The 72,089-nt window shown below is 31.5% G+C and overlaps 1 protein-coding gene and 1 long non-coding RNA gene across 4 annotated transcripts in view; one reads left to right on the top strand and one right to left on the bottom strand.

The window, feature by feature from the left end:
- The window catches only part of LOC126781212 (uncharacterized), a 13,356-nt gene extending 5,527 nt beyond the window's left edge, over positions 1 to 7,829 (top strand). Inside the window, exons 2-3 of the long non-coding RNA XR_007670615.1 lie at positions 518 to 645; positions 7,265 to 7,829. This is a non-coding gene — a long non-coding RNA (uncharacterized LOC126781212). The remainder of the gene's footprint in view (positions 1 to 517; positions 646 to 7,264) is intronic.
- Positions 7,830 to 27,097: 19,268 nt separating this feature from the next.
- LOC126781164 (uncharacterized) lies at positions 27,098 to 69,785 on the bottom strand. Of its 3 annotated transcripts, none has more exons than XM_050506005.1 (6): positions 69,564 to 69,785; positions 32,407 to 32,530; positions 30,709 to 32,323; positions 29,793 to 30,562; positions 29,210 to 29,336; positions 27,098 to 28,508 (listed from the first exon to the last, which is right to left on the bottom strand). In XM_050506005.1, exons 2-6 carry the CDS (start codon positions 32,492 to 32,494, stop codon positions 28,460 to 28,462), a joined length of 2,649 nt encoding a protein of 882 aa, XP_050361962.1. In that variant the 5' UTR covers positions 32,495 to 32,530; positions 69,564 to 69,785; the 3' UTR covers positions 27,098 to 28,459. The 3 variants fall into 3 exon arrangements, with proteins under 3 accessions (XP_050361962.1, XP_050361978.1, XP_050361970.1); XM_050506021.1 differs by lacking the exon at positions 69,564 to 69,785 and adding an exon at positions 52,863 to 52,885; XM_050506013.1 differs by lacking the exon at positions 69,564 to 69,785 and adding an exon at positions 51,335 to 51,482.
- Positions 69,786 to 72,089: the final 2,304 nt, after the last annotated feature.

Raw genomic sequence — 72,089 nt, 5'->3', positions numbered from 1 at the left:
TTTTATAGAATGTCTTTGGGTTCAAATCTGGTCAAACACATTGAATTTTTATAAACCAAATTTATATTTATAATTTTCGTGCTCGGTGGTGAAAGAAAACATCGTGAGGAAAAAGTATAAGTACTTCTTACTAATTCTACTTCTTAAAAGTATAAATAAATGTGTCATTTCCTTCGCTGGTCCCTCTTTGAATATTATATGATTTCATATACCTAATTTATACAATAACAACTCTGGGAAGGGGAATTTTATGTAATTGGATAACGATTTACAAACCATGCGAAATATTTGTTATCGAATAACAGACCAGCGATATAAGTATGCTCACTAGATATTTCGTCACTGACATTCACTAGACGAACTCAGTTAATTATCTAATATTTTTATAAAAAATAAACATTTTCTATTGACAGTGTTATTTGAAATTTTAAAAGTATACAATAAAAAAAAAACAAAAGTTTTATGAAATGTTGCGTTCAACCAAAATTGTAATATTCCCTCGCTCTTAACATTCAAGGGCTGTTCTCTCAATAAATCGGCGGTTCATATCTGTGGAGCAGACTGCGGTATCGACCCGCCCCGACGCGTCGCGACGTAGGTCTGGTGGAGTCGTCGCTCGCGCCGCCGCCGCTGTCGGTATCTATTGTAAGCTTTTGAATAAATAACCTTTTTAGTTGTAGACAATGCTTGTAGACACATGGAATATTTGTTAGCTTGCTGTTAATTACATTGAAAATATTTCGTGGAAGTGATTGTTTTGTTATTATTTTTTTACTCTGTTTATAACAATAAATACTTGCAATAGTATATTTATCTAGTTAAATAATTATAACTTTTATTAAAAATATCTTGTAAATTGGGCATTAAAACATAAACAATGTAAACTATCTTTTTTCAAATATTAAATTTATTTTAAAATACTAGTAATATTTTACGTGATTATGTATTTGTCACAAGGTATAGAAACTATCTGGTCTCGACTATCGTTGTTTGTTGAGAGTATGTATTACTTTAATGCGAGTTGTACTGCAGGCTGACTTTAAATACTACAGCACGATCGCAGTTGTTAAATGCTAAATGTGGGATATTAAACGGTTGTCAGTACGTATTGATTATAATATCACTCTCACGCAAATGTCAGACGAGGCTCAGCTGTTCTGATTCATCGCACACTCGCCCACATCAACGAATTAATATCGGGGACGAAATAATTCATCTTAGATATATTTTGGAGATGTTACATCGAGTTGTTTGATCTATGAATCAACATTATTATTTGAATTTCAAAACATATTATGTAATATATCAATCTAATGCTACATAATCTATGTAACAATGAATAAAGTTATAGGAAACTAATTTTAGCCCACAGCTTCACCCACATGTTAGGGGTGTTAGATAAAAAAAGTAACAAATTTTATCAAAATCGGTACTATGGTTTAAAGCGTGACAGACATACATAGTTAATTTCGCATTTATAATTTTAGTATAGATACGTTGCGTTTTAACTAAATTCTATTCGATTTATCGCATGTATCAAGATTATCGTCGGTTCCACAATCATTGGTTCGACTGCATCCTTTTTACTAATAGATATGCGTATCAGGCTTGCATATGCGATATGTTTCATATAATTTCCAACAGGCTGCATGCCAGGAGGCTGTCATCGGGTGGCGCAGTTTATTTATTTGTTTGGTAGCGGATGTAATTACATCTCACGAAACAACCACACCGCTGGACCTGTTCGACTGGTTCGTGTTAATATTAATCTGATTAACTAGAGCCCCATATTAGTTGTCACACTATATCACATATGTTAACGTATATAGGTACAGTTATGTGACACGCGGCCGTGTGTATTTATCATTTTTAATGAAGATCTGTTGTTAACATAATGTTGGTAATTTGTAGAGCGATCGAAGTGTGAACACACTTTTAAAACAAAAGACGTAAATTATACGATAGAATTTAGAATTTTTAATATTAAGAATTTAAAAACAGAATGCCGAGATGAGAATCTCTTTCGTATTTAAGTCGCCCAGAGTAGAGACATTAAATATTTTATTTTATTTATTAGGTTTTCTTACAATCACTTACACATCATAATAATAATAATAATGTCCTCCAGACCGATTTCGGCCACTGCGGCCAATCTCAAGAGAGATTAGCCAACTACGCAGGAGATATTATACTGCACAAGTGCGTGCGCGAACACAGGTGCACTCTCTATTCCCTAACTCTCATAATCTGATGGGACGGCAATCCGACACGATCGGAAAGAGTTCAGGCGCAGGACCAACGGCTTTCCGGGGCACGGGAGTGTACACACTTCCAACTTCCAGATTCCGGGCTGCTACTAAGAATTTTCTGACAGAAAAACCCAATAACTTTTTATTGGCCCGACCTGGGAATTGAACCCAGGACCTCCGGGTCTGCGGCCTTATATCAAGCCACTAGACCAACGAGGCAGTTGATATGTATGTAAATATTAACATCATTTTATGTTTTAAAGAGTTTTTATTTAAAAAATAGCGACTACATATTACATTGTTATTCGATTTTCAATATTATTGTTAAATTATAATTTAATTAAGACTACAATTCGCGTTATCAAATAACATTTATAGTTTAATTGGGTATGTTCTGAAAATAGATTTTAAGAATATCTAAGCTATTATTAAAGATTTCTTAGTTTAGTTCAGTTTAAACAACTTAAGTATACCAATTTGAATGTCACATTGATGGAGCAATTTTATTGCTTATTATATATTTAAATTAAATATAAATAATTGATAGAAACTAGAGAAATATCTCAAATAGTCTGTTCAACAGGTTTAACGTATGATATCTATCAATATAAATTTTATTTGTTTTGTCAATACTAAATAATAAGGTTGGTATATTATAGCGGATACATAAAGTCACCGTGTAGCATTATCTACTTATTTCAATTTTATATTACATTAATTTAGTTGGGATTATATTGAGTAGCTTTTATTATAATTATGTTCAAGCAGTGTTTTCTCTTGTTGAATGTTTAATAGGATGTTTAAATAGGTGGATGTTGCGGATATTATTTGCGTTTGTATTTATCAAAAGAATCTAAGAATTTTTTAACATTTCCTTTACGTTATATCGAATTTCATTACAGTTTTTTATTGCACAATTAATTAATGTTAATTATTGATACAGATATACTGGTATATAGCCTTAGGGTCGAATTTAGGCCAAAGACTGACCATATGCGCAGGGAATATTATAATGTGTGTTTGTGTATCTGTGTAATTATAGTGTACGCAATTGTTTGCGAAAAAGAGAATACATAGCATGCTCAAGCGGCTTTATTCCTCTCACATAGTTCCTGAGAGAGAAGGGGATCAACGGTTTTGCGTGCTGTCCGAGGCACTGGAATGTATCTGCTGACTTCGTAACTTTAGGTTAAGGTTAAGTTTCGTAACAATAAATATTATTGATTAAAGTTCAATCCCAGGATCTCGGAATCTGTGGTCTTATAAGTTTATGCACTAAATCGACAAGACAGACACATAACATATTCGTGACATTCATTTAAATAGGATTATAAAGGAGTGGTAAAACCCGATTTTACATAATTAAAAAAATTAAATAGCAATAGTAAATGATGACGTCAGTTGTTCATATTATTTTAAAAAAGCGTTTGAGTATTACAAATAAATATATTGAATACCTAAGCGACCTCATTAAGTAATTCCATATTTAGTTTTGAACAATTCACTAATTGCAATTATTCAATATAAAAAACATTATATTCTTAAACGTGTAGTCGATATTACATTTCTTTTCGTTTTTATAAATTATTTAGTTTTTGTGAGTTCAACATTTTCTTTGTTCTCTGTATTCTTGACTGCATGCATACACTTGAACCTCAACGCAGAATACGATCGTGAAAAGTCGTCATCTGCGACCTTGACTATATAATTTGATATATTTGATTCGAATAATCGAAGTAAGCTAGCTCCGGAAGTCGGTTTTCAACATTTTTCGAGTGAGGTACGAAGAGTTCTTACAGAATAGCAACGCTATTCTATAATAAAGTCAGTCAAATTGCGTCTTGATGTTTCCTCAGTCAAGTGTGACGTAGGTTCTATAAACACTGCGGTAACTGCGTGCATCTGACGATACTGAAATAGACGCGAATGCAAATCGCGCGCAAGTTCATCATCCGTGCCGCTATTCTAAGTATGCGATAGAGGATCAACTTGTCACTTGACAAATAGTTTTAAATGATGAACTATATTATTATTTCTTTTCCTCTTATTAAATTACATAATAATATTTATATGTTTTTAGGAATTTCCTAGTTTTTTTTAGTTGTTGTTGTATCTCCACAGACTTTTGCCTCAGTCCCTTTATATCTCTCCACCCGCTTATTAAACAGCTACCTAGAAAAATAATTAGTGGCATAATTACATGACTCAGTAACTTTCTTTCTAACATTTGAATATTAATATTGAAAAGTATTCAAATATAATAATTAAGCTAGACTTATAGTAGTGGAACTTCGATCCAATTTATTTTTCCAGAGTTTCTAGTTGAGCTTTATATACCATTATACAATAGTTCCAAAAATATTCAGAAAAACATATTAATTTATCGCTTTCTACAAATTATAAGTTGTTGGAGAAATATGCACAGTAATTTTATACCGTCTATATTAGTATTTTATATAATAACTATTTTTATCTTAGTTTAAATTTAATGCCATTCATCTCTACTTATTTTTTTTAAACGCAGACCTAAATTGATGTCAAAATCAACGCTCTTTAGAGTTACTCGAAGTAAAATATCACAAACACATAAACAATACACAACAGACACTTGTTATTACGATGCTTGTATGCTTAACTTGTTCAATACATAAATTTCTCGGAAGGGTTAAAAGTTTACAAATTTGCATTCACGGTTCGAAGCAACGGGAGGTCTTATTTGAATTTTAAATTAATATTTTCGTAATTTTCCCTACGTTACATTGCCCTTTGATACGTAACACAAATTGCTTAAGTAGTATTAGGTACTTGAATGTCAAATTGCTAGCGTATTGAAAAAACCGAAAATACATAATTAATACTAAATGTTTTTCTCCTGTTTTCAAATAGATTAATCGAAATCAAGTACTTTCAATATTCATAAAAAATAGTAGACATACGTAAAATGTAACCTGTAAACTGTTCCAACTGTTAGACAAAGGTCGTTTCAACTTAAGAAGGTTTGTAGCCAATTTTAGCACTCAAGCAGAGTGCTAAAAGCTGTAAATGATGATGATGATACAAAGGTGATAGAATTCAACCAATACGTACAACCTGTTCAGTAACAGTAACAGCCTGTTAATGTCAGACTGCTGAGCTAAGGCCTCCTCTCCCTTTTGAGGAGAAGGTTGTTGAGCTTATTCCACCACGCTGCTCCAATGCGGGTTGGTAGAATACACATGTGGCAAAATTTCAATGAAATTAGACACATGCAGGTTTCCTCACGATGTTTTCCTTCACCGTTAAGCACGAGATGAATTATAATCACAAATTAAGCACATGAAAATACAGTAGTGCTTGCCCGGGTCTGAACCCACGATCATCGGATAAGATTCTCGCGTTCTAACCACTGGGCCATCTCGGCTTTTTTTTTTTTTACAAACTGCTCGAAGGATTGAAATACTGTTTGTAATTTATTAAACATAGATATTCCCCGATGGTGGAGAACAGACTCACGTACCTTTATTCAACACACTGAGATCCAAAATAAAAACATTTTATGCTATTAAACTTATAATTCAATTTAGATAAATTCTCGATACGTAGAATGAGTTTCACTTTACTAATTTTCTGAAATGAAATCATAGTATATAATTAAAAAGCAAAATCGTTGCGGTGTTATAGACAAGTGCTATTAGAGGCTGTGGTCTAGTGGCATTTCACGATCTAGGAAACATTCCCATGTAGGTCAAAACTGACTCAGATTCCATTAAAAAACACCCAATTATCCGAACAATTTCAAGACTTAAACATCAATTTAATATTGTCAGTGAAAAACGGCTTGCTATTTTAACTGGATAGCGCCAATTAAGCTACTTTACTATCCACTACTACTATGTCGAAGGTGTTTTCAGGTCATACAGTAACGGGACATTTGAAAAAAGTGGAACAATTATTTAATGGCAATTAAGGACATTTTTTGAAACAGAAGGTTCTCGCTTGTTAATAAGTAAGCGGTTTTGCGTGTGGTAGAAAATTAACCTTTTTTGTTTCTTGAAATTACCTACATTTGGGCACATAAATGACATAATACGTTTTTAAATATATCAAAAGTTTTTTCTTGATTTTAAAATACATTCTGAATAAATTATAACAATTTTCTTTGCTCACTCTACAAATTGCCTAAAGATAAACAGACATCAAAGACAATGTCAATTAGTTATTTAATGTATCGGAAAAAAACTTAATATAATAATATACTAGACGAGAAAAGAGTAGAAAAATGTTGTTAGCAATATTAATGAGTTTAAGTACAATAAAGTAATGTCGTTAAAAATACAGAAATAACAAAACTTAGTGATCATACGCATATGTTCATACCACAATACAATATAAGGGCTGTCAGCCTGTCGAACATAATAAAGAATTAATTACGTTGAATTTTCAAGCCATATAAATACAAAATAAGAGCAAAAAAGAACAATTGCATATTTTTTTTTTAGAAAAATATTTCAAATATTTCTGTACCAAAGAAATAGTTGCAAACTAGTAGTAGTTACATACAGTGTCTATATACCAAATATGCAATTGTACTTCCAAAGAAGTAAATGACGTCTGGACCACATTTTTATAACCAAGTTCTCCAACTCGTTTATATAATGTGTTTTGTATCGCTTTACGCCTTACGAAATAGCAACTTGTTACCAATGTTTGATTCAGAAATCATCTTGCACTAAAAAGAACTTTTCCAATATAAAGAACACGAAAAATACTTTTCCAATATAAAGAAAATCGTGTTGTTTCGTCCAATTGTTATTGTTAAATGACTTAAAGCGAACTGATATATACAAATAATTGTTATTTCAAAATAACTGCCTCTTTTAACACGGCTATTTGCGACATACCAAAATTAAAACAAACATTTATTTTTATTTTTGACAGTCGTGTCTGTTTGTTGATTTGCTAGACTTAAAATATATACTTAATAATATGTTTGCATTAAAATATTTTAATAATATTATTTTACAAATATTTTACAGGTAAAAGAAACGGACGAAAAGAGTAACTGCTGAGTTGCTTGACGACTCTTCTTCGAAGAATCTACATTCTGAACAGGCGGTAGTTTTACATTTAATTTAATGATATGACAATCAAATGTTTTTATAAAATTAATGAAGAATATGTACTTTGATTTTATGATATAATATTTTTTTTCTATTTTAATTTAACAAACACAATTTGGATTGATACAGATCTGTTTATAGACTTGGAGCATTTCATAGCCAGGTCCGATTATAAAAATATCAATCTACGAGCACATAACGTTATCAAAGTGAGCAGCGGTGGAAGACATTTGCATTCGGTGCTTGCTTACACTTGTTCTTTGCATTTTTATCCAATCGCCGAGGCAGACGTGTTTTGAAACTAAACGAGGAGACGGAATGATTAAAGGCGAAGGAGATAAAAAGTCTATAGCTTCAGAAACGCTTTGTATTGGTGTATGAAATTATTATTAGCTGAATTACTTACACTTGGTATGGTACTACCATTGCCTGTGATATGAAATTCGTCAATTATTTGTTACTAAATTGATTAATTTTTTTAATGCAGATCTTTTACAATAAATACTAAAATGACAATAAATCAAGATCCCATTAAAGTTTATTACGAGTATTTAAGTGTTTTATTAAATTAAATGTTATAAGCCGTTAAAACCTCATATAGAAACTCAATGGAATTAAGACCATTTCTAAATGACCACACTACTTAACTTTGATTTTAGTCTGAGTATGATTGCCTCGTTGGTGTAGTGGCTCTTGATGTAAGGCCACAGACCCGGAGGTCCTGGGTTCAATTCCCAGGTCGGGCTAATAAAAACTTATTGGGTTTTTCTGTTAGAAAATTGTTAGTAGTAGCCCGGAGTCTGGAAGTTGGAAGTGTGTACACTCCCGTGCCTCGGAAAGCACGTAAAGCCGTTGGTTCTGCGCCTGAACTCTTTCCGGTCGTGTCGGATTGTCCCATCGGATTATGAGACTTAGGGAATAGAGAGTGCACCTGTGTTTGTGCACACACTTGTGCACTATAATATCTCTTGCGTAGTTGGCTAATCTCTCTTGAAATTGGCCGCCGTGGCCGAAAATGGTCTGGAGGACATTATTACTCTAATATATATGTATTCATTTCAAAAAGCATGTATAACTTATTTAGAATATAGCGCTTGATCATACTTCATATTATATCATTAGTAATTATCTTTTACCTAAAATCATTTTCATTTTCTTACATTTTCAACATTACAAAATCTATTTGATTTATCAATTCTAATTGATATAGAATATTTCGTGTAATGATTTATTAATTGTTATAATTTAATATTTAAATCTGATAGAAGAATAAGTGAGCGGAAACAGAATAATTACGTAATTAATCCCGAAGTCCTTAGTCTTGAAGACAAGTCTTCACTGCTAATATGTCTAACGAATTTCCAATGTTCTGAAGATGTAGAAGAAGAAATATCGGCGCTAGTATAGTTGGCGTTTTCACGGTTGCTTTACAAAAACGCAAACGTGTATTATTAATTAAGGTAATTATTAAATAGTATTGCAGCCATGCAATTATGTAAATTCATATGTATAATTTATAAATAGGTCTACTTTAAAAAACATAAATTCAAAAAGGAATGAAAGAAAAATATATAATTTTAGATATCAGCTCATGGAAGTAATATATAAATTATACATAGTATTAATGACCATGCTCCCGTAATTGAAATTAATATAGCGTCCCTCGTAAACAACGTCTCACAACATTTGAAATTAACTCGCAATGGCTTCACTTACACCTGCTTTGTGCAATATAATTTCCTACATACATACCAGTTGGTTTCACACTCAGGCAATTTATGTTTGTTGTTAGAAATTATTCACTCATAGTAATATATTATAACTTACCGCAACTTACGAGTACAACTATAAATTCGTATGCCAAAGACGCAGCCTCCACAAATTTTGACATTGTTCGCCTTGAGTTATTTGCGTAACCATGAACCTAATTCCGGTACATACGGCTTGGACTTCAAAATTTATGCCATATATATCTACGCTGTAACAGGCAGTCCGCCGTGGATATAAATTCATTCAAATAACCTCAAATAAATTTGTCAATTCTAAATTTTTTAGTTTACACATGTAGACTTATATAACTAAATTTTTTTTTATGTAATGATGTACGAAAATATTTTATTAATTTTTTCAAAATAATTTTCTTTGAGTTTTACAATTGACGTCTTTTGACGAATTTGACGACTAAATAAACGTCTTAATAAAATATATCGGGTCAAGTTAAAAAGTGAAAGTCAAAAAACATTTTTTTTTAAATGATCTATTTACTTTTCGTAATTCATCGACGTTAATACCAGCCGAATACACAAAACAGTGTATGTGTGGATTATATTATGTCGTATTCATGTTATTTTTAATATTATTTATTTGACGTAGGATGTCCACAATATACGATATCTTTACTAAATGTTAAAAGTAGGTAGATAAAGTTAACAAAAAAGGTCTTACATTGGGCTTATGCTTAGATTTAGATTTTTTAAAAATATTTATATATATTTTACTGAAGAAAGTTTTAATCGCTTTACTTTAATTAAGCTTTGACGGAGGACAGGATTATGCAAAGATCGATTACAGCCTGACTTCATCCGTAATTGTAACTCTTCGAAATACGAGTAGATTAATTTTCTTAGCATGATTTAATTAAAAGATTTTCGAATCTTGTTTCAAACGGCCTAGGTTGTTGTCATTGCACTATGACTTGAACTGACTAAACTTGACTAAAACAAACTATTTAGTTTACGCATTGTTGCGAGTGCGCAACTTTCGTTTACTGTTATATTTTTATCATTGGAATTTTATAAAAAATAAACGCAAGTCTAAATATTATTTAATATGTAAACAAATAATAATATTATTCGAAACCGAATTTCCGTTAAGCGTGTGTATTACAAACGACCTGTTAATGTTATTTCATTAATTATATCTTCCTGCGAGCGGTTTTGATCGTAAAACACAAATACGCAAGGGACACACGAAAATAAAACATCTGTTTTTGGTATCAACGGCGGCCATCATGGTAAAAACTCATGTTGCGTTCACTCTGCCTTACATCGCGCCATTTTTGTTACAACTTATAACATAATTCCAAAATAAATATAGCAATATCAGAGTAAACTAAAAGGGATAGGTAATGTGTGTACTTGAAAAAGTTATTAAAAAATGACTTTAATCCAGAACGAATAATAATTTAATGTTTTTTTTTTAGAACAGCGTTCAAATTATTTGGGCCTTGTAAAGCTTAACCTTTGACTTTAACTTATCTTAAAAAAATACAAAACAATTATGCATATTGAGAATAATAAAATGAAGATAATCGTAATGCGATTAAGCGACGATTTTTTAAACGTTATATGTATTTATCGTCAGATTTAAAACGATAAATATATTACACTGTCAGCTAATTATAGTATCAGTCCTTCGTGTCTTAATTGTCAAACATGAAATTGTCAAAATTTGTGGACATTAGTTATGAATCCATTTTTGATTGGAAACAACATAGATACGTGGTTGAAAATCACTAATGGGTTTTTATATAAAATATTAAGTTTAAAGAATCATTTACACAATCTATAAAATCCTTCATTTGTGGACACAATTAACAATGCAAGGAAATGGAATCGGTGATACACCTCAATGATTTCACATTGATTTGGAAGTATTAAGACAATCTGAAGGATGAATAATCCGATGATATTATTATCGTAGTAATTCACTAAAAATAAATAAACGAATATAATATAATAAATATTGGATAATAAACGAATATAATATAATAAATAAATATTGGATTTAACTTGAACAAACACTTTCGCATCGTTATTTCGTTATATACACCTGATTTGCATCATTTAGCGATCGTCACCTTGGGATGTATTTTATACCAAGGATGACCGGCAAAAACACGGTAAAACTTCTTTCCAACTTGTGTTCGATGAAAACGAATGATAATTGGAAATATACTTATAATAACAATTTTCTTTAAGTAAATAAGTCAATTCTAAGAAAAATAAATGTCGAAATTTTTCCTTTCTGTAATTAAATTTGGAAAAGTTGGCGATTTTTCTTGCGAACGTGACAAATTATAATTATGTATATAAGAATACACTTTGCATATTACGGAATTAAGCAATTAAATATAGTAAAATATAATTGTTTGACAATCAAGTTATTAATTTTGGTATGCAAACCTTTAGCCTGATGGTATGATACTTTTGCCACGCCCAGTCTATAGTTTGGTTAGGCCTGGATGACATTTAGCCAGTGAGAGGTTATCCAGCAAACTGCTGCCTTAAACGTGCATTCACCGACGAAGTTAATGCAGTCCCTTCTTGCATCATATCTGTATTAATGCAGTATTTGATGAACGAGTGGATATATTATGTTGCAATAATTTAATAAGTATATATATCCATCCAGACATTAAAATAATATTTAATTAATATAGAAAACGAATTTTAGAGCGTGTGTCATGATAAAAGAAATTAAAATATGTGAAGCAGTACACGTAACAGAAGCTGTGAGGCTTTTTGATTTGGTTTTCGAGCAATCATTCAAGAACAAACTCGCAACTCGCCGCAAAAAACGTTCGAGAAGTGTCTAGAAAGTGATATGCGACAACGATTGACAATAATAATTATAACATTTCAAGAATACGCGCATCAAAATAGTATATCACCATAAGTCGGTGGTCAACATTTCACGGGTGAGGAATGGAGTAAGTTTTAACAGAATAGCACAACAGTGAAATCACAGATCAACGAGTAATGTCAGAAAATGGTATGCGATAAAGACGTTATTATTAATTATAACATTTAAACAACACACGCATCAAACAACATATCACCTTGAGTCGGTCTTCGACATTTCATTACTGAGATAAGTGAGTTCTTACAAAACAACACAAAAATGAAACGAAAAAATTTAACCGTTAAATTTTACTCTTATCGTCCCTAAAATGCTACGAAAATCTAAGAAGAAATAAAAATACGGATAATAATCTTCAATCGATCTTACCAAATATTAATCTGTGATAATAATAATTATCTTAAATGTTTATAATAATTTTAATTTAATAAACTATACTTCAATGTACGATTTTTTAAATAAATTCTAACATAATTTTTTTTCTTGTGATGTGGGCAAGGTGTGCTATTGACATATCGAAAATTTAACGTTTAAAATACTTTATATTTTTGACAGTTATTCTATTCATACTTCATGGTAAAATCACAGGTAAAATCGTTGACAATTTATTATTTATCAACTCTCGTCTATACAGCGCAATGGTATTTGTTTAAAGTCATGACATTTTAAACTTCAGCGATAGGGTACATCCGGCAGTAGTGAAAACGAACCTCTTTAAATTATACGGCTTTGAGTTTCCATTCGTGACCATTCGCCTTGAACGTTGTTAGTATTTGATTCTGTAACCAGATAACTACGGCGGAATATTAGCAAGGTGTGTCGATGTTTTGTCTAAAGGGCATCGTTTATTTGTGTATTGATCAAATTGTATTCTCTTATCGTTTCGTGTTCCCCACATTGTCTAGATAACTTTACATTAAAACTTTCTATTTAGATTAACTTGAAGGTCGTTATTATTACCGCTATGTAAAGGCAATTTGTAGCATGAAATTTTAAAGTTTATATCGTTGCTTTTGAAGATGATTTATTTTACTCGTAAATGATATAATTAACATGATGCTCTACTATGCTTTTAAAAGAAAGAACGGTTTCTCACAAAATAATTAGAAAATTAAAGTTCAATGCGATTGATTTAATAAGCAACTATAAACGTATTTAATTGATTTATTATGTTTATCGATGCCGGACAATCCAAGCAGTAGCTGAGTGGACCTTAGAAGTCGTTTATTATAAGCGATAAGAGAAAATATTGAAGCATAAAACTAATTTAATAATTTCCATACTTCATCGAAAGTTACGGTTACGCGATTATATTGTAATTATGCAAAACAGTTAAGGATAATGGGTTATTCCTCGACACTAAGTTATAGCTTACAACTGTTTTTTTTAGCATTCTATATTCAAATAATAATAAGGATGTTTTATATTTTAAATATACGTTAATGTTACGTCATTGACATACGACTTTTTTAAATTTTTTATTTAATTTGCAATCTGTTGTAAAGTAAAATATTTTTTTGAATTAGTTGATGTGCTTGTTGATTTTTTATATACATAATGTAAATAAATAAACGTATTATATCGTCATGGATGAAATAACAGCTGATGAAACAATCAAATGAGACCCATAGTCTACATATCAACGCTTTCATTAAAGATTACGACAGTGGGTACACTATAGTATCCACAAGTCATATCGATGTCTACATTCCAGTACACCGTCTACAATATGAAAAAATACGATCGAAAATAGCACTTAATGTATAAAGTATAAAAGCCATTGTAATATACGGCCCTAAAAGGCTCGTACCTATTATTTTATTTCGTCAGTTGTCGGAAGCCATTGCATAGAACATTCAGCATACGCAGGCAATATTGCATATTTCCAGTAATAGCTATAAAAGATAAGTGATTTTGTTCCGAAACTAAAATAATATTCTGTTTTATATGATTTAACAAACAAAAGGATTATATAATTTCATAATACAGCGTACCATGGTATATTTAAAGACGATTTATATTCTGCGATTTTTATAGTTTGATTATTAATATTGACGTATTTAACAATAGCCATAAATGTCCCGGTGATTTGTAAATATTTTATTATGTGATCAATAAATTATCTTGACGGTTTTTAATGATTGTTAAAATCGACTTTGATACTGTATGAGTTTATGAAGATTTTATGTTATGAAATCCTTAACCATCATAAATAGTTATATGCATATGTATGTATACTTCAATGAGTCATATGGCACGGATAATCTTTCTAGTATTATATGGGCATATGACTATAGTTAGTGGATTTTAATTAAATTTTAAATTCAAACATATTGTTCCTTAGTGATATAGAACTTGATAAGCTATTTTAAACATTTTCTTTTATTCATAATAATAAAAAATAATTAAATTTATTAAAGAGGCTACTTTTATAAAGTTATCTAAATTATAATTGTAATTTTTGCCCCAATTCTAAATAAAGTAATAGTTGATGTTTGGATTGAGTCTGCAAAAAATAAAACCCTCATTTGTAATGTTTATGTCAGTCAGAAATCAAGCCCGTTTAAAATTAGTTAAAAAGTGTTTTGACTGTTACATGCTATATAACGTTTATTAGTTACTAGCAAAACCCGCGACTTCGCCAGCGTGGAATTCATCACAATCTGACATTTCGACGTACATAATGCCATTTCAATTATACCTACGCTATACCTTACTCGTCGGCTACCTTAGTCGTCGGAAATAAAAAAATAATGTTTTCGTGTTGGTAAGTCGCAAATAACCATATTAAATTAAAAAGAAGCGGTTATTTTGAAATCACAAATAGACACATCAATTTTATTTATTTGTATGGATTAGTGTCTGGTTATGCGTTCAATGCGTCGACGCGGTGAAGCATATGTGTAAATGAGTAACCCCAGTGATGACACCAGACGACATGCTCTGTTATTCTGGAATGTACGGTTGGGTAATTATAAGTCGATTTATATACCGATACTACAACTTCGATTCGGAAAGTGGAGCAAATTTGTACAACAAACAGTTGTTTGCACGTTTATTGTCGAAGATTATTTTTATTTGAAATCGAAACATATGAAGTATACTTGATTAATATTTAAATAAATATATATACAGCTGTTAGACGGATGGATCAATATATGAAAAGTCCACGGCAAAGAGGAGTAACTAAAAATCTAGATATTTTAAAGGATCCTAATTTAAGGAATACTTTTATTATAGTTTAATATATTGATCCATATTATTATTTAAATACATAATTCATGTTATATCATGGCTTAAAATATACGTTTGTTTTTATAATAAATATATTTTACCTTACAATCACAGAGTATATTAATTAAATTAATTAAAAATTAACTAATTAATGAAAGAATTATTTATTTTTCAACGGTGGTTAAATAATTGGTTGAACCTAGGTCGAACCTGCATGAAGCACTACCGACAATTTCAGTTTCAAGCATCCCTTACATCGCCAATGCAACACCAAACTTAGGAACTAAGATGTTATGTCCTTTGTGCAAGTCGTTACACTAGCTCGATTGCCCTTCAAAGCACAACCAGTAACCAGTAACAGCCTGTTATTGTCCCACTGCTGGGCTAAGGCCTCCTCTCCCTTTTTGGGGAGAAGGTTTGGAGCTTATTCCACCACGCTGCTCCAATGCGGGTTGGTGGAATAATACTAAGTATTGCTGTTTGACAGTAGAATATATAGTTAGTGGTACCTACCTACCCAGACACGCTTGCACAAAGTAAGTATCTATCCAGTAAAACGGTAAAGTAAAAAACAAATATAAATAATGGTAATTATATAATTTATTATATTTTATTTTAATTCTGTAATCGAGTATTTATTATAGTACAAAATGACGCTAATACTAATCACGTTCAATTAATCTACTTAATGCAAAACATTTGCTTCTTAATTAGAGTCGAGTCTAAATATCAGATCAATCGGAGATCAATCTTAGTTCTAAATAAACTATTTAAAAGTAAGTCTTAGTATATATAAAATAAAGAACAAAACGCCTTGCAACTAGCTCTCCTATCCATGTGACGAGTAATGCGAAATCAATAGTATTCGCAATATCAATTCGTATTCCTCAAATTTATTTTTGGTACCAATAAAAACATTTGCACTCAATTTGCAATTTTATGATTATCATTACGATATAAAGTCTGTATAATCTATAATCTGTTAATATATATTACAGAATATATTTATTCTGCAATATATATTAACATGTCATTTAAAACACACCTAATGAACTTAATTAAAAAAAATATAGTTATAGTAGTTTCTTTTTCGATATATTAAAAAAAAGCATTATAAAAAATACATGGAATTATTTATTAAAATGTTTTAAAAATTTATCAAGTATATAACGATGCGATAAAAACAAAGAATTACCAATTAACTGTTTGTATACTTATGTTCAATTGTTAGCTCAATTTTTAAGTTTTTATGTAAGTTATTTTGGTGTTTTTTAGTGGCGTAACACAGATAAAAAAGTAATAGTTATCTTGACCGCAGAAATAATTTGATACTTTAGTTTCAAGGACGTTTGGGTTGATGTGATTATATTTCTGTTTTAGCGTTACTTAACCTTTTCCTTTAAATTAGTTTTTTGTGACACGTGCCTAATGTCTAATTTCATTTAAATTACTATACAAAAATAACAAGAACAAAAATTGTATAATATGTATATATTAATTACTTTTATTAATTTATATTATAGCCATCTAAAAACTACTGAACGAATAACATCATATAAGGAAGGTTTAGGTGTATAATTAATTAGGGTTTCTGTAAATTGGCTGAATACGACGACGATTGCTCTACTGGCGTGCGCCGCATGAACTATTAGAGTTATATAAGCTGGGACGCGTGGCTAGTCCAATATATTTACTGGTTCGGCCATCGAATTTCAGCCACGTTAATCTCAATAACTAGACGATTCCGCGGGAGATAATATAGTGCACGATTAGTGTGTGCACAAACACACATGCAATCTCTATTTCAATTTCAAATTTTGAAAAGACTCGGTCTGGAAATCACTCGCATGACATTACACATTCGCAACGTTTTTGCATGCTTACTTAGGCACGGAAATGTAACTATCAATTTCTAACAAGTGTTACAGAAAATCTCGCGACAGAAATGCCCAATAATGTGGCCCGACCTGATTTGAAACCTGGATTTTATGACTTGCAGCCACATTAGCTACTAAAACAACTCCTTGTTAAAGTAGCTAATATTTTACAAACATGAAAATACTTTAATGGTAAGTGGTTAGTTGTCACATGCTATTAAATAGTGATCACGGTTATCATGCTATATAAGTTGACTAATAAATGCCAACTGCAGGAGTTACATGAAGTACTGATAGAGTAAAATACTAACTTCAATGGAATACAATAATACTAAACATTCTTTTATAATCGCAGAATATTAGATGGGCGTTGCCTACCTAGACATATACCATATAGGCGTAATAGCCGATTATTATAATTACACTACCTAGTATCAATATTTGAAATTATTACTTTACCGTATTATTTCCATGCGTTCCGTTATTATAAGCAATTTCTAAAAATATGTTGTAATTTTTATGTAATTTAAGCCAAAAAAAAGTACAGCTGACGCGTTATACGATTTAATATGTAATTCTAAAACCATTGCGTATACGTCATAACTGTTTCAGGGAGGGAGACGACGTCCCTTTTATATTAACGGTTAATGTCTCTCTTAATGCATGACAATTTCCGTTGCTGACGACTTCCTCTAATATCAGAGGCATTAGTGTCGCAAAAATATCATTCAAATATCGACTAAGGAGCGTTCTTAGTGAGGCGGATGCATATTTATTACTATTTGAATCAAACCAGGGTAATGCGTTGAGATTGCTTGATTCAGTGTTGCATTGTTGGAATTGCATTTCATTTCTTGTATTCGAAAGCTGTTAAATTGTTTTGTAAGCGGAATTATTGTCATCGCGATATTGACATTGAAACCTAGTAAAGACAAAGTACGCGTGAATCTTAACCGATGATCGTGAGTTCAATCCCGGGAAAGCATCACTGAATTGTGCTTATTTGTGTTTATAAATTAGGTCTTAGACCAGCAGTGGGACATTCACAGGCTGTTACTGTAGAGGGAGAGAATAAATCAATTAAAAGAAAAGCCGCATGTCCTACAGCGAATTGGTATAAACATACTCACAAGCAGGTATCTCTACGGTATATTCTTTAATCGCGAAACAGGAGATGAGTTATAATCATGAATTTGTTTATTTCAAAGTAATATCAGCAATTCCTGATTTAAAGGTAGTTGCTATTTAACTCTCCAATTAAGCGTAAAGCTTGTGTTAGAAGTGGGAACGGCAATAGCCTTGGGACAAGATTGAAGCTTCGACTTTTTCTTCTCTAAGCGGTCCGTAAACCAATGCGCTATTGACGCTTCAATGCACATGAAAACTTATTAATCGGAATGGAAACTTCCCGTCTTCCCAGATCTAACTAAAATACTATCATTTTTCTTAAGATAAGGTCGAAAGTTTAAATCTGGAGAATATAAATAATACTGTTATATTATGTTTTGATGTCGAATTCTAGACTTAAAGGGATACCCTTAACGATATAGCTAAAACTAAACGCTTTAATTTATCTTAAATAATAATGTGAGCCAAAATTCTATTTTAATAGCCCGAATACAATAATTATATTCATCATCATCATCATCATCAACATGTCAGCCGAAAGACGTCCATTGCTGGACAAAGGCCTCCCCAATCCCCAAGGATTTCCATACTGACTGGTCTTGCGCTGCCCGCATTCAACGGCAACGGCAACAACGGCAAATTGTGTACAACATAGTCTTAAATGGATGACAGTATACATTAGTTGATCTTAAAAACATAATATTCCTAAAAAGTTATCCGAGGTTCTCAGGTAAAAATAACTTTTGCCTCATTGCAATTGTAATTTATAATTAGTAAGTGCTTTAGTCTTTTGTAGTAAAATGTTAAAATTACTCAAAACACGTATTTAAATGTAATGTATTTCAACAAAAGACATTAAGCGTTGCAGTCTCAAAAGCTATTATATATTATAGAATGATGCTTTCAGGTAAAGCTAAGTCTCTCGGTCCATTACCGGTGAACCACCATTCGACCCAGATATCATTGTGCGGAACGTTGTGGATGACTCGGCCCTTTGTTGTCACTTTCGCAGTGACGATGGAACCGATTTTTAAGACATACGTTATTTTGTACATTATATTATTGTATAAAAATCGTCAGGGTAAACAAAATAAACTAAATTAAATATAATGTAGTATTGTCGACAGATTTAAGCAATGAGTAACATTCGCAATTTGGTGGTATTATCGAAATCCATTTACATTTTTATTTGAGTGTTAAGTACATGTAATCACATGTTAATTTTAAAGAATTGATGCCAATGCAAGGAAACTGACTTTATCATCTTAAAGAACACTCATAATCCTTATGAGTTAAGCTAGAAAGCTTTGATATTTCGGTAAATAATAACAAAAAAATACATCCAATCAATTTTATTTCATTTTTAAATATAGGTAGTTGAACGGGCAGATGAGCAATCTGATTGTAAGTGATCACCACCGCCCATTGACTTTAGCGTCGTAAGAAATATTAACTAGTCCTTACATCGCCCATACGCTACCAACCTTGGGAACTGGCAAAGTAAAAAATAAATGATCTAAAAATGGATACTTTAGTTTGATTTACGTAAAATATTACATTTGGTAATTTTAGACCCGAATCTATTTCCGTACCGGGGCTGAAACCGGCGCTCCATATTGCCTTGATGTGTTAAAAACTCAACTGGGACACGTTTCATAATCAAATGAATAATCGATATAAAAACGTGCGCTGGATACTAAGCGCCATATATTATGGTGTCCCCTGAAACTGCCGCCCGAAGCAGATACCCCGGTTTGCGGCCTCCTAGATCCGGGGCTGGGTAATTTCACATATGTGTTATTGCTGACAAACCGCCTTATTACTTAGGTTATAGATTCGATTATTGTAAAACATAATTTTATTTTAATGGCAACATCACAAATATTATGATCATCATACTTACTAAGCTGAGGTGTTTAAGATTGATTTTTGTTTAATACGCACACAAAATTGTGTGCGTCAATTGAAATTGGTTTTGAGAATAGGTTCCCATAAGCGTCTATTGTTTGAAACCAATTTTGTATTGCGGAAGTCTACTTCCTTTAAGAATATAATTTTGTGTTGACAATATTTTCAGATTCGTCTTTTATTACATAAAAAAATAACTATTATAAATTCTAAAATCAATTTTTGTTATAAGCAAAGATTAGGTAATCGGTATTTGTATATGATCATATTAGAAAATATTTGTATTTATTGATATTTAACACTGTCGCTTAATGTACCGATTTATAGTCATTAAAAAATTTGATTGAATAACAAATACTATGTCAATAAATTCTTCTTAGAGCAAGGAATTCGATTTTATAGAATATATTCTTCAGTATCTTATATCTACTCCACGAAACTATGCTGCTTAGAATCTACGTACCGACGTCCGTCTCTGTCATATTTACATTTTAACTGTCTTGTTAAATATCCATTAATAAAATAAATTTACAAAGTTATTGTAAATTAAGTATGTTTTGATTCTATTTGATAACGTGTTTCCAATAACCTTAAAATTAGTGAATACTTTTATGTTTATAATTTAACGTGACATTGGCTGAATGTAAGAAGATTTACGTCAGTCATAAATCTGTTTGAAAATAAAAGCATATACATCAATAAGGAATAATTTTTAACGCTCTAATAATAGCATCGATTACGTGTGAATATTCAAAGTGGAAGGCGTCCCTTGATTGATATCCCGGAGGCACGCAGGAATCGCCATTATTGGTTTGTTACGCGTCATTAGCTATTAGCTGGATACCATTTATAATGTTGTAGATCTAAGTAATTGTATAAAATATTTATTCGTAATAAATACACCAGTACAAGTAATACATATTATTATTTGTTAATTTTATTTGACTTAAACTTCAGATATCTTTATAAATTTAATTAAACAACATTTTCTACGTTCGGTGACAGTCATTCAGTTCTTTTTTAATTAAGCGCGGTAAAACTATTTTTTATCTTAATTACAAAGCAATACCAATTTCGTTCTGAAATCTAATATATTTTTATTAAATCAGAAGAAACAATAAAAAAATGTAATTATTAAATACATTAACTGAAGTACATAAGTATTTCTAACATTCGTTTTTATCATAGAATTCTAAAATGTTTTAAAAGCCTAAAACTTGTCATTTGTTTTTATTGCTCAAAACGTTAAAACCGCACTAGTTGTTTTGTTTAATGTTATTTTGAAGCTGTCTGCAAATAAAAACATTTTATTTCCAGGTAGTGTTAAATCTTATTGTTTCAATAACAATTACAATACAAATTATAATTGGACTCTAACGTTGTAACATAATATTGTTAGCTGTAGGCGTATGTCTCCTATTGTTATTTTATTTATATTTACGACCTTTTGGAATGTTGTGTTTTACTTGATGGGTGTTATATTTATGCCATTGGATCTATTTCTTAAAGCAGATGTATTAAACTGATGATGATTTATTATACCATTCCTTACACCATCAATGCAGCGATTCATGCGATCTAGGACGCTTTACTTCTGCCTGTTAAATCAGATGTTCACTTAACCGTACAACCGAAACAGAATAAATGTATGACGGTAGTAATTGACGATTTAGTAGTAAAAAACGGGACAATGCATCTAGATCTACATCGGGTATAATTTCCACGTTTTTAAGGTTTAATTTTGTTATTTTTATAAATATATGTGTTCGCACATATGTAATTATATTCGGAAAACAGCAAATATCTCAATTAAATCTGGAGAACAAATTGTGAATATTACTTGAACCATATATATATATACATGTATAATAAGAAATTTAATGTTAGTGATGATTTTTAATAAGATTTACTAAGATACGGTCTCTATTTATATGCAGGTTTTATTGCAAATTGCTAATACATTTAAATTATTTTATATATAAATAGCATTTTATTGTCTTAGTAAATTATGGATCGTATAAACTACAATATAGGAAGTTATTGAAAGGAAACATAAACTCGTTGGCGGATGAAAGTCAGGATTGACCGTAGGATATTACTTGTAAAGATGGAATCTTTCTTAACGTTGACTACTGAAATATTATACTAGCTCATGTGTGGCAACACTGTTTTTTTTTGTAAATAAATTCGAGGCTCGTATTGTACGGTGTTAAACTAGAAATTTCACGCAGTGTCAAAGTTTTAAACAAATCGGACATCACCGCACAAACGTATATATTGTACCGCCAACCATAGAAAGATAGTTGGATATATATGGATGGATATATATGGTTGAGGCCATAATCACGCTCCAAGCTGAATCTCAGCGATAAAAATGCTTGGATAATTTTTGTAGTTAGACGGACATCCACAAAAACCTTCAAATCTATTTTAATTACTACTGTATTAAATAAATGGTAGATATATCAATGAATATGTATATAAGAACAATAATAGAAAATACTGACTTAATAAAGTCCCTACTTCCTTTACAGAGGGGTAAATATTAAACATCCTACGGATATTACAATCCTCTAGACGACAATACATTGTAGGGACCAGCTTATCTCAGCTCAGTAAAAGCATTTCCCTGTTATTATGTAATAACGTTATGAAAGGGTTATGCTAAAATCTTATTACGCCTGAAACAGCGAAGATAATATTTTGGGAACAATCATAACGAAATAAAAAAAGAAAAACATACGTATCGTTTTAAAATGAGTTGTAAGAATAAAAAAGCATCGTCAATTAAAATTATTAACTATTTTACAATATAAATGCAACAAACGCAGAAAAAGTATTTCATGAAAATATTGTCATGTTGATTTAATATAATTATTAATTTACCAATATAATCGCTTTTGTTTACAAGAATTAAATAAAAATACGTTTTCATTCGCGTGTACTTATAACTATTTTAGGCATGTACCTACAATTAGAAACAAAAGAGGTTTTGCGTGATATATACATATATACTGAACATATAAGCATTTGTAGTAAGATAAGCAAGATGTATGCTATAGATATAGAATACACGATAACGCTTCTACATGTACATAGCCAAAAAAAAGTAGAAGTATGATAGAGTCACTGACACACGCAACTATCAGGTAACCAAACACATAGTCCGAGAAGTAACGGTCTTTAATTGGTTGTTTTTCAATCATTCATTACTCTCATCTATAACATTATTATAAATTATATGTATTTTAACTGATGTTGAAGTCATATCGTATCCGTGCTCCGAAAGCGATAGAATTAATTTGAATCATTATCAAATAAGTCATGAGTTAAATTAGTCAGAACATAAACGAAAGTGATCAAATTGTTCTTTTTTAAATATCTTCGACTTCTTATTGCGAGAGGAATTACTTTAAATAATAATCAAGCGACTTTAAAAGATTTTGTATAAGCTGCCTCCCGGCCTTATTATGTCATTGATAAAAGAACGTTGCGACTCGAGATATTGTTAGAAATAAGAGATAACTTTTCTGACAGTGATGCTGTAAAAGTAGTGCAAGTTAAAAATGTTTACACACGACTTACAAATTGTGATGCAACACTTGTTATCGGTAATCACATTGATAATACAATCTCGAGTTTGTGGAATGGTTTAGAAAGAGTTTCGGGGATAGTATTTTTGGTTTTTCATTTTGAATATATTTTGGCCTTCGGGATATGACCGGCCCGTATACAGTGACGGCAAACGCCATCAAACTGTTTTCTCCGTTGTGTGCACCTGCCACGTATATTGTATACTTTGTTGATGTGTATCATTTGCTTGACTGCATATGTTCGTTTTCTTGAATTATAAATTCTTTCAATATCCATTAATATCGATGTTTCAGATCTGCCGGACAGATGACATTTCCATTTTATTTATAATCATGGTATTTTTAGGCTGAATAATTGTAATATTTATAACAATTATATAAAACTGTTGCCTGTTATTGCGTAAAAGTAACAAAAAAGCTAATTTTAGATTATAAAATTTCGGTTTCCATTTACACTACATAGCTACATACATCCATATATTTTCCATTGTGATTTTATTGTATAACGGTTAATTTAAAAAAAAAATTGTCTTTGTTTTTAAAATCTACAATGATAATTATTATTCCCTGAGTCATCTATATCGCGTGATACCAGTTTTTCCTAGAAGTATTTATTTTAGATAAGAGAGAAAGTTTCACACCGTAGATAGAATCGAAAAGAATCTTATTCAACCATGACGCGATCAAGATAAACCAAAGATTACCGATATGAGTGCAATACAGATAAAAATTGCAAATAAATTTTAATAGCGTTTTTTTTTTTAAATACAACAGTTATTTATTTAAAAATTAACAGCTTTACATAACCTGTAGACTATTCTAATTGAAGAAGGAGTAAATATAAACAACCTTTAGATTTACGTATTCCAAGCGATTTCCTAATAGCTCTGCTCTATATTATACACCACAAACAGTTATTGATCAATATATCTTTATTTATAATACAACATTATTCCACTAAACTACTTAATTCCAATTTTATTTATTCTTAAAGTTCCGATAACAACTTAGCCGACATTTAAAAGGCAATTTTTTCGCGAATGCATATTGGATACCATAGATTATTCAAGATCTCGACAAATTATAACTAACTAAAACTAAAAACTAAAAATTATAACTCGCGTTAATTCAATGTCAAAGTCGTTTATTTGCCTTTACTCCTTTTTTGGAATAGGCTATATACATGTTGTTAAGAGTCGATAAAAAGTAAGTAAATATATTGGTTAAATACTGCGACTTCTTATTTTGAATGACAATTCGAATGATAACATAAAGAAAGATAATTTTTTAACTTGTTAACTACTAGCTATGGCCGGGGTTCACCCGCGTATAATTTAAAGAAAACACTAAGTGCAGACTTATAATATTTCAGTATATATAATATTTTTTGTGACCTACGATTGCCCATGAAAAAAACAGCATTTCCTTAAATCTATTCCGACATACTTGAATGTCATTCCCGGTGCTTTATTTGTTTTGACTGCAAACGATTTCTTCACAGAAAATTGTGGCCTTTTTAAAGTGATAACTAAATCTTGTTATTTGAAACATAAGTTTAAATAAAGTTCGCAATTATAAAAAACAGAACGGGTGTCGGCGCGCTTTACATATACTCGTGGACACGTTTAACGGACGAATGTCCAGCATAAGCTGAACTCTATTTGATGTAATTGATCATATAGATCTAAGCTCAACTTACATTCTAATCTTACATCTAAATCTCTCAAACTGTAAATTTCGTAACTTTGTTTTGTTCCTATAAACTTTCAATCATCATCATTTTACAGACTATTATTATTGGTAGCTAAAGTTTCAGCCAATCATTCAACTGAACAGTTATTTAATAACATTTTTATATATATCGAATAAATGTTCGCCATGCTTCTTTTTCATTTATAAACCGATTGAAATTAAACAAACACTAAATTTTAAGTAAAGGTTGCCATAATACATTAGTGAAAACTGTACCCAAATCAGTTATTTTTTACGCGCACAAACGCACAGACAAACAGACAAAAATTCTAACAATCATTGCTTTGGGTTCTATTGGGCTGATAAAGGCCCCCGATAATAGTTTTATTCATATATCTTCCATGTATAGACAGCGATCAGTTACATTTTTGTTATATGTATAGATCATATTTATCTTTCCATTAATTGATGTCTAAAGCAATATTTTCTCCTTTTTTATTAAAACTCCACATACTAATTGTTCGTTTTTAACATTGATATATCAAAATTTTATGCGTTTCTAAATCTCCTTATTTTTACCTTTAATCACGTATTTACAGGTAAAAAATGAAGCTGTATCATTTTTTTCATGTAAATATGTATAAGGTGTATGTTAATATGTTTTTACATATTATGTTATTGCTGCCATCTATTGATGATACCTTAAATTATAAAGGCCGTTTATTTAACGCCATCTAACGAATAGTTGTTTTATTAGTTGCTGTTGTAAGATACCTTCCAGTACAAACCGACAAAACTAGATGTCTCTGTACAACACAAGAAATGCAATAAAAAAATTGTAATAATTAATGTTATCTTGTAATTTATTATTAGTACCAGTAAGAGCATCTTTCACAGAACTGGCAATTCACAGAAACTATATAACCGACAGACGACAGGATGTGCAGTATCGTATCTATTTTATTATCTAACTAGCAAAACCCGCGGCTTCTCAGCATGGAATTTAGCGTGTTACGAAAATCCTTCAAAATCTGCAATTTTAATGTACAAAATGACTATTTTTATTATACAAATAAAAAATGGTACATTTTGTTTTGGAAACTCTCAAATAACCATATAACTTCAAGAGACGCAGTTATTTTGGAATCGCAGACAGAAAATATATTTTTTTTTATTTGTGTAGATACAGATTATCGTAATAAGGTGTTAAACTTGAATTTGATTACTATGTTAAATGCATTTTAAAAATAGGTAGCACATTTTTGTCTAGTAACAAAAAAAACAAACGTTTCGTTTCATTTCGAGTGAACGTGTGGGGTTTCATTCATCAGTTTGGTCCTTCGTAAATTATTATTTTTAATATTTTTTATTAAATTAAGTAAAATAAAATCAGATGTTATTTCAAGGAAATTTTAAAACAATTTTATTTTCATAATTATGGTAAAATAAATGATATGTACAATAAAAATAAGCTTAAGAATTTTATTCTACTTAAATAACAGTTTCTACTAAGCTTAAGCATATTAATTATTTAAATTTTATTAAATAAAATTGGATGTTATTGATCATGCAGGTATTCATATTTACTCAGATTTTCAATATGATCTTTTAATAAAAATATTTATACAAAAACAAAAAATCTTATGAAAATTAATAAAAACGTTTTCAGTGTTTTTTTTTGTCTTTCATCAATTGGTTGGACAGATTTTATTTCTAATTAGAAACCACATTTCAAATAACTACAATCAATATCAAATAATGTTTATTTTAATTTAATTTGTACAAATCATTAACCAATTTGAATTAAGAATTTAAAATTCCTATATAATCTTCAAACTTTTGTTCTATTTAAGACATTCGTCATTTTTGCTCTGCAGGTATATCTAAAGATGTTTGACATAATCCATTGCTATTTTACTTTATTATATTCAAACCGATACAAACTATCACAGTAGGTAGTCAGATCATAATGACAATACACAATATTACTACATTTTGTTATTTGTTCAAATAAAATTTTATTAAACATTTTATTGCATTTTGTGTTCACGATATTGTAATCTAATTACAAAACATTAACAATTTATTCTAATGGACACCGTCTACCTTCTACATTTTTTTTAAATTTTAACTTTTATATAATTCAACATTGTTCTTTATCAAGTGCAACAAATAATGTTTTCAGACAACTTTTCAGCAACAAAAAGTTGTTTTCGAATTATTTCATACTTATGGACAATGTAATTTTTTTATTTATTTTATATTAATATTGGTATAACATATTAAATACACAATTTGCATTGTAAATAATTAAACAGCACAGTCTTAAGAAGCCCTAAAATTATGAGTAACTAACTGCTTTTAAATATATTATTATTTAGAGAATATATCGATTTTTGTAAAAATCGATATTTCTGTAAATTAAAAAAGTTCAACGATAGTTACCTAATTTTATCTTTGGGAATTAACCTTAATTATAATGTGCAAGAAGATTGAGCTGCTGTATTTAAAAAAAAATCAGGTACAGTCAATGACGTACAATTTTGATAATATAGGATATTAAATTATAAATAATTGTTTGTTGACAGCGTGTTTTATATTATAAATGGCACAATTGATATAAAATTTTAATTATTTTTTTCAAATTAAATTTGCATAATAGTTGTTACTAAATATTGAATTTTGCAGAATTTAATTAAATTTCAAAACTTATTGTTTTTTTACAAGCCTTTCTTTAGCTTCGTCTTTTAATATATGTGGCTTAAATCTTTTGACTAAATTAAACCATTAAACCATTTCCACACGACCGATTGAATTGAAATTTTGCACACCCATTTTGGTGCTGATTAAAATACAATCTAATCGAGTAAGCTTAGAACAAGATTTATTATTCTTTCAAAACGGTGGCCAAATAAAGCTTGTCAAAAAATATTAAGTTTTTTATTTTACACAGGATGAAATGTCAACATTTTAAGCTAAAATGCTATTTTTTTATCTAAGGCTAATTGAAGATACCATTTACATTGTTGAAATTAACTTCAATCGTCGTCATTAAGCAGATCTGTGCAGGATTTTGCTTTGGTTGACCTGAAAAGGCAGATGGAATATTAAAACATAATAATAATAATAATAATTTATGGTAAATGATTCTATTTAATGGGCTTAAACATATTTTATATTGATAAAGCAAACAATTGTCTTATTTACTCCAATTGTTTTATTTTATTGTGACTCTATCGCCTATAATTTATATCAATAATTGCGAATGATGTCATGACGTACGATTACAGAATGTTGTTCAACGTTCAAGACACATTATATAGTTATAGGTAAACAATAAATATACTGGAGTGTAAAATACAATTTATTTTTATTTTGTTGTCATAAAAAATGCCTATAATTGAGTAAACAAACAATCATTTTGTTATTTATTTCATCTTAAAAGAATTGGGTTTTAAATGGCAAAATAACTATCTTTTTTACCTATTATTTTTAGTACATTTAGGTAGGTCTTCAATTCATCTATCTATCTATAGCATAAAAATGGCGTTTTTAATGTCCACGAAGTTGTAATTAGAACTTCGAAAGTTAAGTTAATGTGGTTATAATTAGTTAAATGGAATAGTGTTGTATTATAAACAAGGGTAAATTAATCAAGAACTGTTTGTAGTGTATAATACAGCAGAACAATTAGCAAATTGCATGCAATTTGTAAATCTTCGGTTTGTTTACCTTTACTCCTACTCTGATTGGAATAGCTTAAGCCTTAAGACAATATTTATACGTACTGGCTCTTTACTCTGCGACACACTCTCAGCTCTATGGGTCCTGTTCGCACAGCCTTGAATAGAGCAAGTGCTTCCACGTGAGCTAACTCATGACACGCTTGTCCGTTGACTGCTAAGACCTCATCACCTGAAAATGAAAATCATTTCAAAGGATCAATACGTAATAAACACTCCTGTAAAATATATTTACCTAAATGTAATTAATTTATTTTATATTTTAACTTTTGTATTGTATTTTAATACGAGTTTATCACTATTACAATATTGTGTAATCGCATGTTCAGTGTGAAGTTGCGTTGGATACATTTTTGCTCTATAATAAATAATGTTCAAATGTTTAAATCATTAGAAACTAAATTTTTATTACTAACGCGAATCGTAATCAAAATAGAACACATCGTTCATAATAACTGTATATAATGATTTTGATAACTAAATGCAATTCAAAACTAGGTAAGCACCTTATAAGAATATTCATTATTCAGTTACAATACTTTCTGTCTATATAATGACATTACTCGAAGGAATGTTAAGCAAACATTATATTCTAATGTACTCAATGAATAGATGTTTGGCAACTTACCCGCTTTGAGTCTGCCATCGTCGATCGCCTGACCTTGGGGAAGGATGCTTTTTATAAAGATTCCCAAGGGGCCTCGAGGTGAGTCGCGTCCTCCTACTATTGTGAAGCCGAGTGGCTTCTTACCATGACCTTTTTCAAAAGTAATGGTGTGATAAGTATGTGTCGGAGCACGCGGTCTTCTTGGAAGTGTGCAAAAATTATTGGCATTTTGAGTTTGGATATCACTTTCACCGTCATTTTTTTCCGTAGTCCGTTCAACACCGTCCGGTACATCAACGTCAACAATATCGCCTGTACAACTGAGCGTTAGTCCGTCTTTATTTGTACCACCGTAACTCACGACCTGCCGACGCAATAACTTGTTGTTCATACTGCTATAGCTCGCGTTCTGACCTTTCAGGAAGCGAGAATGCGTGTCCGCAGGACCATCCGCTTCGTCTGTCGCTGATAACGATGCGCGATTACACGAGGATTCGTCCAGAGTGTGACGTGGATCTATCCTGATGTCATACTTATCATTACGTTTTTCTTTACCTAATATTATGGCATTTTCATAATCTACGGAACTTTCTCGCATTAACATGACACTCTTCTGCGATTGTTCTCTTTGTCGTGTTTCAAGCGTAATTTTTTCACGTTGCCTACAAATTACAATGTCTATTTCGGATGATCCAGATCGTAAAGCTTCTTTAGCTTCTGACATCGTAAGATCACGAAGTCTTCTACCATTTACGTTAAGAAGTTCATCCCCAATACGTAATGTTCCTTCTCTGTAAAAATTAAAAACGATATTATAACGGTCTTAAAGCTTTTATTTTTATAATATTAAATAATCAAAATTATACAATCAAATTATATAATATATTGAAGAGAGAATAAAAATAAATCTAACTGTCGAGTAACAATTTTTACTTACCTATCTGCTAATCCACCGGGGACCACGTGTGCCACTAAATATCCAACATGGCCTTCATCTACAAGTTTTGTTTTAGCAATAAATATACCAAGCTCGTCACAAGGATTTTTTCTCATAATTCTGACAACTTTAAATTCTGATTGTACTTTATTAGAACTATTTTTCGCGGGTTTGCGACAAGGCGGTATAGGAGGTATTCCACAGTCTCCATGACTAGCATCTCTTTGTCGCATCTTCTGTTTTTCAGTTAACTGTAAAAATTGGGGCTCGGCATGATCAGGATTTTTAGGCATTCGTCTAAGTATTTCTTTTCGATCTAGAGACAGAGCTCTTTGATTATGACGTAGCTTAGGCTTAGGGTGTTCATTTTTTTCTCTGCTTCTTCTGTTAGAAACACGCGCTTTTGTATATGTTTGATCTCCCGAAACACTTCTGTTGTGACAAGATGCTTGTGGAATTGAATGAGAAGCAGAACTTTCACAGCGAGAAGATATTCTATCACTATCAAATATAGATGATGCTGCCGATTCATTGACTAGAATACCCGAATCTGTGTCTTCGCAGTCTTGTATTAAAACGTTTTCATCATCACATGAAACCTGATAAACCTCGTCATGAAATACAGAGTTATGCCCTTTTTGGAATTCATCAAGTCCAGGCAAAGCTCCATAAGAGAAGCTACGCAATTTTGCACGCACTCCACCTCTCTTTTTCCGACTTTTACTTATTGCACTGGTTGACTTAACTATAGTATCATTTTCAACATGCGTTGCATGGTCGTCATCGCCAGCTTGTTTATATAACTTTGAAAAAAATTTATTGGTCGAAGATTTCAGATATCTATCCGACATAGCACGCAATTTAGCTGAAAGACAAGAACTTGGTCCAATCGTATCTTTCTCGTCCTTATGTTTAAGTTTATCAGTCTTATTGTGGGTACTTAGGGTAATTGGTTTATCGTATTCTTCGTAGTCGTCGTTAAATATTTGATCACTCGATTTCGATAGTTTTGTACCGGCCTTAGGTATGACGTGATATCTATCGCATTCGGAACCTGAACTGTAACATCTAGCACCTCTGTTAGTAAATGATTTGCCTTCTCGCCAACTACATTCCACTGGACTTTTCGCGAAGAAAACATCGTCATCATAATTCGGCATTTTGACCCAAGGATTATGATTTTCAAATTCCGTGTGTTCTGGGTAATTTTCTGCGTAACGGCAATTTGTTATTTCTTCAACGTGTCCAAATCCACTACAATCGCTTCCTGACGTCGAAGCAGCGTCGTCTCCGTGGCGCATTGGGGCGTTGGACTTGAAGCAAGATAGTTTTGTATTTTTAACTTTATCGAGTAACGGATTTCGTTTTTCTCTATACACCACGTATTCTTTCTCTAAAGAACCTCCGCGGTTTTTGCGACTACTATTGCAACTTTCTTGCGGTGAAGTGGGTCCATTTTGCAATGATATTCTACGAGTTACTGGTGTTTCACAACTTCGATGACATGGATGGGGAGATTTTTCGACGATTATTATTTGATCACTTAAATTGTAAAAGTTTGTTTCCACGGAACTACTGCTACTTTTTCTGTTGGGATAGCGCACTGGAGACATATCTAGAACAAAATTGGTATTTTCTTTATATAGTTTTACAAAAGCTTACAATAATCAGGCTAGAAATAATGACTACGATTTTTACCTATTCTAGATCTTCGCGTAGATCTAGATTCAGCCTCCGGCGAGACAGCAAGCAGCCGCGGCGGCTCACCTTTTCTGAACCACCGCATCTTGCTTCGAATTATACCATCTTCAATGTGTTTTCGCTGAAACAAATTAAACTGATTAACTTAATTTTTTCGTTATACACTACCATAATTAGCAATTATATAAACAAATACATTAAAAATACTTCGAATATACACAAATAAATTTAACCTAAAGTTGTTGTCATTCAGTATGAGTATCAAGGCGACAAAATACATAATTAATAAGTTGCTGACACATTGCAGTCCCTGTGAGTTCGTTAACTATCAATGCTAAAAATATAACTTGTGCCCAAGAGTCACCTGCAGTCTCATAACGGGTCGGTCTAAGTGCAAAAAATTAAGAAATCTCAAAACCAGTTCATCTAGTTGCGATTAGATACATAGTGTTGCAAGATGTTAATGCGATAGTTTTTTTTTCTGTTTGATTTGTATTAAAATTTAATTTATTCCTTTATCATGGATTAATTTCATTAAATAATACGATATTTGTGAATAATGTATTAATAATATAAAAATCCATTGGACAAAATATCAAACAAATATTTAAAATAACTTTTGCACATTAAAGAGATAGTTGTTGATGTTATTGACAATATTTTAAAACAAAATATTTACTAATAGCTTATCTTTATGTTCACATTTATGTGAACATTCAAAATTATTTTGTGGTATTTAAACTTCCGAAATTCAACCAAATAACCTATCAATAGAACATTCATATGATAAGCTTATGTTTGATAATAAGATATTAAAATAAGAGAAGAATTTGAAGAGATCTTGATAAATTTAAACAAAAATACTGTAACTTTAAATAAAGTTCGTTAATAATTTGACTCGATAGAGTTTAAGTCATTGCAAAATTGCACGTTAAAAAAACTAGATCGCAAAACAGGTCAAAATACAAGTTTATTTATAAATAATTATAAATTCTAATCATCGTTGTAATTAATTAAGATACAAGACAACTTTCCATCGTCGCAAGTATTGTACACTGAATCACGTAACGATTCTCAGACTTGCTCGTGACAAAAGTGCATTGTGTAATCGACTTTATATGCAAAGCAATTGAAATTTCGATAACGATATTTCTTATCATATGGAAGGAGAACATCTAAATTAATCGGTCGTATATAAGTGGAATTCCTAAATGCGAGTGTTGTAATGCTTAAAAATAATCGTAAAATGCTCCAACGGATATTTTAAGCTGACATAAAATTAAAAGTAACATTAATATTATCTACGGTTCGGTGTATTTTGACGGTAATGGACCAATATTTTTTGCACGTTAATCACACAGTGCCCTCGGAATGTTATAAAAATGTACGATAATTCGAATTGATTTTTACTTATTAATATATTAGTATAGTAGTATTCTTGAACAGCATTGAGAAAAATATACAGTCACTGATAAAAATCGATAACATAAAGCCGAGTAAATCAAATTGGCGCCAGAAGTTCGTCGACCTTTGATCCCATGAAATGAGCGCTCCTCAGCATCATATGTGATAATTTATGCATCTTGCACAAACGCATATGCAACCACATCGTTAGGATCGGGACCGGGTTATCGAATGTCACGTGAATATCGACAGCCGTGCAGTTTTAGCTTTTAGATTTCCTTATAAACAGTAATATCATATACGAAAATATTTTCAACGTTCATTTGATACTTTATTGCTATTTACGTCCAAATAATATATATTTATATACCTATACTTTATTTTTTTGCTTAAAATTATAGCAAAATATTATATATCTTAGATATCTAGACAATATATAAACAAATATTTAAATACTAATATATTTCTGATACTAATATTAACCTTTAAAATTTAATAAATGAAATACCTAAGTTTCGAATAGCATGAGTCAAGAACTAGCACACATTACCACATCCGTTTTATTTCAACGAAACTCGAAAGGCGAGTACGTTTAAAGAGACAAGCTAAGGGACACCCAGTACAGCGTAAACACTCTCACTAATGACATTCAGTATGCAGGTAATGATGTCCTTACGTATTTTCCGTGTAAATTCCGGCCATTCAAGTGAGGACGCAAAAGAAAGAAAACATACGAGTATTTCCAATTCGTTTGCGCAATACAAATTAGGTTTAGTTCGTTTGTCTATTAATAGGTGTATATCTTTATCATAAATGCGAAAGTGACTATTGTTATATATGTATATAAAGTCAGGATAAAAATATTTATACATTTTCTTGGTCTCTAAATTATATTTTAAATCTTGCTTATTTATTCTTCGCCATTTTGAATATCTCAGCTTGAAGGTTGACTGGTAAAATTATACTAAAATTAGTTAGATTAGTAAGGTATAGGCAAATGTTATTTTATAAATCATGATACAAAAAAACCACATTTAATGTTTATAAAAATATTTTAAGGACATTTATATTTCAAATTTCGAATAAAAGCATGGATTATGTCCACATATATTGTGACGATTTATTTCAACGACTATACATAAATATCATATACTTCGTATATAACTCATTATATGTTATTTTAAATATAAATAATAATATCATAATATTAAATCTTAATTTTATCCGTGCGAATTCTTGACAGGGTGCTGATAATATAAACTTAACTATAATTTGCATACCATAAAATAAACATTTTATCTACAACAAATCATTTTTATTATGCTATTAATATTTAGTTTTATGTAAATACCTAATGTAACTTATAGAGCTATCAGTGTTCGTTTATGAACGAACAGAGAATTTATCTCATTGCCTTTAAGAGGTAAGTTAGATGTATTTAGTATTTTAATTATGTGCTTATGTAACAAAATGTCTTGAAGGGAATCCATGTTGAATTCTCAGTTCAACTCACGGACGGACATTGAGGACCGCGGAAGAACTTAGCTTCCGCGTCTGTTAGTACATTATGAGTCATCGCTCATTGTACTACGTCTTTGTGACAGGTGGCGTAATCTCTACTAGCAATAAAATTAGCTTTAGTCGTATATATTGAATAGTATTATACTTACATAGAAATTACATAACGCTAAAGCTAGTCCTAAACTTGTAATTGAATCAGGGTACTTTCAAATTGATACATTTGGACGCGAATCTTAACTGAAGATTGAGGGTTCAAATCCAGGCAAGTCCCAATAAATTTTCACGTATTAAGCTTAACATCGTTAGGAACCTGCAACCACCCACATTGCAGCGTGGTTGTATAAGTTCCAAACATCCTCAAAAAGGGGAGGAGGCCTTTACACAACATGGACTGTTTACAGCTTTCAATTTCGGTGATATCGAGCTCTCATGCCTAAAACCAAATGATTATAGGAACAAATACGTTGGCTTAAGACTGTATAAATATTTAGTATAATCGTTAAACCATCATTAGTAATACTAACACACAATGTACCTCGCATCACATAACCCATTATCAACTGCAACCGGAGATGATAAGGGCGTTTGAGTAAGCTTAACGATATAAGATAGTGCGTGGGCAGATATTTTACACACAAGTTAGTACAGTACTGGTACCTGCAACACCATTGATCAAGACATATTTCGTGAATATTATTCGTTTCTTAAGATAAATATAAGCACGTGTGTTAAAAATAATTATAATTTCGGCATTGAAAATTGTTATACGATCGCCATATAACTAAAAAAAATTGGCGTTTAACCAAAATTCTTATTTGATCGCATGCGCAAATATCAAATACCTATAACATGTTTTTGACATTTGCATATTTTAGCGTAGCATTAATTATATGTACATAATTATGTGAAAATCGTCTGAATTAATCCAATCAAATCACGTCACTTACAATTTTCAATATTATCGTTGTTCATCAATCAAGCATCATTTTATAATATTTCTGTTTGTAAATTTGATTCGTCACCTCTGCCCATAGACATTAGCGTTGTAAGAAATATTAACCGTTTCTTACATCGCCAATCCGCCACCAACTTTGGGAACTAAGATGTTATGTCACTTGTGTCTGTAGTTAAACTGGCTCACTCAGCTCAATATTTAGTATTATAGTATAATATTTGAAAAGTGGGTGGTAGCCAGATGGTCTTGCACATAACCCTACCACTAAGTGAAGGAGTCGAATTAAATCATATATATTAATCTTAAGCAGATATATCATATATTTATTTAAGATTATTAGAATTCGACACATTTTAACCAATCACCATGAAATTTGGACTTTAGCTATAATAAAAATTTGTTTAAAGATTAAAATCAGACTGTATGTGTTTTTTTATTTAATTAATACTTTTTATATAAATGTGACTCAGACAGTCAGATATAAAGCGCAAAAATTAATAATTTACAAATTATACATATTTAATACGGTCATTAACCGTTTTATGTTTGAAGACATAATTTTCATGTTTCTTTATAAAATTTACAATTTATATCTGTCATAACAAAAACGTGTGGGCAACATCTACGTCGGTGGTCGTAAATGGATTAATTATCATTCGTATAAATGACTGATTACGAAGATCTGTTTTACGAAATGTAGTAACTGTAATCAAATAGCATATATGACACATGCATTACTCACGCTTGTTTTTTATATGACTAATCAAAGATCGAAATCAAATCGATCGAAATGATCTATATAATCGTTTTTTAAAAGTTTACCTATAAATGTGGTTCAGGATAAGAACTTTTAAGCAATTAAACAATGCTTTGTCTTCTTCTTTCGAATGTCAAACTAATGATGACAGAAAGTGAGAAAAGTTTTGACTAAACAACCTCTATATGTTAAACAGAATCTCAAGAAAGATTAGGCAACTGCACAGCACATATTATAGTGCACAAGTGTGTGCGCAAACACAGGTAAATTTTTAATCACTCACTCTCAAAATCCTACTAAGGTCGGCAATCTGACACTACCGGAGAAAGTACAGACGCAGGTGCAATGGCTTTACGTGCTTTCCGAGGCACGAAACACTAACAACTTCCAGAACCTGGGGTTTGGATCTGCAGCCTAATATCTGGCCAACGAGGCAGCAACACTAATAAGTGTCTATCTAGTAATATTTAATATTATCCATTGAAATTGCATGAAATTAAAATGGATTCATATAACGTTAATAACAATAATTGTTAGTAATTATGCAACTTTCAGTTACATTTTACTTTGAATTCAAATTCAAGTTTTCAAGTACAAAGCGAAAAACAAATATAATAAACTACAGACTATTAGTGGCATAACTCTTCAAGCTGCAAATTATTTAATAGCCGTAATATGAATTCCTTGCAATTGCAAAATTAAATTACTAAATGATTATTTCAATAATATATTATAGCACATATACTGAGAACTGCACGTTCGTGTAATGCGGAAAACGTTAAGATATAATGCGAAAAGTACTTCACGTAGACAGTTTTTCAAATTAGTAGGTGGTAATAACTGTGCAAGCAACGTAAGGGAAACCCGTAGAATAGATTACTGCTTATGGTTACTAAAGTAACAGCCTGTATATGTCCCACAGGTGGACAAACGCCTCTTTTAGGGGAAGATATGGGGCTTATTCAAACCAATGACTAATGCAAGTTGGTCGACACACATGTGGTAGAATTTTATCTGACACGCATGTTTTCCTTCATAATAAATTATAAACACAAGCTAAGCACTTGAAAACTCAGTATAGTTTGCCCGGGTTTGAACTCGCAATCTTTTGTAAAGAGGCCCGTGTTCTAACCGCTGGGCTATCTCGGTTCTTGTCTGTCTCGGTTCTTTGGTCATTAATGAAGTAAATAACCTGAGGAGTGATGGAAAGTAAACGACTCCGTACTATTTAACTTAATTTCAGTTAAGGCAATGAGATTATTGAAGACTTGAAATCGTATTAAGACTTTTTTGAAAGTAAAATATATTAAACGCGTTGATATATATCTCAACTCTATATTATGAATTATAAATAAAGTAAATATCTAAGGTATGTATTGGGTAAATACAGCAGTGCTTTTCTGTAAGAATTAACTTCGTATCCACTTGAGAAGCTTTGTAAACTGACTTACGGTGATACACTATTGATGGAATATCGCATATCACTTTCCGATATTTCACAATCGAGTTTCTAGTTTTTCTTACAGAATTACTCTATATATAATTTATTACTATATTCGAAATAATTGTGTAAAAAAAATTCGGTTTGACTAGGTTTATTGATTTACAAACGCTATTATACAAATTAAGATTTGTTAAATTATTTTAAGTCCTTTTACGTTTCTTTAAACTCAATCTCTCTTACTTATAAATGTTGTTTAGCGGGTGATTAGTTAAACGATTATTGTTTTCGAATGTTAAATTAATAAAATTAAGAAAGAACGAAATCAGTTTTTAACTAAACAGCCGCTAAGCAACGTTTATAAGAACGGCTACATATTAGTAGCAGTTATTGATTAAAGTGAGCTCAAAATTGTATGCGAATTGTAGAACAGTTCAAAATGGGGTTCAAACACGGTACAATTCTACTAACAAATTGTCACTTTATTGCAATCGAATCGAAGCGTGATCGTTGCCGTTTTTTTCGTTTTCTCATTATTTAATTTAAGTATCGACTATTGTTATAAGAGTTAAGATAGGAATTCAGTTTAGTTTTGACACAACGGTATATGTTAACATCACATCGGTTCGGTTCCGCTTCGAATAAATACAGATGATTCAAAGTTGGATCGGAATTGAATCTTGAATGTATCGTAATCGTTATAAATTAGTAGAATTCGGCCACAGTTGCTTGTGATCTAAAACAGGCTTAGGAATAATTTTAAATCATCCCGATTTCATGTAACCTATATATAAAAAATACTTATATCTTTATTTATTTATTTTTAATATAACCACCAATAAAATTACTCAAATTTAATTACTTATTTTTAAAGAACACATTACAAAGCCTTAGGTAACTAAGTTACACATAGTTCCAATAGAATAAATTCATACAGGTAGTGACAGCATGCATGCGTTTAGACTATTTAACGTTCAATAACTTTGTATTAAAATAACATTGAATACGAATCTATTATTTACAAAATAATAAAAAAACAAGCAAGATAACATACAAAATATTCTGGAAATAAAATAACATTAATAACAATTACTACTTATTTCTATTTAACTGTTAAGTGTTTGATTAATTTTGTTTTTGATCTTGTATTTTTTTAATTATAAAGTTATATTTATTGATAAATTCGATGCTTGAACTAGTTGTAAATAAAATGGCAATTCGCAATATTATATAGATGCTGTCTTATGCCATTAATCATTGTTAAATTTTTGCTCCAAGCGGATAGTATTAGCATTTGTATCCTTTATTTGGCTTTATTCCAGGGGTAGGCTGAGTCCACATACAGTTTCCTGTTTCAAAAACGCTGAGCAATACGGGCACTGAATATGGAAATTTTATTTGGCTTTTCCTTAGCATAAATTTCTAGATATGTATCATATATGTTATGTATTTTTTTATATTCGTATTACACTAGTTTGTCAAATTCTTAATCATAGTTTAATATATAAAAACATTTATCAAATACTATATTAAAATAAAGATGGCATATATGTGTTATGTTTAATCACTTCACAGTGCAATCAAGACGCAAATAAACATGCGAAGTTGAAGAAACGAATAACTATCGTAATTGTAGCGATAAAGAAAACGGTTAGTGTACAAAGTAATTCGCAGTTGAGCAAAGACCGTCTCTCAGTCGTCTTGTCTTCAGGAAGAAGGAAGATAAACAGATTAGACTGCCGCTTATTAACTGTACGTGTTGCAGAATTTCATGCGGCATACTTAAGATTTCTCGCGAAGTTTTTCTATACCGTTGAGCATAATCAGCATAATTTGTAAAATATACGTTGAACATGAAAACTTAAAAAAGTGCCTTTTCGAATTTGAACCCGCGATATTCAGTTAAGAATTCGATTTCGATTCTACATGTATATCGAGCCTAATAAGAGTAAATGTTTGTTACTTTCCAAGCCAATTGTCTGTGTTTAACACGAGTTACGATCTTACATTTATAGTGAATTTATTATCATTCAACGAGATGATGTATTTCAATCATAAATTCTGATTAACTTTTCTCCCTCATGGAAACTTTAATGGTTGTGTTCGCGAGTTCGTGTTCTGTATATATATTTAGTATGGAACACTTCATATTTTATCTTCCATAGTTAATTTGTATGCGAAATTATTAATTGGCAAGGCTCTTGTCATTGCGAAGTCATTAATTAAAAATGTATGCTGGATCGAGTTTCATATATTTTTTTTTAATATTGATTAGATATAACCGAGAGGTACGAGTAAATAAAATGATTTATTAATGCAATACATGTAATAAAAAATAACTTGTTTGTAACTTATTACGAGGTCGCTTAAAGCAATAAGGCAGCCTTTGTACAGACTAACTTTGATAAGCTTATTTGTATAGAAGCTTTTTTTCTTTTAACTTTGTGTGCTAAAAGTAAACTTTAATTTTCCTTCTTTTTATAAGATAAGTTAATGTTTAGTAGATAAATAAGAATAACAATAATGCATTATTTGATACGAAGAGATTATTGAAAAAATATATTTGAGTATTTGTTCTGTTAGTCAGTGCAGTTTCAGGTTACATAGTCTGAATTTTAATGTAAGTGGTTGATTTTTGTTGTTCATATAAGGCCCCTTCTTACTTGGAAAATAAAAGATATCCCAGAGGACAGTAAAGGTTTATACGTCTGACCTTTGTATGTATGTGTTGTTCCGTTTCTTTCGCCGAAACGACGGATTTAAATAAAAGGCATATATATGGCTGAGATGAATTGAAAATTAATTGTAATATTTTACAATGTATTTATTTATTTTCGTTTTGATTGTTGGTAAATATATTAATTTATATATATATATATATATATATATATATATATATATAAATTAATATAATTTTGAATTAGTTTTGTCTAAAGACAAAAAGATATGATTTTCTTTTTTTTTTTAAATTAAATTCAAAAGAGACGGTTGGGTTTATGATTTTAGGATGCGGTTTTTGTGTTTCTCTGTTCTGTTCTGCCTGTTTTGTCTTTCAATTATAAATGACAGCGATTCTTAAATATTGTGTATAAGACTAATTCAGTCATAAATACTAGAAACTTACAATTGAAAGAACAAACGGTCTTGTAAAATGTTGTGTGTGTATAAAATTAAAAAATTATGTAAATATATAATAAGTTCACATACTGTTCTGAAAGCAGTTCATGAATCTTCTGAATATGAATATATATTTTTTGATTTTTATTCTGAGCGAGAAAGGGAAGAGAAACCACCTTGTACGGTATAGATCACGTATGCATGCGATCAGTATTTACGTCGCGATGAGGTACGATTTCGAATACAAACGTGTAAAAAATACGGATGTTTGAACACAGACGCACAGCCGTATATAGCTTTATCCGCGGTATACATTTATACTTACAACGAACTAGGAAATATATTTATGGTACGGTATGGTAACTTGTAGGTGCTTGACAATTCAAAAATTTGCCTTATACGATCTTTTTTTAATTGGATATTTTTTTAAGGCAGGCCGACAAATTGATTGTACAGCGTATGACTCGATACAAGGCTGTACTACAAAGATGCAATGTAACGTAATGTTAACGCAAATGTAACGTATATATATATATATACGTTACATTTTTTTAACTTTTAATTTCGCAATGAGCATAACGCTAAATACACCACAATGGTTATTCAAAATTAAAAAAAAAGTTAACATCAACTCTCGTAAATAAAAACTAATCCTTAGACTAAATGTACATAACATTAGTGTCAATATATACTGAATAATACAATGTGTTGATTTTATAGCCAAGATAGCCTAGTGGTTAGAACGGTTAAATCTTAACCGATGATCTCGTGCTTCAAACTTAAAACATCGTGAGGAAACCTGCATGTGTCTAATTTCATTGAAATTATGTCAAATGTGTATTCTACCAACCCGCATTGGAGCAGCGTGGTGGAATAAGCTCTAAAAACCTTCTCCTCAAAACGGAAGAAGAGGCCTTAGCCCAGCAAGTGGGACATTAACAGGCTATTACTGTGCTGTACTGTTGATGTTGATGATGGCTGTAGAGTCGCTGTTGTAGTTGTTGTGTAGTATGACTCTAACTAATTATATAAAGCCCTACCAACGAAAATATCATTGAAAAATAAAACTAAAATGTACATGGGGACCTACCATTGGGAATGTACTCCAATTATTTATATTATTTTTTTAATATATAACTATTTTTATAGCTGCTCATAATATTTTTTCATTTTAATGAATTTTGTAGTATAAATAGATATATAAAGATGCAAATTGTCAAACAATACTATACGACTTAGGTTACATAATACGTAAAAATTTAAGTTTTCTAACAGTGTGTTGGCTTCACCTTTTACAGAGGAAGCCAATTTATTGTATAATGTTGTAAAAATAGGCCTTAGGCAACGATCGAAAATCACGGCTCCTCTAAATATAGATTGTATGTCATTATATATATATCGGTATCATGAACAGTCGGCAATTGGTTTTATCTTTAAGACTAAGCCGCTATTGTTTTTAATATTTATAAATTCAATGACTCAATTCTTTAATATAAATAAAGCAATTGCGGTTTTGTGAGTATTTGATTTACTTCTTGTGATAACACTGTTGTAATACAATTCGCAATACTAAACTTTTTAAATTGGCCTTCTTAATAAAATATCATAGAATTTGTTTTTTTTTTTTAATGTGAAAGTATGATATCTGTTATCTAAGAGTTAAGATCGTCATGATGTGTCATGATGTATATAGCATAACTTATTAAAGTTTTTAAAATAGATTTTATTTATTTTTGCTTAAGAATAATCCTTACCTTCATAAAAGCGTTTTAATGTAAATTCACAATAGTTCAAGACATGTATTCGGGTCGCTTAATCCGTTACAGTCTTTTAGCATTAAATCTGTTGAGTTGTATGGAATCAATGTACGATCAACGTGGGTTGAATTCCTAAGACCTATAGTGCGGTGATCAACCGCAGCATAACTAACCAATGTCCGGTATCATTTATCTTTTAGTATAAGTTTGAACAGATTATGTCCTTGTAAGTTTTGATAATAGAACTTCCTGCTATTGAATATTACAATTTACAAAAAAAAAAACTGTTTTATTTATATTTAAACTAAAGAGACAGATTGGCATATGGGCCACCTGATGGTAAGTAGAGACCAACCATCCTACCTCGTCAATGCGCCTTTGTTTGTTTAGTTTTTTATTTTATTAAGATGTTATGTGGTTGTAATTATACTGGCACCCTCCAAACCGGAACACAACAATATTAAATATTGCTGTTTAGCGATACCCAGACAGACTTGATGAAAGCCCTACCACAAAGTAAAATAAATCAAAATGCTCAGATTAACTTTAGCGGAACGGTAAACATTGCCTTGTGTAATACTATAAATTTGGGTTTTACGTTATTTACCCGTGTTGCCTTTTCATAAGAAATTTGTTAAGCAAAAACAGAAAACGAAATGAAATTCTTTTCGTTCTTCTTTTATTAGTGCTTGGTGCGATTACAATATAACGAGTTAGTTAAATCGTGACCGTGTAGAGGTCAACTCGCGTGACGTTAGCATCGAGGATGGCTGAGATTAGCGATGACGCATCGAATTCAGGCTTCGTGTCGATTTATTTATCAAATACCCAATGATATATGATGCTTACACTTTCGATATTGGATATTCCAAGCCTTAATCCGAACAAAATAAAAAGACACATTTATAAAATATAGATGGAACATAGTATTGGATTTGGCCGTCTTATGCTCCGGAACACGCAGTCGAATTTTCACAAAAGCTGTCTGTCTGGGTAAAGTTTAAAAAGTTTTATCATAAGCAAGTTACAGCTGTAATGGCGATGATATGAATTCTCCACTTACTTCCAAACTTTGTTCAATTTTGTATAAATCTGACGCGGAACAAATGTATTTTATCATGATGCGCATTTCATAAAATCACAGATTTAAATTATGACATCCCCTGTAAGCATATAAGAGAAAATGATGGATTTGCATGAAAACGCACAGTCACGTGATAATGACGTAATGATAATGCATGCTGTGTTATATACAATCTTTAATATTTGTCACTTTTGTAACATGATGTACACGCATGATCAGCAATCGGTGATTATGTATGATTATGGTGCGTTTCCACTGAAATAGTTGACAACTTCACAGTTTGCAACTGTATATAATTCTTTAGAAAGTCCATAACAATTACATAACAAAGGATTTTTTTGCCATCTTAACATAAAAGAAACTTAACCAAAGTTTCTGCGAACACAAAAAATGCCATTTTAGTCTCATGTGAATACTGTGTAATCTATATATGTGTTTCGTTTTAAAATCTACGCGAATGATTCAGTATAATATAACATTTAAAACGTCACAGCAATACTTTAAGTTTAATTTCATGTTAGTAATATATTTGCAGTTATTTTTTATGCAACGATAAAATAAAAATGACAGATGAATGAAAGCATACAGCAATTAAATATAAATCAATGAGGGGGTATACTTTTCAATGAGCAGATTGAAGTTCTATTGTTCGCCAATGCGGTTGCTGTCTTTATTACTGAATCGGGTTAGGCTTTCACGCGGTGGAACTGTGCCTTTTCCTTACCTTCGACTCAAAGAGGGAGTATTTCTATTGAGTGTCGGACTCACATAATACCTCAGATTCAATGAACTGCAAGCTGACGGTTAATAAAACGAGCCAGTATTTTCTTTGAGACGTAAAGGAATTCCAACTGGATTTCAATGAGGTTTTTTGAAAAAACTACTTTTTGAATTATTTCATACTGTTTTTAGAAATGGTTTATAGGAATCGTTCATGCCCCTGGTAATATAGGAGACTAGCTGCCCGTTTCTACTTCGTACAGATACTCCCATTATGAGGTGGCCCATAAAGTTGAAATTTCAAAAAATATTTTATGCGGATGATATAATTTTTTTTTCTTAGTAAAGGTTCCGTCTAAACGCGTGTAGTAAGAACGTTCTAAAAATAATGATCTATAAACAATAAAAGTATATAAGATAAGATATGACTTTTATTATTATCGAAAATACAATTTTACGGTTGGTTAATAGTTTCTATAAATAATCTTAATAAAAACATATGGGTAATAAACATTAACATGACGGTAAAAATAATTTTATGTAAAATAAGGTAGTAAAGTCCCAAAACGATTTTTGTTTACGATACCGTCAATGTTATAACGTTGAATACTATAAAAATGACGATAAAATCTCTAAAGGCTCTAATAATTACTTATAATGAATATAAATTTTTTTGTAAGATATTACATTTTTTTCATAAAATACACTTAAAAGCAAAACCTTGTATGGATACAAAATTTGAGTCTATTGTCGAGCTTTAGTATAATCAATAAAAAGAAAATTAGAAATAAGGTCAGTAAAAAAAAGAAAAATCAAAACACGCAAGTTATTGTTGGTAGGGCTTTGTGCAATGGTTAATATTTCTTATAATGCCAATGTCTATGAGCGTTGGTGACCACTTACCATCAGGTGGCCCTTATGCTCGTCCGCCTACCTATACAATAAAAAAAACATGTAATGGTCGTATCGACCACTGGACGAAAGTTAGTATTACTAATTGCTTTAAGCTCTGGCTCATCTCTCCGAAGTAAACGCTATCCATTTTAAACTTTAAAAACAGATTATGCGTTAGTAGGCTTACAACACAGTTGTGTTATTTCAGGTTAAATGACATGTAGTATACATAATGAATATTCATTGTTTCGTAACGTTTCTGTTTAGTAAATAACTTTTGAGTTCCAGAGAAATTGTCAAAGGCGACTAAAACATGAAATATTCACAAGGCGCTTTGTCTTACAAGATTGTAAGCCTCAACCGTAAATATGGACATTTAAAACATAAAGGATGTAATATATTAACAACAATATACAAAGTTGAAGTAATTTATTTAGTTAACGTAATATAGAGTGCTATGTTTAACTAAAACAATGACTTTTGAAGAGGTCAAAGCGATTAACTGCTTAGATGTTTATTTACTTCAAAATGTACATTAATACAAAAACAATTTGACTGGTGTCCGACTGCGGCTTCGTCCATCTGTAAGGAGGAGCAGGTGTTAGGTACCCAGGTAATATCTAATTTTATCTCTATGATCCTTTTTTGTATCCTTGACAATGTGTATGCAAAAACTCACCATTTATGATATTAGTTATGATGAAACACTAATTGCGTTGCTTTTAATAAATTATAATTTTAATACTATTTGCGATAAATAATCTTTTGAAAATAATTAAATGTTAGTTTAGTTGAGTCGGAATGAAATACAGCTGATACCCGCTAATCCCGTATCAGCGAGTCGGAAATAATGTGAAATGAATGGGCATCGGCAAAGTTCAGTGATCTCTATCTTCCCACCGGCACGGTAGGTAACGTTGGTCTAAATGGTACAATAGCTTGCTCACCATTAAGTGAGCACCAGGAAATAACTAGAATGTAAGTAGAAATTATTGAAGCATTAAATAATAATGCTTAAAAATTCTAAACCGTTTTAATTGAGACACTGTGATATTATGAGTTTTAGATGGAAAATATTGCTTTATAAACGTTTCACATTAACCATTGGGTCGAGAGTTTGTTAGCGAGTATGACTTTGATTTGTTAAGCTTATCTGTTCACGTGTCAAAACTTGTAACGTCTGTTAAATTAGAATTTACATCAGGCCATCGTAGGGTTGTCAGTTTGAAATATTGGAAATATTTTGGTAGAAATTTCACGAGTATTTTGAGTGTTTTTTTTATAAAATTAGAACACTTTGGTTGTAATAAAATCAAACTTTTAATTTTTTTGAGAAGCCTAAGGAATATTTTATTCATACCAATATTATATTAATTTCAACGGCAATATTAGTGAAATATAATTTTAAAACAAAGGTCGCTCTGTATAATGTCGATGAAATTTAAAGCCAAAACGTGCCTTGGGAAAATTAGACGGGTAGAAACCTTATATTAACCGATTACTTTGTTAATAACTTAAATACAAAACCTTTTTATTGTAATCTATTTTTCTGTCTTATTTATTTTTATTTCAATACTAAATTTCAAAAATAGAATCGCTTGAAAAAAGTTGATTATCGAATACCTTGTCGTTAATTATAGTCATTCAAATAGTAAGTGAATGTCATATACATTTAATTAATTGAAAACCAGTGATATTACATTCTTGGGCCTTGTAACTAGTTTCAAAGTAAACATTTCGACACCTGACCGCACACCTGGGCACACGGCTATAGAAAATACACATCAACAACATAACTTATAACATAGAACGCAGCAAAAAATATTCATGAGAATCCATCATAATGTTAAAAACAAAAAGACAGAAATTTAATTTTAAATTTCTTGGAAAATACGCAGAATTATGAATAACATAATTAAATAACAAAACATAGAATTTATTATATTTTTAATTAATTCTGAATAAAATTAAGTCAAACTCGATACTAGTTACTAACCGCGTTTTAACACGACGATTAAAATTACCGAAAATCCTCTAGACGAAAGTATTTGAAAGTAAAGATAACTAAAGAATAATATTATCTTTAGATATGATGATTGTATCAAGATTACAATTATCTAATGAGATTATTTCATAGAACCGCACGATCCGATTAGATGCGATACGGATTATATTCCTGTAATATTAGTCGTGATGTGTGCTCAGTGAAAGTAATGGTTTAGTCGTACTTGTAACTGTCGGATCACTGCCTCGTTCTTCTAGTGGTTAAATATTAGGCCGCAGATCCCGAGATCCAAGGTTCAAGCCCCGCATCGGGGTAGTTAAAAGTTATTGGGTTCTTCTGTTGAAAATTCTCAGTAGTAGCCCGGAGTCGGGAAGTTGGGGGTTTGTACACTACCGTGCCACGGAAAACCGTTGGTCGGATTATAATAGTAAGCAAGTAACAGTTTGTCAATGTCCAATTGATGGGCTCTCCTTTCCCTTTGAGAAGAAGAATTGGAGGTTATTCCACCACGCTACTCTAATGCGGATTTGTGGATACACATGTGGCAGAATTTCTGTATAATTAGACGCATGGAGGTTTCCTAACGATATTTTCCTTCACCGCCGAACACGAAATGTATTATTAAAAATAAATTAAGCATATGAAAATTCAGTAGTGTTAGCTTGGGCTTGTATCCGCGATCGTCGGTTACCAGAGAGCCTATATGGATTATATTAATGACAATATATTAAGTACCTATCTCACGGTGAAACATGATGCGGATCTTACGTGATCCTGTGTCGTTGGGTTTATTCGAATATGCAAAATTGATTTGGATTTCTTGCAAGGACGTCTACTATATAGTGTTTTTGTACTGATATTATTACCTATATAATCAGTATTTTACATAAGTATACTTAATTTTTGATACATATTCTTTATAAGGACTTTATAAAAACGGTAGGTATATTATAAAAAAATCGCGCGCATCGTATTATAATGATTAAAGAAGTTTTTTTTAATATCGTTTCAATTACAATCATTACACAATAACATCACTCAATGTAGGTAAATATATATTGTTCTTAGAAATCATATTGCGTTATTGATATTAAGGCTATTTATTTAGTTAAACAAAACGCATACCTGTATCGTATCCGTAATTGTCTTTGTATTCCGTAATAATAATCCATTGTTTTTATAAATATTTATTCAATTTCGCAAAAATGAACTAATTTTTGGATTAATGTCTAATTTGAAAACCAGATGTTTAGCAAAACCCGTTTATATTCCAATTTATAAACAGGCCCAATATAATTGACTGTTTAATATAATTCCACGTTGAGCATAAATCTCTATACTATTGAATAGGTAAAATATATTTTATTTATGATAACAAGTTTGGGTAAAGGATGAATAAAGAATGAATAAAGACTTATATAATATGTCAACTATGTCGTCATACAAGGCCAGTTTTATTATTGCTTTTAATATATTATAGCACCTACGAAAGCATATTTATAGTATAGTATAGTAACAGCCTGTTAATGTCCCACTGCTGGGCTAAGGCCTCCTCTCCCTTTTGAGGAGAAGGTTTGGAGCTTATTCCACCACGCTGCTCCAATGCGGGTTGGTAGAATACACATGTGGCAGAATTTCAATGAAATTAGACACATGCAGGTTTCCTCACGATGTTTTCCTTCACCGTTAAGCACGAGATGAATTAATATAAACACAAATTAAGCACATGAAAATTCAGTGGTGCTTGCCCGGGTTTGAACCCACGATCATCGGTTAAGATTCACGCGTTCTTACCACTATTTAACGAGTAAATAATAACTTTAAATAACTGCTTTGATTAAAAATGAATAAAGTTAAAAATTTGGTTTTACTAATCAACCTAAACCTGAACGCTGCTAAAAATAAATGTTTCACTGAGTATTTTAGCTCTCATGTATATTTAAAAGGCAACGTCTGTCTGTGCATAGACATTGAAATGTTATTCAGGTCGAATATCTATATTTTTTAACAAAAGGAAAAAAAACTGTAATTCCAAAGGAAATTTTTTAACGAACAGTTGTTGATGACAAACTAGAAATTAAAAAAAAGTTTTGAGATGTGATGGATGAATACCAATATCATTATTATCTTGCCTTAACTTATACTTGAGATAAATAATGATAAGCGCAGGAATTTCGTCAGTGTTACAGCTACCGGCTACTTATACAAACACTTCATCCAAAACAACAAACAGTCTTTATAAAACTTTTTTTTTTACTTAACTGAAATCCAATAGCTCATTATATTAAGATATATTATGTATTTTAAAAATGTAATTATAAATTCGATTGTGACGTCACTTCTAAAAAGTTTATAAAAAAGGAGGTAACGTTAAAAACGGATTGACTGGTAATAGAATAAATCTATACTAAAATTCTGCAAGTAGTTTCTTCATTATTACCATTTTATAATTTAATGACCGTCTCATTTCAATAGCAAATAATAAAATAAATCAAAATTTGTTCACTTTAGCTATAAAAAAAAAAAAAACAAAATATTCTCTATTCTAAATGTCTTTTGTATCGTCACTTTAACATTTTTTTAAGTTACTACCGGTTCGGAATATTAATTGTATAGAGAACAACCGATGAGAAACTCGGTAGTTACTTCTTTCCGTCAATTAAACTACGTAATTATGTTAATTAAATACAATTAAATTATTATTGATATATTTAATCCTGTAGAATAATATGACTTGTCTATTATTGACTTTTTAATATAATATTTAAATAAATTTATGAGTAAATGTAAATATATTTTACTATATAAACAAATGCCCCAGCGATTATTTATTGACAATCAATATACTCGTAGCTCTAGATACATATAATGTAAAATAAGTGTAGTCTTATTTGCCGAATCTTAATATTCAATTGTTTTTATAATTCTTGATTTGAAATATATTTAAGTATAATTAAAAATGCAGTGCTATAAAGACCGGACAACCGCATTGTTTATTTATGATTATTATTTTATTTTTCGATGAATCATGCGACGGTATGCATAGATGTGTCGCAGCCTTCATTGTTTCGTATTATAATTTAAGACTTCTTGTACGACAGAATTGATTGATTTCTTAACTATTTATAAAATCAATCAAAAATGATATATTTGAAATCTTATTTTATCTCACATAACTGTATGTTTTTAAAAAATTACTTGAGCATGTCACTTAAATTAATAAATACAATAATCACATAATACTTATTAAAAACAATAAAAAAAACAAACCTTTTACAAACGTTGCACCGAAAAATGATTCTATAACAATAATCCACACACTGTATACAGTTTATTTGTAACCGAAATATAATCACTAATCAGATGAGAATTATTTATATAAATATATCGCTCAGAAATGTTACCGCGTTCACTCGACAGGAACGCCGAACTCGACTGAAGTAATACGGCATCGCATGGGCTGCACGTGAGACGCTTTCCTGATACAAGTATCGATAAGTTTTTCATTCATTTCCTTCTCGCCTTGACTTACAAATATATCTATGCTTATCTACGCCGCTATGGATGTTATCTTCGCTTTGATCAACGCCTAAGAAAAATAACATAAGCTAAAGTCAAGCGGGATTTCTCGCACGTAAACAAATTCGATTCAAAAATGAGATTATAATACCCTGGTGAAATTGTCGAAGCGTGTATATCCCTGTGGTTATATCCCGTGTAAATTGTGGGAAACATTTTTGAAATTGCTTTCAAATTTTTATCTTCCCATCATACTTACATAATTTATCTTGTACATTCTATAAGTGTGTGATTATATAAATCGTATGTAATAAACACAAATTAGTGTTAAATGCTGTATCATTTCTTATTATTAAAGGCATATATTTAGTATTTTGATTATCGATACAAAATACAAAGATTAGCTCATTTTTTATGTCTGTTTTAGTATTAAAGTATATTACTTCAATTAATTATAAATAAAATCAGTGCAAAGTGTTTTCATAAAATAATATATAACTGATGTGTCGAGTACGTGACCGATACGTGAGAAAAGAAGTTACGGTAGACATATGAACATATCAAGTTAGCAGCGCAAATTGCTAACACAACTCCTCAATTGTTTTTCTTAATAATTTGTACGTTCTAAGAAACTGGTCAAGATGTTACATCGCAGCGTCTTGTTTTATTTAGCGATGCTAACTTGTTAATTGTTTTCAAACATGGTATTATTAGATACGGAATACAAAAGGTATGTAAATATTAAAAGTATTCTTTAAATAATTTAAATGAAAACCTATAATTTTTAATGCAGTAGAGTTATTTACTAAGCCATGTAGATAACGTGTTTTTAACTTAGTCGTACGGGCTCTTTTCCAGCTATATCGTGTTCATTTCCAGAGAGGAAATATGGAGCGAATGAAGGCAAAAATAAAGGTTCATTGAGTTTGCTCGTTGATTAAGCTGGGTCACTTCCGGGAATGGCGGGGGAATGGCCAGTTATCCGATTACCTATAACACCGTGTTTATTCTTCCGTTCAGGCCTTAATATTTTGTTACTTTTGTGCAATTAAAACAATCGCCCGTTTTCACATCCTTTATTAAATATTTAAACATACATTTAATGTAAGTGATAATGGAAAATAGGCTCTTGAATTATCTAGCTCTATTAAAAAAAAAGCTTAATTAGACTAGTTTCCGCATATCTTGATCTTGGCTTTAGATCTCGATGTCCTGGGTTCAAATTCAGATCAAACTAATAAAGAGTTGGGGCTTATTAAAGAAATGCTAAGTAGCTTACCTAAGCAAGGAAGTGAGCAGTGTTTGCAATCTCTGCAATACACTCGGAAAGCACGTAAAGCCGTGAGCCGCACGTTATTCATGCGCTTAATCTTTTTCCGGTGTTGTCATCTCAAAAAAGCAAGCACAGTTAGTGTCCCTTGAGAAATAGCAGATGTGGCAGAAATCTATCAAAATAAATAAAAGATTTTATATGCCTGCGTTAATCAACATCATAACAATCTTTATAAGTTTGAGAGAAAGACACTTATATAGCTTATTTATAAATATAAAATTTATTTATATATTTTAACTTAAAGTAGACACTTATTTTCCTGACAGCATTCATTTTACACGACACTGTTTGTTTAATGAGTTTGGGAACCACGAAGTCTTAGATGGAAGCGTTGATACACCAGTTTAACTAGAAATCTATTTGACTCTTCTGTATACGCGACACCGAGGACAAGTTGAAAAGGTTTAAAGTCTTTTCTCTTACGTCACCGAAAGTAGGCTGTAATATTAAACCTTTTAGTATGTTTCACATGCGCAAGCGTCTTTCATAAAAGTAATTGGTGATCTCTTTTTTAATAGAACTGCTATTTCGTAACTTAATACGTATCTAGTAGGTATAAAACGTACAAATCGCAAGTACAATTACGAGGACTTTAGTATCTGAATCAAAAATATTTTTATGCTAACTAGATGTCTCTAAACATTTACCCATGTAGAGAAATGTAATAAGCTTTTATTTTCTTTTCCTTCGTTAGATGGAACTTCGTTTCTTAAGTTGTTATGTCGGAGATAAACAAAAGTCGATGGAAACAGAAAACTCAGATATTTATTTAAACGTAGTGCATGCATGCTCAAAATATTAATTAATATTTATAATAATGTACCACATTTTTTTTATTACGTAATTATATTAATAGTTAATACAATATTGAATTACTTTTTATTCTATTGTTAAAATAACATAAATATTATATAAAAAGTCAAACAAGACTATAAATTGGCTCGATGTCCTCCTGATCGATTGGCTTTTACATAATGTAAAAAGTTCTACAAGTAAATAAAATAAATAAATCTGACCTCATTCACGAGACCAGAGAGAGATTATGGAGATTTCGTTAATATAATATTTCTGGAATTTCGGCCGTTTTATAAACTTAAACGAATTTAATCCCAGGCTGATGTTAAGAGGTTCCAAAAATGTTACCAACTTTAGTCAAGTATATTTCTACATTTTTAATTTCTCTAAAGAAAAGATAAACTGAGATTACACGTACTTAATTTATTTTTAACCAACGTGGTCATTAGCTCTAAGCAATCTTAAGAGAAGAGGAGGCCTTTACTTGAAATAAAACATAAATTCAATTATTATTATTATTACTGAGATTGTAATAGATACCTATCGCTTCATATATTGAATTGTCTGATGTAGACTCTAACAAGAATCGGCTTGGAACTTCTATAGTGTTTTACTCTGTTTACCAATTAAATTACATCATTATGTTCAATAAATATAATAAGTTTATTATGATTTAATCTGTATGAAATTAAACGAATACTAAGTCCATGCTTTTTTATTTATATAATCTTTTAAAGAGTAATACGCCTTACTGATCACAATTTTTTAACAAAGATTTTTATTCATTGTTTAACCTAAATCAACCACCTAACAGAGCTTAATCTAAAAGAAAACATCAGCTGTTTGTAAACAAGTAATTCATTCTTTTATAAAATATTATTTAACCAAATAAATACTCATAGGTGAGTCGCTTACTTATATAAAAATACAGGACAAACATTTATATTTAATCCTATTTCCATGTTTCCAGGTCATACAAATGTTTCTATTATTCTGCTAACGAAGGTAAACGTCTGCAACTATAATATAAAGGTGTAAGTTTTCCTGCTCAATTAGTTAAATGTTTGCTAAGTAGTAAAGTACTTACAAGAATTTGCACGTTTAGACGCACGTGTAATATAAAACCAAGCTTATTACGTAAAAGGGAAAGCCTCGTAAGTTTACTTACTTAAAGTAAAATGTCGTTTTTTATTTTGTATATATATATTTATGGCTGACTTACCAATATAGTACTAACTCGTTGCTCTATCTATAAGGCCTCAGATGCCAAAATCAACCGTGTTCAAAGCCCGGGCTTTTGAAATTCTCAATAGCAGCCTGGAAATTCCGTGCCTCAGAAAGCGCATAAAGCCCTTTTTTGTACCCTATCCGGCCGTGTCACAGTTACTCCATCGGATTATAAGAGATTTCACTTGTATTCATATACTTAGCACCATAATATGTTCTGTGCCGATGGCTAACTCCCAGGACATCGGCTGCCGTAGCCAAAACCGGTTAGAAGCATATCATCATCATCATCATTACATATCGCCGTATATACATTTAAGAGGCCGTCAAAAGAGTTGGTCCTCAGTGGAAAGAGGTCTGCCCATGACTACTAGAACTGAAACTTATCAAAGGGATTATTCAAGTTTTATTGAAGATCTTTCTGAATTCATATTATGTTGGTATATGTTTAATTAAATTCATTAGATATAACTTTCAACTAACAAAGCTTCGGAAGATGACGGAATCACAACAGAGTTGCTTAAGGCAGGCGGGACTCCGGTCCTGAAAGAGCTAACAAGCCTCTTTAATTCCGTCATCCAACATGGCAAGACCCCGGAAACGTGGAGCGGGAGTGAGGTGGTACTGTTTTTCAAGAAAGGTGATAAAACCCTCTTGAAAAACTACACACCAATCTCCCTCCTGAGTCACGTGTAGAAGCTGTTCTCAAGAGTCGTCACGAACCGTCTCGCCAGACGACTTGTCGAGTTCCAGCCCCCCAGAGCAAGCCGGCTTTCGATCAGGCTACAGCACCGTGGACCACATCCATACTGTTCGGCAGATTGTGCAGAAGCCCGAAGAGTACAATCAGCCGCTGTGTATGGCATTTGTGGACTACGAGAAAGCCTTCGACTCCATCGAAACCTGGGCAGTGCTCGACTCATTGCAGAGATGTCATATCGATTGGAGATATATCGAGGTACTGAGATGTCTGTACAACGCCGCTACAATGACTGTCCACATCCAGGACTGTAAGACGAAGGCGATCCAACTGCGCAGAGGGGTGAGACAGGGGGATGTAATATCCTCGAAACTGTTCACCAACGCGTTGGAAGACGTTTTCAAGACGCTGGATTAGACTAGGTATGGAGTCAATGTAAACGGCGAGTACATCTCACACCTTCGATTTGCCGACGATATCGTCATCATAGCAGAGTCGCTGGAACAACTCACCGAAATGCTGCGTAGCCTAGGCGAGTCTTCCCGGTGTGTCGGTCTCGGTATAAACTTGGACAAGACCAAGGTCATGTTCAATAGGCATGTCGTGCCGGAACCGATATACGTCGAGGGGAAACCTCTCGAAGTTGTTAGTGAATATACCTACCTAGGACAGATTTCACTTGGGATGGGCAGCATTTGGCAACCTTCGTCAAGTCCTCAAGTCGTCTATACCGCAATGTTTGAAGACGAAAGTCTTCAACCAATGCGTCTTACCTGCCATGACATACGGTGCCGAAACGTGGACACTAACTGCGGGACTAGTCCACAAATTCAAAGTCGCTCAGCGTGCTATGGAGCGAGCTATGCTCGGAGTATCTTTGAAGGATAAGATCAGAAATGAGATTATCCGGAAAAGAACCGGAGTCACCGATATAGCTTGCAAAATTAGCAGGCTGAAGTGGCAGTGGGCTGGTCACGTATGTCGTAGGACCGATGGCCGTTGGAGCAGACGAGTCCTAGAGTGGAGACCGCGAATCGGCAAGCGCAGCGTAGGGCGCCCTCCAGCCAGGTGGACCGACGACCTTAAGAAGGTGGCGGGCACCAACTGGATGCGGAAGGCGGAGGACAGGGAGCTTTGGCGCACCTTGGGAGAGGCCTATGTTCAGCAGTGGACAACGATTGGCTGTTGATGATGATATAACTTTCAAATACATTTTAATACTACTTTTAATTTTATAATTTTCGTATCCAGTTTTTTCTTTAAATTTTAATACGATATACATAATTTAAATTACAATTTTGATGAGAATCTAATCATTCTTAGAAGTATTACTTCAAAGTTCAACACAACGCTAACAGGCTTGTATTTAATAAAATTCTCTCATTAATTTGACTCAATTTAAGCGACGTTTGTCAAGTTAATTGAATTGTCTAAATAGCTAAAGCAAATTTTCAAGACATAATAAACCCATTTCCAAATGACAACGCTATCTTATTAGCGTTTCAAAGAATTAAGCTATATTTGGTTCATAATGTTTTGACACCTGTTCCTCGTTCTGACTTGAAATATTAAACTTCTAAAATATCTGAAAATAGATACTTCTCATCAACAGCAAGAAACGCTCTTAGCCCTGTCACCGCGTTTCTCTTCCGAAAGCACTCAACAAGATCCCGATTGATTAATATTTTTTTCAACGATCAACTATTTTATTTCTTAATTCATGATCGAATATCATAAACAATGAATTACTTGTGATAATTTTAAGTATTGGTGATATAATTTAAACTAGTATAGTAATGTTATGTGGGCGAAATTCGCTTTCGTTTTTAAATGCAATTTTTTTTGTTTACGTTTATGGCAAAGTAGCGTTCGATTGATTCCAAATTAAGAATGATTACAGTCTATATAGATTACAAAAAAAAATATATTCTTGATAATTTTTTTATTTTAAGCTCTTATATCACTAATAATGGCTTACCTATTTATAAATTATTAAAATAAATAATATTAGGCTATATTATAATTGGTCTGTATGCAGTAAAACTCTTAGAAGATAAAAAAGTGTAAATACCATATAAGTGGTAAGTTTAGTTTTATGACTAGAGATCTCGTAACAGATGATCGTGAAGAAACCGCTGCGGTGACGAATAGGTCCGAGTTTCTTGACCCCTCAAGGTTATGTATTAACTTAATAATGTCGAACATCGACTGAGAACTCATCGTTGTACAAATTACAATCCAATTCATTACAAATTTGGATGAGGAATGTTTATTGTTACGTGTTATTGCGGTAGGCGTCTGCCTACAAATCGCTGCTGATGTTGACACAGTTACTACATTATTGACATCAATTTATTTGATTATATTCGTAATTCAATGAGACATATTTATGTCAAACACGTCACGCTCTAACATTCGTTTATTTTAATAAATGATATTTTTATGGCTTCATCTAGGCCCAGTTTTGAATTGTCGATCACAATTCTCATAATAGATACAATAAAATAATAAAATAATGAACGAATGTTGAAATGGCATTGATGGTAAATTGAATTTGTAATTTAGCGTTATTTTAATTATTAAATTTAATTATCTTATTAATAATCTAAATGCGAAAGTAAGGATATTTTTGACTCAATGACGCTCGAAACTCTGCGGTTAACGGTTAATAAAGTATCGCATAGATGTCGATTATAACATGAAACAGGAACTTTGAAACAGGGTTCTTTTTTAATTCATAGATAAAATTTAATGTTCGTTAAGTACAACAACAAACAACTAGTAAATACAAAACGTCTAAAACAAGGTTTTATTGTCTTTGCCACGTATATCATTTGTCAGTCTGTAAGCATATATTTTATACCATGCCCGCATAAAAGTAGTAATTAGTGTGAAAATCCCTTAACAAGAGTCTGTAGTGCTCACAGGGCGCCCTTCAGGGGTTGCGAGTTAGGCTTCAACACAACGCTATGGTGCCTCTAATGACAGCTATTTATTTTCAAAAGCCTGATGTCAAGAGAGGTGCTTAGCTTTGCGGTGGACAAGATTAATTTTTATGTACTTAAACAGATTTGCTCCTATTACGTCTTTTTAAAATAGTTTTTTATCTTTTTAAAACAATATATTTTTATAATAATTGTTATTTATAATTGTTATTAAAACATAAATATAATGATGTTATACGACAACTATTCTAATACCAACTCCCAAATAGATAGATAGTGGTTTGTCGGTGAAAATTACAAAAATATATTGTGCGAGCGAAACACTTTTGGTTGAATCTCAGAGCAATTCATGAACAAAATTATTTATCTTCACGGGTATAAGAATGACTCTTTGCGTTGAACTATTGAATATACAAGAATATGGCGTGCTGCGCCCTCATAAAAACTAAATTTTGCTTAACCGTTTAGTGAGTCTCTGCTCTTTATATAATGAAACGACCTTGAAAGTATTTATCGCTATATATTGTAATACAAATCATCGTTTCTGTCTGTCTGTCTAAATGTGATAAAATCGAATCGACTTTTATACGGTTTTCACTAATAGACGGAGTAATTCATGAGGAAAGTTTATCCTACTGGTGGTAGGGCTTTGTGCAAGCTCGTCTGGGTAGGTACCACCCACTCATCAGATATTCTACCGCAAAACAGCAATACTTGATATTGTTGTGTTCCGATTTGAAGGGTGAGTGAGCCAGTGTAATTACAGGCACAAGGGACATAAAATCTTAGTTCCCAAGGTTGGTGGCGCATTGGATATGTAAGCGATGGTTGACATTTCTTACAATGCCAATGTCTAAGAGCGATGGTGACCACCTACCATCAGGTGGCCCATATGCTCGTCCGCCTTCCTATTCTATAAAAAAAAAACTGTATTATTTACTAAGTATTTGGGTAAATAAGCTGAAATATAACGAAGATTGTTGAAGATGTCGGAAGACATATCGACAAATAGCTTTACCTACGTGCGTCGCGTTAGGTAACTGAATTTATATGTATTACAATATAAACATTTTACGTAAACCCCTATTCTATATTTGCGAAGCAGGGACGAGTAACTAGTTTAAGCTCTGCATTAATATTCAGCAAGACAGTCCATTGCCTTTTATATATTCTAATAAACTTACTAACATTGATAGTAATTTTGTTTCGTTTAATTGTAGAAGTAACTGGTTTAATGTTATAGTTAAACTAATAAAAACAGTACAACACAGGCTTAGGTATGCAAATGGGTTGGTTTGTAGCGTAGCTTAAATGTATCCCCACGTCCCAGCGTCCCAGGCTTCCCCCTACTTGCTCTTAACAGTCTTATTAGAGGATCACTAGCCAAATTGCTGTCTGAGTTTCATGTGCTACACAATACAACCATGATATATTACTCCTGCCATATTATGTATAAATCTATGATTAAATTAAATTTTTGTTTTAATTATTAAATGTTTTCTCATAAATCATACTGATTTGTGTGTATTGAACAATTGTTATATAATACACAAACAATATGTTAATTTATTTTGGCTTTCGTTTTCAAGAAGGAAGTGCCAACAACTTACATCATCGACGTTAACTTTACGATTTTCGTTCCCAGAGAAAATTACAAGGTACCATTCTACGGCATATTTTATTGTTCATAATAAGATTACTATTACGAATGAATATAACTACAACATATAATTAATCTACTTAATTTTTATTACTTTCAATTATATTACTGTTTATAAATAATTAAAACTTAATACAATTACCTATTTTAAAGCTCTACAACATTGAACAAAACTTTTCTATAGAAAACTAAAAACGGCCATTAATGACTTTGTTTTCAATATAAACAACAATTTTGTTTTCGAATGTGTTCTTAATTTGAAAATTGTGGAACTAATTTTTAATTAAGGATCAATCACACTTGTGCGACCAAGCGAAGCGAAAACGACCGCGACGCGAAAACATCTGTAATGTTACGGTTATACCTGCCTAGCCAAGCGATATGCAGTGACTTTGCAGTTGCTTGAACGCACAGATGTGACCCTACAGGATCGTTGCGAATCGCTTCAAACGCCAACCGACCGGCGTTATTTTACTTTAAATGTATGTATGCACATGCACACTGTCTTTACAAGTAAATTTGAATGATTTTTTTAAATGAATAAATTTTAAAATGACGATATTGTTATTTATTGCCGGCAATCCCAACATGTCGCATCCTCTGTGGTGTCTAACTGCTGGCTCCACTCATTTTGAAGTGAGCTTAATCCACCACATTGCGGGTTGGTTAACAAATGTGGCTGGTTTTCACCAGATATAGGTTTCCTCACGATGATGGCCATCACCGCAGAACACGAGATTATTTATAGAAACAAATTAAGAACATAAAAATTTAGTAGTACTTGCTTGAACCCGTAATCATCTTTTAATATTCATGTTTTCTAACCACTGGGACAACACTACTATAAATTAATATAACAATGCCGAAACAGACATGATAGGTGCCGTCACTGTCGCACGTACTCGTTGGATATACAATTATCACAAGGTAGACAGGACAATGCCTTAAATTATAGAACCCTCCACCAAAAAAGTCGAGTGAACAAGCATATCATTCATTGCATTTTAATGTAGATTTATTCATAATAACTAAAAATAAATAATACTTAAATAAGTCTTGATAACTTGTATTTGTTTTTGTTAATCTAAGAACAATATGACATAGAAATATTAGGTTAGTTTAGTATTTAAACGGTCTTGTTATACTACATCTTATGCCGTGATTACAATATAGTCTTGTCAAATTAGGTATCAAACTCGGAATGAATTTGTCGCTAATTTTATATATAATTTTAATAATAGTTGTTAACACCATCGGAGCTATAGTAATCAAGTTAATTACGACACAGATACGTGATTTTAAGAGATTGAGAACTTTTAGAACGACAAAACGAAGGTGCATACGAGTTTCCAGCTTATTATCTCGCATGAGTATTACTATTCTAGAGTGATTCGGATAATAGAATAAGATAACGTCAAAATATTTATGTTTCTAAGTATAAACTAAATATTCTCAACGTAAAGCGATTAAAGCATGAGTTCTATTTTATTACAAAGATGACTTGCTAAACATAGGTTAAAATTTAATTTAGCTTGACGTTTAAAGCGCTTTTTGAAGCGTAAAGAATAAAGGATGAAACGATCCCACGGTGTAATAAAATGATTCATAAAACTTATATTCATAGAAAACAAGGTCTTCTAGATTATTTCAGCGAATTTAACTATATTAATTAAATTTTACAATTGCCACAGAATTTCCAGAATTTCATAGTTTAATGATATGTTTTTATATTTTAGTCATCTTACGGTCACATCAATCGAATATGTGACGGGCAGTTGATAGAAATAGATGGTACCTGCGACTTTGTATCATTGCTTTAACATTGTGATTTATACAAACATTTAAATGACAATCAAAGAAATGAGAAATTGTATCATAATCCGGGAAAAAACTGCGTTTTCATATAATGCTTGATTTGTGTCAATAATTCATCTCGTGGTTGATAGTGATGGATAACACAACAAGAAAGCTTGCACCACTTTTTAGATACAGATTTTAGAAACAAAAACTCATGATCATACTAACACCATAAACTCTTGTTAATGTATAATATTATTGTTTGTATTTTCTGAATTTACGTAAATCGACTTATACGATGAATATGAAACTTTTTGATAATGACAGTTTATAATGTAATTCGTAGAGAGTCGTCGGACTTTAAAGTAAACGATGGTATCACTAACAGAACAAAACTAGATGAATGGAAAAGTCCACTTCCATATAGACAACTAGTTGTCGGTACATGTGTTAGATGTGAGCCTGTTCTTCCTTGGAGTTCGATTTTGTTTCATACGATATTTCATCAAAATCGGTTAAGTGGTTTCGCCGTGAAAGTGTAACAGAGTTGTTTTCCTATTTATAATATTAGTATTCTGTAAGGGTTCACTTTGTAAGAAATTTCACGAAATTTCATTTCACGGTCGTATTCTGAAATGAGTTAACGTCGATGTTAAATTTAAATAAAAATTCTAATGTATTTCAATATATTATATATGTATATTTTAATAAATATAAATTGTATGGAATTTTTCGAAACACTTAAAAAACAAGTTTATTAAGTATATATTGTCTCTCCACTACTTTTTATTACGTGAATTGGAACGTTTTTCTTAGAAACTATATAAGGTTATCACCAAAACTCCATACGTTTGTATGGTATTCGCAGATACCTACAGTTCTTACATCGTCTATTATTTCGTCTTCCTGGAAATGTCGTGATTGCGTCATTTGAATTTTGAATAATAGCATCATCAAAGTAACAAATAACAATTAAAAAGTTCCCATCTTGTAGCCCAGTTTTTAAATGTCTTAAGTGTTATGTTAAGAATAATACAACATGTCATAAGCGCGTGATTTCTATCTTGAAGCTATAAACGTTCGGAACTAATAGCTGTGTGAGTGAACCTCAGGTGTGGGGAAGGAAACCTCGACAGTCGGCAAAGTTCACTGCTCCTTCAGACGCTCTTCAGAGTAACGATAATGTGAAATCTACTCTATTACGTAACAATTAGTTTGCTTTTTGTTAAACGATTTTTTTTAATTCATGCAATCTTAAAAGCTGATGGATCGAGACCACCATCAAAGATTAGTTATTAAGGACATAGTTAATGACATCGAGAACACGTTAATAGGCATAAGATAATTAGGGTCTAACTCACTATGAACAAGATCGTTAGAAGGTAATTTGGACTGATATTTACTTCACTACAACAAAGTAGAATATTTTTAATGAATCAATGCACGGTGACGTAGTAGTGTTTTTAACCAATCACAGTTTTTTTATTTTATTTCGTGGTCGGCGTCTTAGATACCGTAAGCCAATGAGTACTGCAGTATTTGTCAGGCATTCTTAGAAGTTGTTACAACAAAACCGTTTTATTTACGTAGACATGTATGACGTCATTTTGCAACTATTTGAATTGTTATCGCTATGTTAAAAATGCTATATAGTGTATACTACATATATATTTTACTGTAAATATTATATGAACTCTAATATAATTTGTGTATTAAAATTATAATTGCATTAAGTTCATTAAAAATTAAATGTAACAGTAATTATAAAGATTAGTTAAAATTTGAAAAAAATGCTACACAATACAATTTTGACGTTAATGTGTGATAAAAGACTGTTCGTGTTCATGATGATGCTTTGTTATGTTTATTTTGCTTAGAAGTCTTTTTTTCTGTTAATAAACAATAATGTTGACACTGTCAGCAAAGTTATTATCTGAGACATTATACTGAAAACATTGAATTTATTTGTAGATATATGAAATAATTTCATTGATTTCGTTACCGAAGCAACGGTTTTCAATACGGCTGGTTGTCAGCACTCCCACGCTTGCGCTTGCGTCGTTAAATTAGCACATTATTTATAACTACCCCCCAGAACGTACAAACTTGCTTTGTTTTATGTTAGCTAAATGAACAAATTATATTTGTGTAAAATTTCGTGTTATTTCAGTAACAAAACGCTTTAGCTGGATATATTGAATTTGAAAAAGGTTAAAGCATTACCAAAACAAAAAAACCTATTTATATTTTCCATTGAATATATTACACTTAATATAAAAATATCATGTAACATTAAAATAATAGTTAATATTCTATGGCTAATCGTGGCTTTTTCTTTTTATCGGCATATATACATATCGGATTTATACTTTAATTATACTATTGCTAAAATTACTGTAAAATTTAATATGAAAAACAAATAAAACTTTTATTTTTATTCTCTCTAACGCAGCTAATTTAATTATGGTCAAAACAAGCTTATTATCATTAAATCCGTCAATAAATATATTTACTGAAATAAGGAAGGAAGTCAGGAAAAAATATGAAAGCTTAATGGCTTCCAGACGTATGTAGGATACATTCGGGTCCAAGTCCCGTCCCTTCACCACTCTAAAGGGACGTTGACGCATACAAGTATTGTATAATGTACAGACTACATGGATACGTTGGTAGGGGGCGATTTTACTAAACAATTAATCTAGTGATTTATAAGTTAAATGAGACCGAAAACGCTTGCTTACTCTACTTACTTATAATACATTTCATATTAATTATATCGTTTTTCAGTCATAACATCACAGGAAGAAAATTCACAAAAATTTTATCAATTATATGAGAGTTTTATGAAAATAGTTAATAAACTAAGGAGGAATTATTTTGTCAAAACTGATTTAAAAAAGAGAAAAAAACTGGTCGCTAGTTCTTTAAATATCGTTGAAACATTAGATAAAGTAAATAGTGTTAAAAGTATTTGTATTCAATTTTTAGGTACACGGTAACGGTTCGTGAATATCTCTTTATTTCGCACTACGGTCATTTGAATTTTGCTGATGTTGTAGAGAAAAGGTCGAAATTAACACAAAGCAAAATGGAAACGTGGCGTGTAAACGGTCATAATAAGCAAAATTCGTTGAGTATATTTGCTGTCTCATTCCAATTATATGCGCGCGTGTTCTGGCACGAAGTTTTTAGGCCGGCGTTACACATTCAGACTATTTCGTTAAATTCGATTCAAATCTGCTGACTATTAAACGACATGTAACGTCAAATAACACGAGTCTTCGCAAACATTTGAACACCCCTTTGGTATATATATGCATAAGGCTTAACAGTCATTTACTATGCGCGAATACCGTACCACAAATACGTCATTATGGTAATCTTCCTTAGACCTGATCGAATGTGTAGCGTTGCTTTTATAGGGCTGTTGTTAAAAAAGACATTCTTAACTACTATTATATAGGATAAACTTTGTTTTAATGACATTTGTATTTATAAAAACATTGTTAAAATAGCGAACGATGTAACAAATGTAATAAAGATATTAATTAGGATATTTCGCAAGTTTTTATCATCACAGTATAGTATAATAGTTTTACGATTTCCTCAACAACGGTTTAGTAAATAAACAAATTATAAGTACATATTGAATATGAATTAACTTTGATCATTACCTAGCGAACATGATACTTTTATTTACGCAATATAAACATAAACGTAGTTATCCTACCAATATCGTGGCCACTTCTTGGTATCCACATAAACTATATTTAAGAGATTTATATTTTAGTTTTCATATGAATATATATATTTTTTTCATTATTTATTATAGGCGCTCTTAGCGCTCGCAGCTTTAACTCGTAAACATAAATTTACTTTAAGTTCCATTTCAAATTACTCTAAACGCTCCATTCGATTACAAGAAATCGAAGTTTTATACCTAATTGTTTTATTGCGTTGTTCAATGCTGTTTTTTATTATTAGAATTATGTAATATTAAAATTAACTGTTATTTAATGTTCCTTTAAATTTAACTTCATTTTTAAAATTATATTCAATTTATAAAATTTGAAAGTGGAGTAAAATTAGTTTAAGTTTTCAAAATAAATTATAAAATTTCATCAATTTTGTTATAAATTAGATTAGTTAATATCTGAAAAGTAAACGAATAACCGCTCGTTATCAAGTACCCGTAAACGCCATTTAAGCAGGCTGTAGGTACATTCTCATAAAGGACATTACCCCGCGTTATCAAGGCTTTCTCTTGCGTTCTTGTCGCGATGTAATTTGTTATATTTATTATTTCCTTTGCCGTAAATAGCCTTCGAATAACATATCACTAGTAAATATCGTCAATACTTAAGATAGTGCGCTTTGTTTGCACTAGATAGTTTTGATTTATAATTCCGGTAGTCATTTGTAGATATGCCACGAAATGAATTACTAGTTTTCGCCCGTGATTTCCCTGCGCGGAGAAGGTAGTAGGCGTTAAGTATAAAATATATATAAGACCTTTCTCGGGTTTTGCGGTGGTAGTGTAGTTTCAAGTACTTCATTACAAAAAGCATTACTCATCAATTAGTATTGATGAGTAATGCTTTTATATGCTGCCATTAAATCAAGTCGTATATTCTGAGTACATCTAGTATATATTACTTTAAGTTTTTGAGACAGAATTAAAGAAAGTTAGGTTAGTTTATAAAAAAAATGTTATGAAAGGCTTTGCTTCGATATCAAAATGTAAAATTATTTGACGTCGATGCCCGATCTTAAATCGCAGCGATCGCCGGATTTCAGTTAGAATTTTAATTGATTCCAGTTGATAGTCCCGGCTCGGGTAATTAATTCAAGCTACCCATGGGGACAAAATCGAGTTCCTCGATGTTTTAATTTGTTGATACTATCCCTGAAGACTGGAAAAAAATATATGTTTAAGTATACAGAAGTTTTTTCTAATAAAGGTAGACGGACAGACACACGGGCCAACTGACGGTATGTAGTCGACACCACCCATCCCACACACCAGACATCGGCGCCGTAAGTAATATTAACCATTACCTATATCCCCAATACGGCACCAACGTTGGAGAACTAATATTTGGTATCCCATTTGCCTTGAGTTACACTGGCTCACTCGCCCTTAAAAGTTAAGTAATTTTTTGTTCCGGACACAAACTTACTTAGTATAAGTATTGCTTATGTGATGAGAGGTTGGTAATTATCTAGGAGGACTTGAGCAAAACCCTACCAGAAAATGAAATAAAGCTTTGTGAAAGAAATCGATAATCAGTAGTGAGACGGTCTTTTTGTTTGTAATTTAAATAATGATAATGTCCTTCTGATTGATTTCAATCAAGGCACCTTCCCAATGGGGACTAGACAACTGCTCAGGATATATAGTACACAATGTGTGTGAAAAACAAGTGCGCTGTCAACTCTTGGAATCACATAATCCAATGCGGCAAATACGACCAGGAAAAGATCAAGAGCAACAAAACAAAAAAAAATGAACAACGGTTTTACTTACTTTGGAAGTCAATAACACACCAAAACTTCGGAATCTTATAAATCAGCCGCTAGATTAACAAGGCAGAACGTTATGAAACTCAAATTTGATCACCATTTCTAAAACACATAAGGCATATTAAACTTAAGCTCCATATTAGGCACTAATTGGCTATTTTTGTAATTCTAATGTCTTTGGATTGGCCTTGACCAGTCACCAGGTGGCTCATTAGGCCATCCTTCGATATCTATCCATATACAAGTCTCATTCATTCGAACGGTGTAATATAGTTACACCGTTTGTATTATATGTTTGTGATTTGATAACTAATTGTACAAATAAGTATAAATAAAGCATTATTAATTATATTTGTTTCAAATTATATTATCTATTCAAAGAGAACTGTCGTTGTATGGAGTAATTAATTAAACATATAAAATATTTTCAATGATTTCATTTATATTTACTGGTGGTAGGCCTTTGTTTTATATAGAATAGGAAGGCGGACGAGCATATGGGCCACCTGATGGTAAGTGGTCACCAACGCCCTTAGACATTGGCATTGTAAGAAATGTCAACCATCGCTTACATAGCCAATGCGCCACTAACCTTGGGAACTAAAATTTTATGGCTGGCTGGCTACACTGGCTCACTCACCCTTCAAACCGGAACACAGCAATATCATGTGCAGTTTTGCGGTAGAATATCTGATGAGTGGGTGGTATCTACCCAGACGAGCTTGCGCAAAGCCCAGTAAAGCAAGCTCGTCTGGGTAGGTACCACCAACTCATCAGATTATCTACCGCAAAACTGCAGTACTTGGTATTGTTGAATTTCCAGTTTAAGTACAGGCACAAGAGACATAACGTCGTAGTTCCCAAGGTTGGTGGCGCATTGGCGATGTAAGCGATGGTTAACGTTTCTTACAATACCAATGTATAGATATTGGGCGTTTGTGACCACTTACCGTCAGGTGGCCCCATATGACGTCCGCCTACCTATTCTTAATTAAAAAAAAATTAAAAAAATCTAATGTGTATCACGAATACTTTCGAAGCGAAAGCGCAGACACTATTTCGGATCAATATTATACGACATTCCTTACAAATATTTCCATAAATATAAAAAGCAGTTATGTAAACGATCAAACCAAGACCGAACATAATATTCTAGCAAAACCTCTTCATAGCTATAAGCTAAAAAATATAATTAATGCAATTAATTATCATTACGTCTATTATATTTGTAGAGTTATTTTTTAACAAAATGTACGTTAGCCGTTATGCAACAATTGAAGCGTGTATACCTTCTCGCCCCACTTGTTATGTCGATATTATGATGGTGTTTCGAATATTCGACACTTAAGCGCAGTAACAGCGCGAAACCGAGTTTCATGATCGCTTTAAAAACTTTTAATAGGTCGCCAAAAGCGCTGTTATTATTCAGGATACCGTACCGCACTTTGAGCAAACAATAGGGGGTTACATTGCGGATCTTTTTAACAAGTTACAATACACAGGTTGCGGGTATTGTATGGAATTCTTAAGTTATTTTTATTGTCTATTATATGGAATTTATTATCAATTTATACATCCTTTATAAATTCTCATCGAATCAACAATCAACTGCAAGGGTTACAAGTAATAGTTAGTTTTTTAATGGGATTGGTATCTGTAGGGTCCGGTCGGCAAAAAATAATAACAAACTATCATCTGAACGAAAACTGGTTTGAACGGCGGATGAGGCCGCTCTATAGGAATAATACGCAGTGCTTCCTTTTTATTGCGTGTTGAAGAGAATTAAAATTTTATTGATATTTATAACCGATGAACTATGGTTCCAATGACTAACTATATTAATATTGTCATTTACTAAATAACCAACATCCTTTAAAATGTATATACAAAATAGTACGTAATAACTAAACATCTAAGAATTAAAATAGAAAACATAGTGTTAATATTGTTAAGCACTATACATGAATAAATAACATTCAAACTAAAATAACTTTGCTTACCTCCGCAAACAGCAATTAGTGCACCGGCAAACAAACGGGGCCGCCGAAAACAAATTCAAGCTCCGTTTGAATGATTATGTATAAACAACACTTTTATAATATTTGTCTTATATAATTGTTCGTAAATCGAGTTATATTCACAAGTTTCACTTCACTTACTGTCACAATGTGCGACGAAGAGAATAAACTTAGCGGCGCGAATGAAACGTAAGCACCGATCGCTCGTTCGCTTCTGACTGGCTCTTACGGACTTCGGTGTTCGTGCGACGCCATTGCTCGTGTTTGCATTACGAAGCCCTAACTAAGCTCAATAGGGTGGCGAACTTAGCAACTTTTTAGCCGCTCACCCCACACGCCCCCTACCAATTGTTTAGTTGTTCCATCTGTTTACTCGGGAGCATATCTAATTAATTCATTTTTCGTTAACTGCCAAACTGCCACAACTATCAAATTTAAGTTGTATATTTTTTTATCATAATTAGGACTAGGAAGGCAAAACATCGGATAGCAATTACGTTTCAAAAACACGAATAGGATTACATTTTTTATTGTTAAAGAAACCTAATTAAAGAAACATTAGCGTTGTCATTTCGTTAATGATAAACGTTAAATTATAATATTATTAATGTTCAAAATAAATTATTAGATGTACAAATGAAGCTGCTATTCAAAATCATAGCGTGTGGTTGTAAAACTTTACTTGCGCCGGATACAGCACATGTGCACGATGCACGTAAAGAGTGTACGCAAAACCTTTGTTGACGTCACTACCCATGTGCGACAGACAATAAATGCATCCATCAATGTCACACATAGCAAAATGTTTGTGTTCTCCTTTTTTATTTGTAACTTAACTTTGTCCGACTGTGAACGAACAAAGAAATACAACATAGTAGATAAATATTTGAATAATAATATATAAAAAATAATAAAAAAATTTTTTTGGCGTTGACCGTACTTCCTTTTGATTATTCTTTAATGGAAGTTTGCACGTTTGCCTTGTTAATTAAGTTTCGTTTAGCTTGGCTATAAAGGCACTAAATATAAATTCAGAAAAGAAATATTATGAGTGCGATATCCTGCGGCAGAGTAATTTGAAATGTGCAAGAATTTTATGCCAAACACTTCTCAGACACAGTTTCCGTCAGTCATTTATAACAAATATCTCAATGATAATAACAATTAAATAAGTTCTTTATATAACAAAGTTTAAGTTTAGTATTAATTCGTAATATTTATATTAAATACTTATGAGATATAGGGAATAGATCACAATGTTTAAAAAAAAATTAAAATATGTCAAATAGTTTACTGAAGATTTAAATTGGTCATCAGACCATTTTTGGTTGAGCATGTTAAAAATATTTTTAAGTACATAGTTTAAGTCCAAATACGAATCTGGTTCTTAAAAGCTATTTGCATTACATTAGTCAAAACTATATATGTCATTTTATTTGATTAAGTACTTATAAAGTATTTTTGTTACGTCAATATGTTTTAAATTTAGCGATGTACATTGTCGACATGTTTTTTTAGTATCGACATACATTAGTAACCTCGTATCATTTATACACTAGTAAACCTAAAAATAATGCTTTCGCAACTGTAGTTATCGTTTTTATCTGTGCTATCAAACAGTACCTGTGTTACCGCTAAAACGGGTCAAGTCTAATTTTGATTGTATATGTAGGTCACGATACGACAGACAATATTAAAAACATATTATTTTTATCGCCTATCAATAATTTTATTTATGGCGTACTATTGAAAAACAGTTTTAACTTAAATACAAATAAACTGTAGCGTTGTGGTATAGATATAAGGTTCGCCGTTCGTGTTTATTTTAATTATATGAAACAATTTTTTTAAATAATGAAATAAATACTGCGTTCAAAATAATAATTTAATTTAAATACACAAAAATATGAAAAGTACTTGTTTAAATTGTTCTCAATAGTTTTTGTAAAAGCATTAGTTAATAATGTATATAAGTGAGTGTAAAAATCGTATGTAATTAAATATAAAGGTCTTGGTTATCTGTTAGATATTGCCCAGAAAGCGTTGAAAAGAAAACTCTTCATGGATCATGTCGAGGAAACTGGCTCTTGGTCCACTTAGTCCATATAAATGCAATTTAGAAATAAATAAAATGAAACATAAATACTCTTTTTTTTAAATATTCGTAAAGATTTCATCATTGTTAATATTAAGCCCTACTTTCAACTAATCAAATAAAAAAAAAGTAAAGTAACAGCCTGTAAATGTCCCACTGCTGGGCTAAGGCCTCCTCTCCCTATTTGAGGAGAAGGTTTGGAGCTTATTCCACCACGCTGCTCCAATGCGGATCGGTGGAATACACATGTGGCAGAATTTCGATGAAATTAGACACATGCAGGTTTCCTCACGATGTTTTCCTTCACCGAAAAGCACGAGATGAATTATAAACAGAAATTAAGAACATGAAAATTCAGAGGGCAATCCGTAACAAAATAAACAACTTAAATGATTTTCACGCCGGAAACGATC

Source organism: Nymphalis io, chromosome 1 (assembly GCF_905147045.1).
Source record: "Nymphalis io chromosome 1, ilAglIoxx1.1, whole genome shotgun sequence".
Taxonomy (NCBI): domain Eukaryota; kingdom Metazoa; phylum Arthropoda; class Insecta; order Lepidoptera; family Nymphalidae; genus Nymphalis; species Nymphalis io.
The sequence above is the reverse complement of the archived record's forward strand: the minus strand, read 5'-3'. Positions and strand labels throughout refer to the sequence as shown.

Coding starts and splice junctions, on each gene's coding strand:
- LOC126781164 (XM_050506005.1), bottom strand. CDS start 32,494: ATGCGGTGGTTCAGAAAAGGTGAGCCGCCGCGGCTGCTTGCTGTCTCG. Junction 32,324..32,406: donor TACGCGAAGATCTAGAATAG/GTAAAAATCGTA, acceptor ATTTTGTTCTAG/ATATGTCTCCAGTGCGCTAT. Junction 28,509..29,209: donor TGTCGCAGAGTAAAGAGCCA/GTACGTATAAAT, acceptor CTGCCTTTTCAG/GTCAACCAAAGCAAAATCCT.